General features: G+C 36.0%; 1 protein-coding gene across 2 annotated transcripts; it reads right to left on the bottom strand.

Annotated features, from left to right (window-relative positions):
* Positions 1 to 17,694: 17,694 nt before the first annotated feature.
* Positions 17,695 to 29,760, bottom strand: Slitrk4 (SLIT and NTRK like family member 4). Of its 2 annotated transcripts, XM_021153881.3 has the most exons (3): positions 29,581 to 29,760; positions 26,775 to 26,846; positions 17,695 to 25,866 (listed from the first exon to the last, which is right to left on the bottom strand). In XM_021153881.3, the coding sequence occupies exon 3, from the start codon at positions 25,814 to 25,816 to the stop codon at positions 23,303 to 23,305; it is 2,514 nt and encodes an 837-aa protein (XP_021009540.1). In that variant the 5' UTR covers positions 25,817 to 25,866; positions 26,775 to 26,846; positions 29,581 to 29,760; the 3' UTR covers positions 17,695 to 23,302. The 2 variants fall into 2 exon arrangements, with proteins under 2 accessions (XP_021009540.1, XP_021009541.1); XM_021153882.3 differs by lacking the exon at positions 26,775 to 26,846 and having other exon boundaries at positions 29,581 to 29,673.
* Positions 29,761 to 72,089: the final 42,329 nt, after the last annotated feature.

Here is a 72,089-nt window from a genome sequence, read left to right as displayed (position 1 = left end):
GGTGTTGTTTTATAAAAATAATGAGAGAAGGAATCTGTTTAGTGCATGTATAATCAAGTATGGGGGAAGGCAGTGCCTTTGCAGGCCCATGCTGAGGCATCCCATCCCCCTGAGGGACCAGCCAAATGTTGTGTTTTATAAAAAGATAAAGAGAGAACGAATATATTTCTTGGATGTGTAGTCAGGTTTTGGGGAAAGGGGTGCCTCTGAGGGTCTATGATGAGGTATCCCTTCCCTCTGAGGAACCAGCCACACACACACAATGGTATAATATAGAATAGAGTTTATTCAGGGCATGGGGAGGAGTGTGGAGAGAGTGGGGGAGAGAGAGAGAGAGAGAGAGAGAGAGAGAGAGAGAGAGAGAGAGAGAGAGAGAGAGAGAGAGAGAGAGAGAGAGAGAGTTCAGAGGAATAGAGGCCTGCTATGAGCATGTAGAGAGAGGGGGTATTAGGGGAATGAGGAGACAGGGGGAAGAAGCAAGAGGACAGAGAGAGAATAAGAATGCAAGAGAGCAAGTGGGAACAGAAGGGGCAAGTAGCCCCTTTTATGGTTGAGTCAGGCATTTCTGGCTGTTGCCAGGTAATTGCAGGGTGGAGCTTAAACAAAAAACTAAAATCATGTCAACTTTGTTTTCAGTGAGATGGTAAGTGTTGTTTTCAGAAACACAGTTTTACCATCAGCTTATGGAGAACAACAAATAGTCTTGGCAACAGTCTGAAATGTTTGAGGATTTTAATGTAGCCTATGTGGCCAATGACTCAACTAGATGTAAGGCTTTACTAACACTGTAGTCTTGACTGGGTAGCAAAGTATGACCAGTTTGTACACTATATACCCTATTACTTGGTGACTCTATTTAGATTTATTTCATGTATGTATATATTTTAGGAAGCTCCTACCATAGTTAACTTTCATGTGTCCAATTAAATGATCATAAGAAACACTAATTCTTGTATTAACATGCACATAGCACAGAAATTTGGCAGAAATTAAAATGTAAAACTTTATAAAAATAAACATTTTTCTAGTTATTTGAACATCAAGTTTTTTAAGACATACCACACCATAGACTGAATAATTTATATCATCTATAGGAAACACTGGTCTAAAGTTGCTAATGAAATATATGAGTTCCTTATTGCATGTTCTAACTGAGATAAGTTAGATGAATCTCTGGGTAAAACCATTCTTCTCATAATCAACAAAGTACACAGTAGAAGAGAACCAATTTTGTAATGTTATGTATCCTCTTATTTTCTTCACATGTGCCCTGGAGTACTATGACATATACATATGTGTGTGTGTGTGTGTGTGTGTGTGGTGTGGTGTGTATACACAAAGAGAGGCAGAAAGAGAGATAGAGAGAAAGAAAGGCAGAGATATAATAATTGTTCTTTTATGGATTCATTAAAATAATATATATGTGTGTGTATATAAAATTCCATTTCTGTTATTTCTGTTTACACATGTGCCACACAATACATTGGTATCAACATCCCTCTTCTAAAGTGTACACTCAGTTATTTCCAGAGATAACTTAGCATAGTTAAATGTATATACAATTTATAATAGGAAGCCTTTGTTTGAACTTTAACTTTAATATGTATTCATTACATAATTGGATATTAATCAGTTATTGACATTGCTTTTAGCCTCATGAAAAAATGAGAATTACTGTGCATTATATGGCGAAGGGTTTTGTTTAATAAATATGGTAATGTGTGTTAAAAGCTTACCACAGTGCTTGAAACAGATTTTAGTGCTAACATAATAGCAGTGTCTATTTCATTCCCAAACAGAAATACAGCATTCTAATTAATAGTTTCAATTTCAATATAGACAAGTCTATTGGTTTAATTATTCCTTAATTTATTACTTCTAGAATATAATATGAGCATACTACTATCTCAAAAACATATGATACGTGAAGAAACACAGAAACAAACATTGTGGGTGAACAAAGAGACATTGAAGACATTGTTGCTAGAAAAATTGTGTTGTATGAAGATATTTCTTCTTGACTAAGGACTATTTCTCAATAAGATACAACAATTAGTTGTCACTGTGTTCAGTAGAAACTGCTGGTATGATAACTTACTCATCAACAATCTATGCATTTATAGGAGAGACAGATATAATTTCTCATTGCTGTAGATGGGCAACTGGTGAAAATAATGCAACCAGTAAAACTTCATTTGCACTTACAATTTAAAAGAGTTGCATATATTATATTGGGGAAACCATTGGGGCAATGTCTTATGCAGTGGTATCCAGGAATCATAAAGAAATAATATATATATATATATATATATATATATATATATAAAGAACTCAAGAAGGTGGACTCCAGAAAATCAAATAACCCCATTAAAAATGGGGCTCAGAGCTAAACAAAGAATTCTCACCTGAGGAATACCAAATGGCTAAGAAGCACCTGAAAAAAATGTGAAGCCTCAAGAAGAGATGTTAAATCTATTGCCACAGTGTATATATGTAATGTGTAGTTCACAATCTTGTATTATACAATCAAATGTCTGCTAAGTGGACAGATCTAAAGGTAATTTATTTTACCTAAAAATATTCATCTATAGTGATAGAAAATTAACTAATGATTTGAACAATCATAGTTTACTAAAATACACACATGACAGGAACCCAGTTGGGACGATTAACACATGTTCTATAGAAATGTAAGATGGAGTCCTGGGGTTTAGGGTAACCCATCAGTGCTAACAAAGCATTTGATTTTTTAGTTTTGTAGAAAGAAAAGTGAAATTGTTTTGCTTCATTTCATTTATAAAATGGTAAATTATAAAATGTGTGAATTTCTTTGAATGCAGGTAAAATATTTGGAAATATTACTAATAATGAGGAGTAGGTAACAAAAATGTGTTTCTTTTTCTAGGAGCTTGTCTAATACAACATATTAGTTGGTACTAAGTTTCATGATTATGAGATGCATATACGCTGGCAAGTCAAGGAGAAATATAACAAAATCTATCAACTTTGATTCTCATAAAAGACAAATGATAAGTTTAGCTATTAATGTCACTAAATCTATAGAATTTTTGGTTCCTTAACTATAAATGTTCCATAAAGTATCTACAGAGGCAACATTTCTCTAAAGTTTTCTTTGTTCGCAAGCTTGGACAAGATGAACTATGAAGACACAATCATTCATTTTATCTTCAGCATGGGAATTTGCCCAGAAATTTTTACACTTCAATGATATGCTGGAATTTCCTTGATTTGTACAGTTCAATGTACTTAATTGCTCTTGTATTTTTTAGCAGCACTCCTATAGTGAGCTGGCAAAGAATAAAAAGATTCATTACCAGATGGAGAATGGTATTAGCTATACTTGATCTTTCAAGTGTTGTATTGCTGTTTTCTAGGCCGCCATAGGAATATCTCTATTGAGTAGACAACAAGAGACTGAATGTAATGTGCCCAATAGTGAAAGCTAGAAGAAAAACCAACCAAACAAGCTATAGTGTCTGATCACAGTAGTCACCACAAGAGAAGTCCATAGTGTCTTTTAATGGAGGTATATGAAAGTTGAAGGCAGAAATATGGTAGAAGAGGAAAAGCTATTTAACCCTTTTAATAAAATAGCACAAAAAGATGTTTTTCTAATGTTCAACTGAATAAGTACATTGACTTTGTCTGATTCAAGTTATTCACACCCAAAATCTTTTGACCAATTATTACCATTTTTGAGTTCAGGTCACACTATGTAACCCTTTCTTGCTTGGAGCTCTCTATACAGGCTAGACTGATCTAGAACTCAGAGACATGTGCCTGTATTTGCTTCCTGAATGTTGTGAGAACAATTCATGTGCCTTCAGTCCTGATGACAAATGAGCTTTTATCCATCTTTTGAAGAATTCTGTTTGTTTGTGGTTTATGAAATGTCTCAATGTTTTTACTGTGTAGAGTAGCTTTAAAATGCTCATAATATTCAAATTTCTTATGGTTTTAAAAACCCAATTCAACTGCCTTATTCAGAGGTGTCACAGAGAACAGAATGACTATAAAATAATTTTTAGTCTTACCACAGTCACAAATATATCTGCATACATAAGGAATAGAAGAAAAGATAACCCTTACTGGCTATGGCATGATATTGGTAGAATAATTTATTAACAATTTTGAAAATTGTGTAGCTTTTTCTGAGTTCACCGAAAAAGTTCATAGAATTATTTTTATCCCCTTCCCCTTGGAGGTGTAAAATTGCATTTTGCTTCAACTAATGATTCATGGTCTTCCTCTCATTTGTCCCTTCATGCTGAAGTCTTGTCCAGTCTGATTAAGTATCACTCTGCATTGGAAACTACATTTCTGCCTTTCTTTTCTGTGTTGTAGTAAGTTGGAGCATTGCTTATGCTTTCCTGTCCTCCTCAAATCTGCTTTCCTTGGGGAATTGCTGTTGCCTTCATGTCTAACAACAGGGTATCTATGGCATGGGGTAAACATAAAGGTTTAATCACGAGAGTAGAGCATCAGTTTTACTATGAACTGAGTACTGTGAGACACACAGCCTATAGTTAAAGTGGTCTCACTATCTCTGTTCTTTGGATATTTGATCCACAATGCTCTATCTTTGGAGACCCATGTACAACTGAAAAGATCACTCAACCTAGTTGCTTTCCTTCTAAGAGGAAACAGAAGCCAACTTCCAAATATTAGCCCTGTGTCAGAAAGGGGTGAGCTCACCAAGACTACCTTTCCTCAAACAGCAGACATTTCACAAAAAAGAAAATGAAAGCAGACACTTCCTTACAGAGAAAGAGTCAGAAGCAATGCTGAAGAGATGAACAAAGAAAAGTGAAAGATTATTCTCCCTGAGCCTTGAAATGAGACTCTAGATAAAACTGGAGAACACAAGGTTTCCATATTGAAATAGCTAGGCGGGTTGAAAGGAATTTCTCTTGGTTAAAAACTGCTTAAAATCTGCACTGCTTAATTCCTTCAACACTGACATGCAGGCAATGAATCAGAACACCAAAAATTCCTGTAGCAAAAGTTTCATCTGGAATAAGCAGCATACATATACTGACAGAAGTAGGAATTACTCTAGCCAGCTTGGGTTTCATGGTTTTAAAAACAGTAACCTCTCTCCTCCTTTGAAGCTCTTGCTGAGCTCAGTGGAGACACAAACTTTGGCAATTGACTGAGGAAACGCCTTGACTTCAGTCTTTCACAATTTAATTCATGATGTAATAGGCAGAAATGCAAGCTAATGCCTGACATGCTTCTCCTGTGGTATTGTGATATGAGTTTTTGTTTGTTTGTTTGCTTGCTTGCTTTTTTTTTTGCCTAAAGAATTTTAAACTTCAGAGTCTTAGAGAAACATCAGTGCAGTGAACTGTGGGAAGTACAGTATCATTGAAGGAGAAGAAGCCTTTACTTTTCTAAGCAACTATAGCAGAACCAGCACACAATATTCATTTCCTCTTATGTGTTAATTCAGCGAATACACACAGCAGTATCTACAATGGCAATCTTAGTGCTGACACAGAATATCCAGAAATGATCCATGTGTGGCCCCTTTCTTAAGAAAAATAAAAATGAATTAACAAATGCTGAAAGAAAAATAAATCTGAACTTATGTAAGGAGATAGACTGATGAATTGGGGAGGGCATGCCCTATTGCAATAAGTAGAAGGGTTAATATGAGTTCTGCTAATAGTTCAATGGTCAGAGAAGAGGAGGAATAAAGAGATTAGAAAATGGGTATCAGAAAGTGAGAGAAATAACATGGATGGTTAGACAGAAGATCTGATAATGTATTGCCTTGAAGCCAGTCTTCTTTGGAAAGCTGCCCACAAGGAAGGCTGAAGGCAGGTCATAGGTAAAGATCTCAGGAAAGAAGAGAAGACTGACAAAAGCTGGTAACAATGTGTTTTGATTTGTCAGTGGGAACAGATATTTCAACCAATTATTTATGGGCATATAAATGATTCCAATTCAGAAGGTCTGAGTCTAGCTGAGTCCTGTGCATCTGAGGGATGTGTTCTCATACATTTTTCCTATGTCAAGCACCATTTCATGGCAGACAAGGATGAAATGTTTGTTAAACTGTCATTCTTGTCCAGGAGCAAAAGACAGACACCACTAAGAGGTCATAACTGACAGATAAACATACATGAACAATTAAGAATGTATCTGAATGTATAAATGTATAGATGAGAGATGGCTGGGCATATAGAGGATAGTCCCATTAACTGGGATTAATGACAGGAATCATAGGGAAAAATCACACCAGTGTAGGGCCTCATATAATCAGTCTTTAAACTGCAGAACTACAATTTCTACTATAGTTTTTATATTTCTCTTATACCAAGACTTTTATCTACATATGTATGTTCTCTCTGTGCCATGCAAATATGAACTGTTATCTTACAGTTTTATTCACTCAGCCAAAATTATTAAGACTTTAGTTTTGCCAAGACTTGATCTAGTTATTAGTGATCTACATTAGGTACATCACATAATCATTCAAAACTTTATGAATTTTATAATTTAGATATAATTACATTGCACATGTAGGTGATAGCTACTGAATGGAGGGAAGTAAGAAGATTCTTGATCTGTATTGTAGATAAAATGAATAACATTTGTACATAGATGGCTTTAATAGGAAAACAAAAGGAGAAAAAAAGAAAGTGGAGCTTTTAAGCTGGAGAGTCCTTGGTAGTGTCCATTCTGTGGCAGTAGTTGTGTTGCAGCTGTGTAGGTTCACTATGGACAATTTTCCATGCTTCTTCAATGACTTTTAGTGAGCTCTTAGAACATTTTCAAGCAGTTTCTTTTTTCTAAGCTAATTCAGATTGGCTTTGTGTCTTTCTCTATCAAATAGACATGAAGAGTACCCACCTAGCACACTTTCTCACTAGCCTTTCATACACTGTATCTCGAGTGCATTTCTGGTTCTCTTAATTATGTGTTTTATCTTTGCTGCTTTAACTATCTCCCTGCCATCTATCTACATTTGCCTCATATCCTAAAAAGTTATGACAGGTCTGTGAGTCTGTGATCATTATGATAACTTTCTGTATGACAATATTTTGGCAGTATTGTTACAGGAAGACATAAACCCTTGGAAGGTGTGTGTATGTGTGTGTGTAATGCTTGTTTCTATATATGCCCATATATATATATATATATATATATATATATATATATATATATATATATGCCTTATATTTACTAGATTGCAAGACCAATGTGGGTAGGGACCACATGTTATCCATGTCTGTGCGGAAAGGATATGCACATCATCTAAAGATATTAAATCTTTAATATCTTTAAATCTGGGTGAGTGAATCCCTTCACCTCTGACTTTATTTTCATCAAACTGTGTTATTGGTTGCCTTGCTTCTATCATATCAGGTTATCACAGAATCTTCTTTCTCCTTACTCTGAATCCAATCACTTGCTTTTCTTTGTGTTATTCCACTCTCACTTCTAATCACATATCAATCTGTCATCTGGAGTAACACTTCTCAAGCTATTATTCCATTCTGCTAGACCTCAGCGATATAATACTACTATTAGTAACAAGAGCTGTGGCAGATTACATTATTAGTAATGTAATCTCCTTTATCTTGTATGACAGGAGTATTTTCTATGTCTTATTGATGCTAGAATTGGTTCTGTGTCTGCTTTGGTTAAATGTCTGAATTATCAGAAGCTTGCTATCTACTATGGCATTTGAGCTTGTCCTCTTTTGTCTCCATTCTAGGCAAATAGCATCTCTTGGGTAGCTAGGTGGATAGAGAAGAATAAGAAACACAAAACGAAGAAAGAAAGGACTACATTTTGGAAAGATATATGTCTACACTATTCACCTACACTCAGAAGCAGAACCACTCTAATTGACTAAGAGACCCACAGCCCAAAGAAGTTGAATTATGATATAGACTTTTCAGTTTGGTGGCACTTTTTCAGGATGTAAATATTTACTGGCACTCTAATTTTCTAATTATCATAGTTATATAAAGCTATCCAATTTTTATTTAATCATCACAGAGTACCATATTTATCTTCCTAAAATCATATCCATTCACAAAAATTACAAATGATCTTGTATTATTTTCAGAACAAAATTCAAACAAACTTAGCATGACATCCACAGTTCCCAGACCCTCTTCCAAACTTTGTCTGCTGCCTTAGCCATTACCATATATATTTATTCAGTAAGTATTTGATTCCTCAGTGCCATATTAGATGCAGTGAGTGCAAGCAGAGTGAGTGCATGGTACAACCGGAAAGGATAAGAACAGTGTCTTCGGGAAATTGTAGGGAAACAGGAACATGAAAATATAACATCATAATATGACAATATAACATAATGTGACAGAAAGGAACAAACTTTGAGGTAATATGGCTTGTGCTGTAAGATCGAGAATTGACAAATGCGACCTCATGAAACTGCAAGGCAAAAGACACTGTCAATAAGACAAAAAGGCCACCAACAGATTGGGAAAGGATCTTTACCTATCTTAAATCAGATAGGGGACTAATATCCAATATATATAAAGAACTCAAGAGGGTGGACTCCAGAAAATGAAATAACCCCATTAAAAAATGGGGCTCAGAGCTAAACAAAGAATTCTCACCTGAGGAATACCGAATGGCTGAGAAGCACCTGAAAAAATGTTCAACATCCTTAATCATCAGGGAAATGCAAATCAAAACAACCCTGAGATTCCATCTCACACCAGTCAGAATAGCTAAGATCAAAAATTCAGGTGACAGCAGATTCTGGCAAGGATGTGGAGAAAGAGGAACACTCCTTCATTGTTGGTGGGATTGCAAGCTCGTACAACCACTCTGGAAATCAGTCTGGCGGTTCCTGGGAAAATGGGACATAGTACTACCGGAGGATCCCGCAATACCTCTCCTGGGCATATATCCAGAAGATGTCCCAACCGGTAAGAAGGATCTGTGCTCCACTATGTTCATAGCAGCCTTATTTATAATAGCCAGAAGCTGGAAAGAACCCAGATGCCCCTCAACAGAGGAATGGATACAGAAAATGTGGTACATTTACACAATGGAGTACTACTCAGCTATTAAAAAGAATGAATTTATGAAATTCCTAGGCAAATGGTTGGACCTGGAAAGCATCATCCTGAGTGAGGTAACACAATCACAGCTGCATAAGTATCAAAAAATGGCCTAGTTGTCCATCACTGGAAAGAGAGGCCCATTGGACACATAAACTTTATATGCCCCAGTACAGGGGAATGCCAGGGCCAAAAAGTGGGAGTGGGTGGGTAGGGGAGTGGGTGGGAGGGTATGGGGGACCGTTGGGATAGCATTGGAAATGTAAATGAGGAACATACCTAATAAAAAGTAAAATAAATAAAATAAAATAAAAAGAAAATGTAATTGAAATAAATACCCAATTAAAAACTATGGGGAAAAAAAAAGAACTCAAATGATATGTACTTACTGATAAGGTGATATTAGCCCAGAAACTTAGTATAGCGAGATATAAGATACAATTTGCAAAACACATGAAACTGAAGAAGAAAGAAGACCAAAGTGTGGACACTTTGTCCTTCTTAGAATTGAGAACAATAACCCATGGAAGGAGTTACATAGACAAAGTTTGGAGCTGAGATAAAAGGATGGACCATCTAGAGACTGCCATATGCAGGGATCCATCCCATAATTAACCTCCAAACGATGAAACCATTGCATACACTAGCAAGTGTTTGCTGGAAAGACCCTGATATAGCTGTCTCTTGTGAGACTAAGCCGGGGCCTAGCAAACACAGAAGTGGATGCTCACAGTCAGCTATTGGATGGATCACAGGGCTCCCAATGGAGGAGCTAGAGAAAGTATCCAAGGAGCTAAAGAGTTCTGCAACCCTGTAGGTGCAACATTATGAACTAAACAGTACCTCAGAACTCTTGACTCTAGCTGCATATGTATCAAAAGATGACCTAGTTGGCCATCACTGGAAAGAGAGGCCCATTGGACATGCAAACTTTATATGCCCCAGTACAGGGGAACGCCAGGGCCAAAATATGGGAATGGGTGGGTAGAGAAGTGGAGGGGTGGGGGGTGTGGAGAACTTGTGGGATAGCATTGGAAATGTAATTGAGGAAAATACGTAATAAAAAAATATATTAAAAAAAAGTTTAACCGAAGAAGAGAATAGCACTTGAATTCAGTTCCAGCCATTTATTTCAGTAGATTCCACAAAATATTAAAAGAGAAAGGGTATCAATTGCAAGAAAGAATCGTGGTATAAAGATTGGAGGCCAAGATATGGATAGCAAAACTAGAATGGCTACCTAGCCTTCCAACTGTTTGTGATAAGTCATAGTTGGGGTAACATGTTCACAACTCTCCTTCCCCATTTTGTTCCTTATGTTTATCCCCTCTTTTGTTATGTGAATGCATGTGTGTAGATGCATGGATTTGTGCAAGTGTATATATGTGTGCACCTTGACCTTTTGATCATCTGGATCCACCCACATTGCTTTTTATTTTTTTCTTTGTCTTTTCTGAGACAAGGTCTCTCACTGGTATCTTGGGATAACTATTAACTGGTCAGGATCGTTTGGCTGGACAGTGATCTCCAGAGACCTGCTGGTCACTGACACCTCAGTTATGAAATGTGACAATGTCTCCTCTGTCCCAGTTAGCCATTTCTGAATATGTAAACTGGAGGTTATTTTGGTATCTACAAAATAAAGTTTATAGAAAAGTTGTTAATAATAAACCATAGATTATGCTCAGATATACAAATGTGTATACATGAAAATACAGGCCTTCTCTCAATAAAAAGTACAATAAAAATTATTACAAAAATCGGGAGAAATATTTGCAAATCACTTCCCTGTAAAGGAATAATATCAAAAGCAATAAAGAACTAATAAAAGCCATAGCCATTAACCTGGTTTAAAACAAGCAAGAGTGTGAAAGGTAATTTCAAAAAGAACATAAGAATGTCAAATAATTACAAGAAAAAAGGTTTAATATAACTCATCATCTGGGAAAAAAATCAAAGCTACAATGAGGTTATTATCAAAGCAAGAACCACATTAGGCAAAGTGACAGAAAAAAGAAAACCCTTATACACTGCTGTATGAATTTAACCTGGCACAATTGCTATGGGAAACAGTTTGTAGCATCCTCAAAAACATGAAAAATAGAACTAATCATATGGTCAAGCAATCCCTCTTTCAGATATAAAGTCAAAGAAAATAAATATAAAACATATAGAGACAAGTTTCTGTTCACTGTTCATTGTAGCATTTTTTTATGTTACATGACATAGACATGCTGCCTTGTAACACTTAAGTATGTACAATTAAAAGAAACTATGCAAACTTCAAAAAATGTAATGAAAGATGACAGAAAATAAAACTTACTAGCTGCTTCAAATGGTAGCAGGCAATATGCACTTGACAAATTAAAATGTTAAATATATATATATATATATATATATATATATATATATATATATATATATATATTAAAGAGTTAAATCCCAGTCTGGCATGTAGTCAATGACATAAAAAGCAGGCCATGGAGGCAGATATCCATATCTTCCTGATGAAGGACAAGAAGGGGATTATGATTATGACCTGAGTTCCAGGTAGACTATCCATACAGCTGATAAACTGGCCTACTAGAGTCCACTGAGTGAAAAGCATTTGTGTTCAGGGAGAATGTTATAGTATCTGTGATCTTGAGTTTCTTCTAAGATATCCAGATGGACATAACAAACAAGTAGAGTGGCTCTGACTCAAGGAGTAGAAGCTCAGGCCACAGTGAGTTACACATTTCTCTGAAAATACTGTGCTCATCAACATTTCTCTGTTTGCTTATTAATTGTTGGATATACGTTGATTTCTCTTCTTGTGGTTGGGGTTAATTTTGTCACCTGACACAAACTAGTTTATCTGGGAGGAGAGAACCTCAATTGAGAAAATGAGTCCATCCTATTAGCTTATATGCAAGCCTTTGAGGGAGTTTCTTGATTGAGATTGGTTGGTCAACCTACTGAAGTCTCTACCACCCCTGAAAAACTGAGGCTCTGCTCTATGAGAAAGCTAACTGAGTAAACCTTGAGGATCCAGAGAGTAAGCAATGTTCCTCCATAACTTCTCTTTCAATTCTTGCCCACAGGTTCCTGCCTTGAGTTTCTGCCCTGACTTCCCTCCTTGATAAGCTGTAATCTGAAATAATGTCTTTCCTCCATAGGTAGTTTTGGGAAGTGGTGTTTTTCACAGAATTAGAAAGAAAGTAATACACCCCTTATTATCTTTCAAATGTTAGATGACAGTGCACTTCTACTATGAAGCGTTCCTCTTTTTTCACAAATAAACATCCATTTTTAGTGGTACATTGCATTGATTATCCAGAATAGAGAATAAATTGTTCTGGATATTCAGTCTTTTTTTTTTAAACATATTTTCATTCTCCTTATATTCTGACTTCTATGTAGTTACACATTTACTCTAATGCTTCTGCCTCCTTCAGTTGCAGCTCAGAGAAAACATACAGTAGGTATACAGTGAATGTATGTTAACTTTCATTTAAATAACATTCTATTAAGGAGATGTTGGAGGAAAAGAATAGGAGCAGTATTTCTTGACTAAATGTATTGAAATTCAATCCTTTCATCAAACAACTGAAGCTCAAAATATTTTGTTTGTCATGTGTCCTTGGTGGTATAGGCTAACACAGTACAGAATGACTTAAAAAGTGCTAGGTTTCGGTGAGCTTTTCCTAAAGCTCACTTCTGTGCTTTGAGGTACAGAATCTCCATGTTCCATTTATTTCACTTATTCATCTTGGCATAACTCTATTGCTGCTGGATTTGCTGATTCCGTGATTCATTGAAGAATTCTAATATCTTATCTGCACTCATCTTTTGCTCTTGCTTTACCTAGTATTTGGGACCTGGTTCTTGTTTATCATTTCTCAGTCTATCCCTTATCTTTGCAAAATTTGTTAGACATTTTGTATTTTTGTAGGGCATATAGTCCTAGAGCTGCTTTTGCATCTGTTTTGTAATGAATTACATTGGGTCTGACACCATAATAATCTGGCTAGATAGCACTGCTGTCTTTCAACGGTACTAAACACAGTAGGATATTTTGCTATATTTAGATATCACATTTTCCTTTGCTTCCTGGACTTTATAGCTTCTTGGTTTTCCCTTTGTCTGTCTGGATACATATACATATACATATACATATATATATATATATATATATATATATATATATATATATATATATATATATACTCATACACATACATATACACACATAAATGCAAGTTTTCCAAACACCGTGGAATCTCAAAATTGAATATAGAAAATAACAAAGAACCCAGAAATATTTGTAATGTGTATTCTTGAGCATTGTACACAAAGCTTCTGGGACTGAGCTCTGGGCACAGCAGGGGATTTGGATACTAAAAAAACACAGAGGAGAAGTTAATAAGTTAGTAAAAAACAAATCTTCCAGCTATAGTCACGGCATTCTGTTCCTATTGTTCCCTTCTATTAAACCTCTCCTTTAGACATCTCAATGGAAGACATCTTTATAAACTTAGGAATGTAAAGTCACTGTCACCATTATCCCTCATTTTAGGTTACTGACTAGTACTGCAGAGTCTATGTAAGTGATACCTGGTCAGGATGGTGTATATTTTGTGTCTCAGAACTCATTCAAAAAACAGAGGCAGGTGGGTTTCTTGAGTTCCAGGGGAGCTTGGTCTACAGAGTGAATTACTGTTTTCTTCATTTAAACTCTGCTCCTCACTCCTTTTACCTGAGCTTCCATATACCAGGCATTAGCTTGTCTGTAACCAGATTTATGATGCCAAATCTTTTGAAAACTTTCATTGATTTCCTAATGTTCAGTAAAGTTACACTCATTCTAGGCTCTTGAGTAGCCTGGCATTCAACCCCTTGACCTAGATATCAAATTTGTTTACCATTTTAATATTGTCAATAAATATTTTATCAGAAACACAGCTACATCAATACGTTTGCTTATTTTCTGCCTCCTATTTTGTCCTACAGGAGCATAGTAAGTTACTTATAATAGAGATGATATAGATGGTGAAATCAATATTTGCTGTTACTTTGCAGAAATGTCTACTAATCCCGATGTAGCTTCTGCTTTTCTCACTGCATGTGTGCCTTAGCTTAGATTGTTTTCTTAGCATCATATAGACTCTCCAACTCCAGTCTTCAACAATTAATATGAACTTCTCAGGATTTTAATTTGAATGTCATTGAACTGGTGGAGCCCACTCCTTTGCTTCAGTTTGATATTGAATAAAATTTAATTAAAGAGACGTCCTTAAAAGAATCTGGCATGAGAATGAGCTTGAGATTTGGCTTAAGTCCATGTCACTCACCACTGATCTGAGCTGTAGCATTTTGATACATGATAGGGTTAAAGAATACTAAGGGAGGCTTAGTTTTTCATGTTGACTAGCTTGAAATGTTATCATCTGCTCCATTAATGTAGTCTTGTTTCCTATTTCTAGGCATTGTCTTCTCTTAAAAATGATCATACAATTAGCAAAACACATGAAACTGAAGAAGAACGAAGACCAAAGTGTGGACACTTTGCTCCTTCTTAGAATTGGAAACAATCACCCATGGAAGGAGTTACAGAGACAATGATTGGAGCTGAGACAAAACGATGGACCATCCATAGACTGCCATATCCAGGGATCCATCCCATAATTAGCCTCCAAACGATGACACCATTGCATACACTAGCAAGCGTTTGCTGCAAGGACCCTGATATAGCTGTCTCTTGTGAGACTAGGCCGGGGCCTAGCAAACACATAAGTGGATGCTCACAGTCAGTTATTGGATGGATCACAGGGCCCCCAATGGAGGAGCTAGAGAAAGTACCCAAGGAGCTAAAGGGATCTGCAACCCTGTAGGTGTAACAACATTATGAACTAACCAGTACCCCGGAGCTCTTGACTCTAGTTGCATATGTATCAAAAGATGGCCTAGTTGGCCATCACTGGAAAGAGAGGCCCATTGGACATGCAAACTTTGTATGCCCCAATACAGGGGAACACCAGGGACAAAAAAAAAAATGGGAATGGGTGGGTAGGGAAGTGGGGGGGAGGGTATGGGGGACTTTTGGGATAGCATTGGAAATATAATTGAGGAAAATACATAATAAAAAATATTTTAAAAAAAGCATTATTCAGCAACACTTACTTGGTCTACCCTAATTATGATCAAGAGTATCCTGGTCAAAAGACCATTTAGTGTAGCTTTATCTGGGTATAGTATGATTCACATGAAAGGATACGGTTTGTTTTTTTTTTTTTTGACATATTTCTATTAAATTGACTGCCTGAAATCATATATGCATTTGGGATTAAATGATCAAGTCTGCAAGCACAGTATGCTTTGTGATGGAGAGTTGACATCTGGAATGAGTAAAGAGAGAGTGGAAATGTTGTCTCTAGACTGAGCTTTTCTTTCTTATAATACCCAAAATGATGCTTAGGAAAAATATTGAAAAGTTCAAAGGGGGGTTAGTGGACACAGATGTAATTTTAATTAAATGTTTCCATTTGATTCTCTTAAAAGCCTGTTTTCCTTAAGGATACACTGGTTGACTTCTTAATCCATATGACTTTATCTAGTTTCCAATACACATTTCTGCATAACTCCTTAGTTATATACTGAAAATAAGGCTTAGTGAATTTTCATGGTTGGAATTGATGAAGCAGAATTACAGCAGCTGTACCAAATCTTTAAAAAATGAATATTTTCTGAACAACTGAATGTAAAGACAAAATAATAGCCATGTTGGAAATAACCCTTGAGCAACCCTATCAATGTCAGCAATAATGCTCTTCTGTAGTTAGAGTAGGGGATCCAGAGTGAGAAATAATTCCTTAGATTCTGGTTTGCAACCTAAACTGCTAAGCTCTAATCACATTGCAAGCAAATCTAATGCACAAGAAACATATTCCAAAAGTAGATTTTTCTGCTGATAACATTGTCTTCTGATAATTATTTTCATGTCAGCAAGACTTACTGCACTAAATTTTCTATATTTCTAGAACTTCCAGAAGGAAACTGATAATACAGTGTGATGATTTTTTTCTATAAATAACTGTGAGTTTCCAGAGTGGAGAGTAGTTTCCACTTTGAAGAATAGTATAGAATAAAAAGACAAGCAGTTCCTGTGGGCTGGAAGATAACTGATGAACCAAAACAAAGGTGCAATTTGGAAAACACACAAAACCAATATGCTCTTGCATATTATAATCATATGATGGTGAATATTGCCCCCTAACTCCTATAGTTTGTGTGTATCCACACTGGAAAAACAAAAATAAAAATAAAAATAATCTTCCTAAGTTAGCTTGTGCCATAGATAGAGCTGGCTGTTCATAACAGCAGAAGAGAATAATTTTCAGCAGGGAGGACTTGGCAAAGATGGCATATCCTGCTATGGAGCAAAGGGATCCATGGCAAATACATGACTTCCTGGGGCTTCTTGCAGGAAATGGTTTCTGAAATGGGCACTTAATATATTCTACTGAAGTAAAATTTCTGAAAACAAACCATAAAACCTAGCAAGATTTTACTACAACATTGAAATCCAAATGCTTATAATGATCTATTTTATTTCCTAAAAACACTTTACTTATGACATGTATGCTCTGCCTAGTACTTGTCTTAAACAAAAATATTGCTTGTCATCATTTTAACAAATACTGACAATTCAGAAGTTTTAAACATCAATCTATAACACTACTCAACAAAAAAATGATCATCTGAGGGATATCAAAATTAATTAGATGTTTTATTTGACCAGTTCATCCAAAAAATAATTATGAAGGTTTTTTGGCACTGCTTGGCTTTCATGTTAATTTAAAAGAAAAATCATAATTACAGAAAATTAGTCTAATACCTGATATATGTTTACCTAGAGATTGTTCAGCAATTAAATTTTGAGGCCTGGTATTTGTTTCTATGAATATTCTATGAATAATCCTTATTGGCCTATCTAATTTCTAGTCATCAGTTTCAACTAAGTGGTCCTTCTTTTAAAAGAGATTTATCTGTTCTAGTAATTTTTAATTAAAAATTTCACCCTTGGATTCCTTATTTTGTATATAGGTGTCTCTATGTGGTTCTCTGAGCATGTTTATACAAGGTTGTAGCAGGCTTTATTTACACCATAGCTGATGTTCTGTGAATAACACATGGCACCAACCATTTAGTATGCACACACAATGAGGAAACTAATGAGAAATTAAAAAAAAAAAAATACAGATAATCAAAAGAAAATCCTGAAATACAAGGGAATCAGGGATAAGATCAGTCTAATTACTACCTTAAACAACACAGTGGTTATGTTTCAATATAAAATGAAAACAACGTAGTTATTATCTGGGAATGAAATAGCAACGGCATTTGTGAACTTTAGATGAGGCAGGAACATGTCAATATTTATTGACTAGATATCTATATTTGTGTATCATCCACTGTTTCTGTGTATTACTCATTTTGTGCATGTAGAAAGTTATAAGTTCCCTGATTATATAAACTAATGGGAAAACTGTACCAAGTAAATAGCATATTATTCTCTTTGCTCTTGAGCTTGCATTATATCAGACTAATAAAAACACTGAATGGCTACACATATGACCTATAAGAAAAGACTTTTATTCATGAAAACAGCATTAAAGTTACTCCATATCAATTCCAGAATTTTAGTACAATGATTCAGTTTACATAAAACAACGATGGAAATATACATTGCAATTTTTAGTAGGGAGAACAGAGCTTAATATGATTCTCAAATGTTGCCATAATTAATATCCATTGCACAGCATGGCTTCCTTAGATGTTTATCAACAGCATCTGACATGAACTACTATTTATGAATTGCCACCTGGAAGAAATATATTGTTCAAAAATTCTAAAAGACTGCCATTTTTATATATAGTCAATTTAAAAGTAAATGATATTGGTTTATTGTATACTTCCATTTGCTCTCTAAAGGCTCCATTTGTGAATATTTTTAAAAATTTTGTCCTTTCTATTGTAATGTTAGAAGGGCTAAAATCTATGTTATATGCAGGGAATGTCTTCAAAAGTCAACTGTAAGGAAAGATTGAATAGTTATTTCTTGGTTCTGGATTCTATTGCCAATCTAATTTATAGTTATCAAACAATGTAGAGTTTCAATATTTTGTACTCCCAGTCTCATATTATATGGGGCAGTATTCAATTGCCTCAGAGCTTTAGTGTATTTCCCCTGTGTAGGTATAAGAAGAACATATTAGAAAGTAAATTTTACAAAATTTTAGAAAACCATAGTATTTCACAGAGGAGATAATAAAACCACATTCTTTAAATTGTCCTTTTCCAATGCTATATATAAATCATTAGAAAGTAAGTAGAATAAAGAAAACATACAATAAAATGAAATTAAAATTTACACTAGAGGCAGTTTTTTTAAATAAAAAATAAGTTATTTAGGTTCACTTGACCTCCCATTTGGTTTTTAATTTAACAAAAGACACATCTCCTAGAAATCTGCAATTGAAAGATAAAAATCATCAATTAACTTATAACTATTCATAGTAATTGACACCACCTACTATGTGGTACTAGTTCAGTTCATCCGGCTAGTAAGTAATTTTGCATGAACACTGAACATAAGCATATATTTTTATTTGATGCCACTTGTTTACATAATGGAGTGACTGAGAAAAAAATGCCTTGTGCTTGCTATCTATAGTGCGCCAACTTTCAGCACTGTTCATGTCTAGTTGTAAGGCCACAGAAATCTTATTTTATATTTCTGTGCACTTTGTTTGCTTCATGTAGCTTACGGATACAGGATTTAAAACCACTTCATGGTAAATGCAGCCTTTTGATTTATTTTCTTCTGCTCTCTAGTTAACTATAATGCAGTTGGTTCACTTTTTTTTTTCAACAACAGTAAATGCATCAAGTGATTGATATTTTTGGTTACTTTAAAAGAAACTATGTTAAAAATAACCATTTACCACAGTAACTTAAAATCAGTCAAGCTTGCTATAGGATGTAAAAGTTTTGAAGTTTCTCTAAAAGTATTTGAGTTGATTTTCTAGATTGAATACCAGTATTTCCTAATTTAAAGTTATGCTACATTCCAAATGGTGAGTGAGAATGTAATAGGATCAAAAGATATTGACTTTTAACACTGTCTGACATCTGTTCGCTAAGTGATTTCTAGAACTAGGGAATACATATTGCAAGTATGTTTGTAAAGAACACATCTTTTAACAGAGGCTTAACACTTAAGTTGTGTGTAAACAGTATTATAAAGCTATATATCTTACCCTCAAATTTGAGTGATATAATCAGTTTGGTTACTGTTTTATTTTTTCTGAAAAAATGAAAAGATAAATATACTTAACAAAATGCTGCTTCAGAAATAACATTGCTCCAAACAATTTTATTAATACTTCCAGAAAAATGGCATTTAATGAATTCTAATATCTTGTAATTCAACAAAAACATAATTCATTAGAACTGTTCTTTGCTGTGATTTACATTATATTTTAATAGCATTACTTGATTTTTAAAGTGAATTTATCTAAAATAGAAATAATCAAATCAGGGTAAAAGTAATATAATACATATTCTCTACTTTATTTCAAAATAGTAACTATAAATACATTCTGAGTATATTTTCTCCCTAACTCTTTGGATGCAACAATAACAAAAAAAATTTAAAAAGAAAAAAAACAGAATAAAACAATCTCACTGTGCTCATTTCATATACTTCCTATGTAATAGTCATGCAAGTGTGTAGATTAACATTATCGCCATACATTTCTAAGACTGACTCTGATATTTCTAAAATACCTATGACATTACTCATGAGGCCATGATCGTTAGTATTTATGCATCCTTATGGCATACAAAACTAAATGTTTATGTAAAGCAACAGATGACAAATGTCTTTAATAACTTCCTAATTAATATATTTGTTGATACTGTTATTTAGCATGGAAAATTAAGTATTGATATAAATTGCCTTATATATTTGAATCACTGTACTTTAATAGCTGCTTTCTCATAAAATTACACAAAGATTTACTTTTAAGGAATTGAATCATTTTTATTGATTTCATAAAAAAATAATTTAAAACTTGATTTATATTACACGGACACAATATATTATCTCACCCCTTCACTGATTTCATAAGATCTAGTTTTCTCTGCAACTGTTCTAACACAGTCTGTACACAAGAATATCATGCCAAGAAGACCATGATGTTTCATACCATATTGGAAATGATCCCTTCTTGGCTTTTAAGATTTGAATCAAAGTCACTAAAAAATGTTTTACCATTTACATATCATATCTCAAGGGGTTAAACTAACATCAAGATTATAGTTGAAGCCAACAAAATGTAGATACAGTGTTTTAACTGCTCTTGTACTCAACTCAAAATTTATACCTAACTACAGTATCATAAAAGATACAAGAACTAATGAGAGACAGGTGCAAATTAGCATACACGGTATAATGTAGGCACAATGACTTTAGTTAAGGAAAGTCTACTAGCCTTAACCAAGGATTTGTTACTTCCATTTACAATTAGAACCTCCAAATAACAACGAACAATTAAATTACATTTTCTTTTCTTTAAAATATTTTGAACATTAATAGTTTTCAGCAGAAGAGTGTGAGATAGCCAATATACTACAGCAAGCTTTGAGATGGTGGCAGGTACTCTTAGGATTGACAATTTTCAGAAACCTTGAAATATCTTTAAAACACCACCACACCGAATAAAAATGCATCATCCCAATGACCTATTAGCCCAAGCTTATGCATGGAGCTTTCTGGTTCCTCCTATAAGTGTGCATTTAAGATTTCTGAATCCAAACATTATTGATTGAATAAACAAAAACACTTTGTTAGAAGACTGCATCTTTATCCTGTCAGTGTGCATTAGGAGCCCTTTAATCCATAAATGCATGCATGCATGGTAATGGCAATATTAAATGTCCTTATGAAACTGCAGATGAAAATTAGCATTTGAATATAATATTTTCTTTCAAGATCAGAAAGCAATTATTTGTTTGGATGTATTTATATTCATATAAAGTTTCCACAGACATTGTCTCATGAAACTGAAAATTACACATTAAAGTTTTAAGAGCACCAGCACATACATAGAGAGATTTTTATTTGCTATCTAAAAAAAAAAATCTCCAAATTATCTATACTTGTGAATATACACTTAAACACACATGCATGTACACACACACACACACACACACACACATATATACACACTCCTGTAATAATGTCCAGTTTTTCTTTTAAAAAAAGTTGGAACAAACACATAAAATCTTGAAATTAGTATTTAATAAAGGGATTGCTGCTACAACTTTAACTATAATATCCTTTTGGAAGCTGCGTCAAAACATCTGCCACTTGAAATTCATGAAGAATGTCTGTATGCCTTCTTGACTATCTTACTGAATAAAACAGTAATTCATCACATCACAACACACACACACACACCACTCACAGAGAGAGAGACAGAGACAGAGAGAAAGAGAGAGAGAGAGAGAGAGAGAGAGAGAGAGAGAGAGAGAGAGAGAGAGAGAGAGAGAAGTGGCCAAGAAGACAATGATGTTCTGAATGTTGATTTGCTAATCATAGCTCCTAAACATCTTCAGATATAAGCCCATTATCAAATGCTTCGATCATTTGACCAATTTTGATCTAGAACTTAACATCACACGCAAACACAGGGGCATATCAGTTGTAGTTGTAGATCATGAATTCATCTGAGACCAGTGCAAGCATTTAGCAGGGTGGCTTTGATAGCCAAGATTACCATGATGTTTACAGTTCTACTAGATTATCTGATAGTCAGAATGATGAAAGAACAGGATACTGATGCATACAAGATACTATTAACCTTAGTCATTAATTTGTTAAATATTGCAATTAAAACTATTTGAATTAAGCTCATAGAATCCTGAAAAGCAAGACAATTGATGGCAAATAACAACTGCCCCAGACACAATACTATAAAACTAATGAGCCTATTTTAAAATGCACAGTTGGTAACAAATCTGAAGATAATATGCTAAAATCACAAGAATTGCACAGAACTGTTTTTTTTTTACTTTTTTATATTTTTTGTTTTTTTTCTGCTTTTAAATTATACCTGATCACAGAGTCCAAAATATTTCTGTACACATTAGCCTCAGTTTCATTTTCATATTTCTTTTTCTTATCTAAATTTATACTTACTGATAAATTTGCTGTGATCAGGAGAGTAAGTCAAGCATATTAAATACATATTAAGGAGTACGTGTTTTCCTATTTAGTATACAAAGTACTTCATAAATATGAATTATGTTACAAAAATAGCTTTGGGTGCGCTCACACGGTAAGCACTTGCTAATTTTGGACAACCTTTAAGGATTGTGGGTATTTGACATAACTGAGAACAAACTCTAGTTTAATTTGAGCCATGTTTAATTCTGATAAACATCATGTTTTTCTCTAGATCACCACAAATGCTATGTAACTCACATTGATTTTTTTCTCCTTTAGGTTTTTATGTATAGACAGGAAATACTTAAAGTGTTCAAATTTATTTTATAATTATGTAATGCATGGTATATTTTAAACAAGTATTTGCACAATTTAACATTATAAATCCAGCAATTTCAAGATGCAGGCCATAAATTTTACTGATTTACAAATACTATCAAATGTTCTCTCTTTGCATGCTTATTTGTGTTTTTTTTTTTTACACTTTTCAGATAATCTTTACACAGAGTTGTTACAACGCCACAAATCAAAAGGGTTATTCCAGTTTCACCAACTTAATCTACGTGCAAGATGAAGGACCCAGCTGAGGTACAGACACTGGTACCAGTTTTCTCGAGTTTGCTTTACAAAGCACAAAGAGACGAAGGTTTTGCATCAGGATACAAAACTGATTTGCCTCTTGAGGTTAAATTCAGTGTATTATGTTTATAAAGCATCCCTTTGGCAATAGAGTTTGCAGTATCCCCACAGGATTCCACAGTATAGGTTTTATGTAGTAAAATCTATTAAGGGAATTCTCTTCTACTTGACACATCTTACAGCTACAGTTAATGAGATAACCTTGGAAACACCTGCCTCTATGCCTAATGGTAATATAGTATTTGGAAGTTAGAAGTCAACAAAAGGCACTTTCATCATTAAATATTGTCCTCTGTATGAAGTCAGATTACATGACCTATATCTTGTTCAAAGCTGTTTGCTCCTCAAGGACCTGTAGGTAGTCGGGGGAACTCTGAAGTTTTGCCTTCAGTTCAAAATACTCACTCTTCCTTTGTTCCACGACAATTTTACTGTGGTTACCACCTATCAGTGACTTCTTGTTTTTTTTATCTTGTTGTTTTTCAGGATAGCGAATCTCAAAGCCACTGACACCAATGCTGTTATACTCCTTTTTGCTTTCAAGAAAATTTTGAATGAACACATTGGAATCTCTGCTAGGGAAGAGTTCGTCCAGCTCATCAATTGTGCTCAGTCTTTTCCTGGTATCCACATGCAATAAATCTTTGTCCTTGTCAGCAGCATTTCTCATCATTACCTTCTGTCCCGGAGGATCAGAAAACATGAACCCAGTTTCTGACTCTTTCAGGCCACAGGTGTGACTTTTGCTCATCTGTTCGATGGTTTGTGGAATGAATGCTTCTGTGCTCAGTCCATCTTTTTTATTGGTTTTGTGGTCATGTTTTCTTAGTTGCAGCTGCATGGAGCCACACTCAGGATTCCCCAGACCTTCATGTTTCACTGTGGGTTTCTTGTTACGTCTCAGCACAAAAACAAGAAGGCAAAATGCAACAAAGACAGTTAAAATGAGAACCACCAGAATACTTAAGATTAAAATAGATAATGGCACTGGGCCCCCAGGAGGACTTCGAATAGGACCCAATGGAGTGGTGAAGGTAATTGCAGGTGCAGGGCTTGTGAATGTTGCTGATGGCTTGTTTAAGAGTTTAGGACATAAGATTTCATTTTTGAGGGACTTCAATTCGATGTTGGCAAACTGAACAGGAGTCTCACATTTCAGTTCTTTCACAACAATCCCGTCATTTAACTTCTCCAGCCACAACTTTAATGCTACCAAGTCACAAGTGCAGTCCCAAGGGTTGCCCTCCAAGTCAATTTGTGTAAGAGACTGCAACTGATCAAGGACTCCACTGACAGGTAGGTACATGAATTTGTTGTTTCTCAGGTTCAGTCTAGCAAGTGGTGCTCCAGAAAAGATGTAAACTGGCAGGCTCTTTAAGAGATTATTGTTCAAGTACAGTAGCTGCAAATTTGGCATGGAGTCAAAGGTGCCTGCTAAAATTTCCTTAATCAAGTTGTACTCCAAATAAAGATACTGCAGGTTATGAAGTCCTGAAAATATTTCAGGGTATAGCCTTTCAATCTGATTGCCATTGAGATAAAGCCTGCGCAGATTAGTAAGATTGTGGAATACTTCTCCTTTGATCAATGTAATCTGATTGCTGCCTAAATGGAGCAAATCCAGCCCTTCAAACTCAGTGAAGTCTGAAATGTCCACATCTTTGATGTTATTACCATTGACATGCAACTTCTTGGCATTCAAAGGTTTTGGTGTCAATTCAGACATGGACTGTATATTTTTCTCTTGGCAATTCACACTCAATCCCAAATCAGAAGGATGTGTTTTGCAAAAGCAAGGTACTGGACAAGGTGTAAGCGGAGGCACTCTTGTTTGGTATGATACAATCTGACTGAGATTTCTGTTGGAGAGGGCTTTGCCTGCCACAATTCCAGAGATTTTGGAAGGATTTGTTGTTTTGGGTGGTTTGGTCACTAATCTGTGCAAGGTTGTCTGAGTAGTGTGACCATTGGGAGTAGTAAAGCCATTCTCCTGCTGAGATGGAGGCAGAATGCGTACGTCAAAGTCACTGCCTGTACCCATGGGGCATAGTTCTTGCTTGTTGGTTTCCTTTAAAAGCCTTCCATATAAGTCACTGGGAGTTTCACAAATAGCTTCGCCTATGTAAATGTTATATGGCATATTCTCCAGCCAAGCCTTTAGAGGCAACAAATCACAGCTACAGTTCCAAGGATTATCTTCCAGCTGCAACTCAACAACCCGGCCAATGTGTTCTAGAACTCCAATATAAGGAAGTTTCTGGATTCTGTTTCCTCGTATATCCAAATGGGTTAAAGATGCAAATCGAAAAATATTATCAGGAAGGAATGAAATCAGATTGTCATTAAGAATGAGAACTTTCAGTTTATGGAGCTTATTGAAGGCTCCTCGTTCAATATACTTGATTAAATTGTAGTCAGCCTGGAGATACTCCAAGTTCTCTATGCCAAGGAAAGTGTCAGCTCGGAGAATCTTTAATTCATTGTTGTTCAAGTGCAACTGCTTTAATGCACTGAGCCCGAGAAAGGCTCCTCCCTCAATGTTCTGCAGCTTATTATTTCCCAGATGCAGAGATACTGCATGAGAAAAATTCACGAATGTATTTGGATAGAGGATATTTAAAAAATTGTTTTGGAAATTGAGATGATAGAAATTAGACCAAGGTGGTTTCAGCTGGTTTGGCCTGTAGACTGAAACCTTCTCACAGTTGACATAGAGCACATTCTCTACTGACACGCAGGAACACACATTGCAAATTTCCACTGATATGTCAGAATCTGCATTTGTAGAAGAAATCAGGGCTGACACAATCAGAAAGAGCCAAAGAAACATCTTCTTGCAATCAGCAAACAACTCTATGCTTCTGAATAAAGACAAATAATCTAAAAAATAAAAAGAAAACAATTTTTCAATGGTCATTCCTTGAAAAATATATTTATGCTTAAATCATCCCATTGTGAACACATGGCTACACTCTGTAGCACTGTGTTTTTTAATATAGCCAGATTTGCTCTCCACAGAACAATAATAACCACAAAATGTCACATATTTTACATTTGTGATTTGTACAAAATGTACATGTGTAGAATATACAACAAACAGTAAGAAAGGAGGTTTTAAATCATACTTTGACCTTAATAAATTCAATTTTTAGCTTGAACCACCAAACTTTGCCCATAAGCACAAGCCTCAAGCTTGCTATTTGCAACTTAAATGAACAAACCTATAGCATCATTTATTTTATGTCCTCTACCCCACAAAGACCCCTTAGTTGGTGGAAATCTATACTTCAGTCTTCTGCCAGATACAGAGGCTGGGGAGACACCATAACTGAACTCAGATTTTAGAAGTGGATAGCAGTGGGAGGACTGGGCTCCTTTAATAAAGATGGTTTAAAAAGCTACATGAAAAGGTGCCCTGGAAAGAAATTTGCCATCGCCTTGGCACTTAAGTAGACACGTTGGCATGAATCAGTTCACTTCTGTAATCTGTCGACTTCAAAAGCACAGGTGACCCTATGGAGTTCTAGAAAACCAACTGTCAGATTAATGAACAGCACCTACTTTGCTGTCAGTTATTTCCCAAATGGGGTTAAAAAGCCTTTTGTCTTTGAGTCCCTGACAGCAGAAAGGGGACCTGCTTATTCCTACACCACTCAACTGATTTCCTGGCAGGCAGGATTTCCACCCACCAGAACTGGCTCTTCTGCCTGCCTGGCCCTCTCTCAGTCTTTATTTGTCAGTTTGAACCCAGTCCCAACTGACCCCTCAGTCAGTAAAATGTGTATCACCTTCACTCAGACCACAGGCTGTCACTGTCGACGAAGAGAAGTTCCCATGCCACGGTCTTTGAGCAGCTTTATCTGCAGAAGCAGATATACATATTCAATTGTACATATTTCACTTCTACATAAAGCTCTCAGTTCCCAAACACCCTTCCAAAATGATCAATCCATGCCTCTGCCTGTAAACAAATGAAAAATTACTTCTTGGAAGAGTCCAGTGGTTCAAAAATTAACCCATTGGAGGGTAACCCCTTATTTGCAAGCATGCGCACAAACACACACACACACACACACACACACACACACAGAGAGAGAGAGAGAAAGAGAGAGAGAGAGAGAGAGAGAGAGAGAGAGAGAGAGAGAGAGAGAGAGAGAGAGAGAGAGAGAGAGTTTCTGCCTCATGGAAAGGAATTTAATGGATCACATTTTACTGATGCAATTTTAGGCTTGTGAATCTTTCCAGTATTGAATGGGGAGAAGCTAGCTGCAATTTTTATATGGTCACCACTAAATGTTAATCAAAAAATTAAATACATAGGGACATAATGAGAAAATGGTGCAAATAAAAATATTTCACATAGATACTCTTTTATTTTCTCACAAGGAATTAGCTAGTGGTAAAACCAAATGTGTCTCAAGGTAGGCAATCCATTAGCCAAGACCCAGGAAGATTTGCATTTTAAATACTTTGGTTCAGAATATAGCCAGCATCACTGAGATGCTTTTTTAGCTGCCACATAGGCAGGCATTTCCCCTATTCACTGTCATAGCATGACTGTCTTTGCAAAAAAGAAGTCATAGTTCCTAAGCATGACATCACCCAAACCAATTCCAATTGTAAAATCAAGATTTTCCCTTGGTCTTTTTTGCCTGGTGTTGATGTAGCTTTCAACAGCTATTTTGGTTCAGTTGAGTCATTTCTTGTTCCTAACCACCCCCACCCAAAAACAAAGAAACCGAAACGCAACCAAACTAAAAACAAACAAAACATAGACAGCAAAACAAACCAAAACAAAATAAAATTCGCAAAAGCGGACTTCAGTACAAAAACAAGAAGCAGAAGAATAACAGATGTGAACGTCCATGAAGAGCTGCTCTTATATTAGTAAATTCTACTTTAAGTAGCAAAGGGGGTGGGGGAGGCGCCAGGATGAGCTAGGAAGTTCCCAAATGCAGCTCTGGTGAAACAGGGGAAGTCAAAAGCAGCTGGAACAAGAAAGCAAGGCAGAATAAGAATCAGTCCACCAAGGAGAGGCAAAAAGGCACGGGGAGGGCAACAGATATGGAGAACTGGAGAACTGTCAAAAGGAGGCTAGGAAAAAGAAGCCAGCAAGAGTAACTGCAAGCAAAGGAAACACCTCTAATATACTCTAAAAATCGTGACAAACAGCAAATATACAAACCGAGAAACAAAACCTTATAAAGTATGGATTAGGTATCCAAAACTACCTCTCAGGCTTCCAAAAGGGGCAAATTTCCCTATTCGTGCTCCCATCTCTGGATGGTGCCAAGCAAGACATTCTGCTCCCAAGGCTACCCAGGACTGCACAAACCTTGCCCTACCATAAATCCAGCATCCACAAGAGTGCCGCTCCTAGCGCTCCATGTCCAAGCAGAGAGAGGGAGCCTGCGGAGTGCAAACCACTGCTAAGGGGTCCGCAGGTCGACGTGGCTTCACAACAGCGGACTAGGGGAACCTTAGCTGTCCCCTTCCCAAGGGCCGAGGTGGGGGTGGGGGTGTAGGAGAACAGTGGAAGATCGGCTGCTGCTGTCCTCCGAGCGCTACCTCGACCTGGAGGCAACGCTGTTGGAGGGGCCGCTGGCGTGTACCGCAATGTTTTGCCGCATCCCAGTGCCCAGAGCCGGCGCGCAGCCCCCTCTTGGGTACCCGGCCCGAACAGCAGCCTCGCAGGCTTGGTGGCGGGGGCGGGGTACTGTGCACGATGTCGCGGGGGCCTTCAGTCCCTCTGCGCACACATTTCTCCGCGCGCTCCCGTCCCACAAGGGGTAGCTGCTGGAGTTTTCTTTGGCCTCCCTAGACCCAAACGTGCAGTGGGTGAGCAAGAAGGAGAGATGACTAGTTCAGGCCGCGAGGGATAGCAACTGGGGCTTCAAAGACCCATTTGCTACAGAGTGACTCCATAGTTCTGTTGCCTGGAGCTGTGGCCCGGGCTTTGCCCCCCACCCCCACCTGCCCACGCCAGCTATAAGATCCTATTCACCCAGCCAGAAATCACTTCAACATTTAGGAATCTTGCAAAGTGTCACTGCTAGCATTACCCCACCTTCGCTGGGCTTTCGGAGTTACCCACCGGTTCTTCCTCCCATACTGCCTGTCTTTGCAGAGTGCCAGCGGTCTCTGAGCAGTCTGCTGGCCACCGCCTGAAACCCCACATTCAAGTCCACGCGCAGTGCCTGAGAGTAGGGCTCAGAGCACAAAGCCCAGCCCAGCGCAGCAGCCCTGACAGCTCACTGTGCCACAGACCAGGACACTTTGCCTGCTGCCCAGCCTGCCCCTGGGGCAGGGATGTTAAGGACACCCGGATTCTTTCCGTCCTGGAGGACAAGAGATCGCGCCATGGGCAGGCAAGTGGGAGGCGTGTGCCTGTGTGTGTGTTCCGGGTTGGGGGTTAACCAACATGTCCACTACTAAACTCAACGGGCCCCAAACCAACAGGACTCCAACAACTAAAAATAATAAGCTACCTGCTTCCCTCCGCGCGCGCGCACATGCACTGTGCCAAGCCCAGCCTGGAAGAAGCAGCGCGCCTTTCCTTGCAGCTCGCGCAGCCCGGGCTTGAAATTCACCCACCTCTGGAGCCCCAAGTCCTGTGGAGGGCCCACTGCTTTCCAACTCGCTCCTCAGTTTCCGCGATGCTCTCTACTTGATCTGGTATCCAGCTTCTTGGCTCCCGCTCGCTGGTCAAGCCCACAGAACAGCCTTTAGCAGGCAAGCAAGCGGGCAGCGGCGCGCGCGCGCACCCGGCCAGACACCGCGCGCGCACCCAGACCCTCGCACACGGGCTGCACCTTTACATACACGCGCCGAATCCCCGCCTCCGCCCCCGCCCCCTGGCGCACAAGCAACCCTCCCTCCGGACACCCGATCACTTCTACCACAGCACATTCCTGAGCCCCTTGACCCTCCAGCAGACGCCCCCACTTGAGTCCATTTCTACCCACACAGTAGAAAGACAACACGGTTTCCTACTGGCATCTCTTTTGCCTAAAACATCGCCTAGGGAGGAGAGACCCTGATCCTTGGGCATTGGAACCCTAGTTTCCTAACGTGGTTGCACTAACCTCCATCACCCTACCACATAAGCATAGGAGTCCTTTCTCTTCCTCCAGCACCCTAACAAGAAAAGGGACGCGCGCTCGCGTGTGCGCGCGAACACACACACACACACACACACACACACACACACACACACACTCGAGGTATTCCACTGAGAGAACAAGCAAGAACCCCAGGGAGATGGATTTTTTTTTTTTTTTGAGAGCCTGAGGCAAGGAGGTGGGGTGGGGGCAGGACCAGGGGACATAGGGTCTTCAAGTCTAGATGGTGGACTTGAATAATTCCAGAGTAGAGGGGTGAGTTAACAACAATGACATTGAATTGCGCCAGTCGCACTTGAGTTTTATATTGTGGGTATGGTTCCTTTGGCTTACTGTCATCCCGTAGAACAGGGGGCTTTGGGAATATTTCAGACTCAGGCGATCCTGATGGGGAGCATTCTTGGGAGTAGTTTCCTGGGATCCAGTGGTATTCGCACTCCCCCTACCTGTCTGCGCGTGGCGTGAGGGGCCTGAAGCTTAAAAGGCAAAAGTGTTAGGCTTTAGCCCAAAGTGAGCGTATTTAGCAGGGTTAGGAGAAAAGGACTTAATTAGGGATATTTTAGAATTCCACAGGCCTTTAGCTCCAAAGGTATTAAGCAGGGTAATTAAGAAGCTGTGGTTGGGAACAGGGTGTTAAGGGTAGAGGAAAGAGAGGTGTGGGACAGGGAGAGAGGCTGCGCTTGAAACTAAAGGGGGCAAGGGAAGGGAGAAACAGAGGGGAAAAAAAAAAAAACAACAACAACAACAACAAAAAAAAAAAAAAACGCTTTCCCTACTGAGCATGCCCAGTTTCAAGCTCAAGCCCTATAAGAGAGGCATTGTGTGCATTCCACTTTTCCAGGGTTTGGAGGTGACCCGGAGGGGATTTTGGTTGGGGGCAGCAGGGGATGATGGGAGGCTTAGGGAAGGGGGTGGAGGCTGCCCAGAAGACACTCTGAAGAATGAAGGGGAAGGGACACACTAGGGAGATAGAAGAGGGAAAATGATTAAGACAAGTCACTTCTTTAGTTCCTACTTGTTTACACTAAGGAAGCTTTAGCAGCTGACTGCCAAAAATCTAAAGGCTGCAGATCTCACCCTTTCTGAATCCCTTGCAACCAAAGATTAATATTTGCACACACAAAAATGTAGGAAGGTCCTGAGAAAAAGCTAATGTTCATATCAGTTTCACACAGATTGATAATTTACTTAGAAAGCAAAGAAACCTAGGGACTGGGTAGATAGTTCTGCTGTCTGCACACCTTTCAAATGTTTGATTTCTGAACAAGAAACTGATTTTGCTGCCTTTCCCTACTTGTACCTTGTAGGTGCTTGGCTAAGGAAAGTATGTCTCTGTTCTGTCTGTGGGGGAAGTGGCTGTAGGGAAAGAGGTCCAACTTATAGAAGCGTTTCTCCTAGAATCTCTAACAACCTATTCTTTGCCACAAGTCAAGAAAGAATTTCAAACCCATTTCTTTGAGATCTTTGCTCTGCTCAATTCACTTACTCAAATCTCAATAGCTCCAGCCACATGTTTATATAGCCAATGCCCAGAAATGTGTTTGCTTATAAATGAAAAGTTCTTAAGCTAAAACTAACAATAGCTTTGAAATCACTTATGCTGTCTACCTGAATTCCTACGGGCAAGCATATGCTGTAATTGATTGAAAATTAAGGCTCCAATTATCCCCAGAACAAACCAAATTAAACAAGTAAACAAAAATCAATGGGCAATGATTGTTTCATATTATTTTTCAATAATATCCTATCTTCTATATTATCTATATACTTGTCTATTTCTGGTTTTCGTTTTTCTTTTTGGTCATTTCACCTAATTATATTCATGCAAATACTTGAACACATCATGTTTAAAAGCGATGCATGGACAGTATTTAAACATGTAAATAGATATGACTTTATTTCTTTATGCAACCTTCATAAAGAACTCATCCTCCATCTATACTCTCCATTGACTTGATTTTTTTTTTATCCTCTTCTTTTTTGAAAACAACCTACAGGCAGAAATTGAGTGGGCAGCAGTGGTAAAATTCATTACATCCATTGTGAAACCCAGTATGAAATAATGATTAGTTAAAGACACACTAAGAGATCAGTCCACAGTATTTGTACTGGCATATCTTCACTGAGATGAAAAGTGATTCCTCCCTAGATAACAGCTACAATATGTTGAAAATTTTCCCCACTGTTGTACATTTTATCAAAACAGATCCTGCTAATTAAGAACTCAAATTTGCATTACATTGCATAGTGCATTTTACAACTAACTAGTAATGGCTAACAAAAAAAGTTGGCATTTATTTTAAATGCAAAGAATTCGGGAAACTACCATGTATTTTTATCACGTTAGGTGAATTGTTTGTTCTATGCTATAAAGGTTAAAAAGATTCAGCAGAATGGACACTTTTTGCCTGAAAATATGATGCAAGTTTCAAGTTCTGGGATAGCTCAAAAGGCCAGAGATGGACAGTAAATACCAGATTATTTAAATGTGCATCTTTATTCAACTTTTGAAACTGTCCTTAGGCTTAGTTATACTTAACTGCAATAAATATGAAAAATTCTGTTTTACACAAGTATGAAGAGAGCAGTCTGAAAGCAAAAACACCCAGAACACTGGAAAATTGCAATTAATATTACTAAGACTGTATGGTGGTTTATATTCAACAACTCACAAAAATGAATATTTTAAAATAACCTATCATTCTGTTTTAAAATATTAAATGGTATTGTAAAATAGAGGTAATAGCTGTATGCTTTATGTTTCTTTTGCTTAGAAGCAATTTAAAATTGAAACCTGGTGTCCTGTAGTCACTTTCCCACTTCTGAGATGTTCTTGTGGCATGAAGGTAGAGCAACAAAAAAAAAAAAAAAGGCAAGGAATTGAAGGAAATATATATATATATATATATATATATATATATATATATATATATATGTTTATGATAAGTGCTAAGGAAGATTTATTACTAGTTATTGTACTTTTAAAAAATAGAGTTGGGCTGGAGACATGGATCACTGGTTCAGAGCACTAGTTGTTCTTCCAGAGGACTAGGGTTCAATTCCCAGCACCAGTAACCACATGGCAGCTCACAACTATCTGTAATTTCAGTTCTAGAGGATTTAATACCCTCACACAGACATAATGCAGGCAAAACACCTATGCACACAAAATGTAAACAAATAAATAAATAAATAAACTAAGAAAAAATAGAGTTGATGCCCTTGAATTCAATATGCAGTATTTTTTGAGCTACTTCCCCTTATTTCTTTAATTGCTGTACTGAATGTAATTTTGTCTTTGCATGAGTATTTCCCATAATATGGTGATACTCAGTTATACTGTGCATCTCTCACTCAGGACAACCAATTTTATCAGGGGTTTAAACAAGTTCTTGAGTACCTTGAATTTCAAACAATGTCTCAGTTATTAAACATCAGTAGGCCTATATGATTACAATGCCAAAGCTTTTGGAAGTGTGACGAAAGGATGGGCCATCTAGTGATTGCCATATCCAGAGATCCATCCCATGATCAGCTTCCAAATGCTGACACCATTGCATACACTAGCAAGATTTTGCTGAAAGGACCCAGATATAGCTGTCTCTTGTGAGACAATGCCGGGGCCTAGCAAACACAGAAGTGGATGCTCACAGTCAGCTATGGAATGGATCACAGGGCCCCCAATGGAGGAGCTAGAGAAAGCACCCAAGGAACTAAAGGGAACTACAACCCTATAGGTGGAACAACAATAGGAACTAACCAGTACCCCGAGCTCTTGTCTCTAGCTGCATATGTATCAAAAGATGGACTAATAGGCCATCACTTGAAAGAGAGGCCCATTGGACTTGCAAACTTTATATGCCCCAGTACAGGGGAACACCAGGGCCAAAAAGGGGGAGTGGGTGGTGTATGGGGGACTTTTGGTATAGCATTGGAAATGTAAATGAGCTAAATACCTAATAAAAAATGGAAAAAAAAAACAATGCCAAAGCTTGTCAGTAGACAATGAACTCTCACATGTATAACAGTCCTCGTTTATTTTGTTGTGATGCTTTTACTGTTTAATCTTTATTTTGGTACCACAAATCAGATCTTAATCAGATACCACAGATAACCTATTTAATTTAATATGGAGTATTCATTATCTATCATCTGATTTGTTATCAATTAAAAATTTGACATTTTTTTTTGTTTCTGTAGGTGAAATAGGAAAAAAAAGCATTATTAAGTAGTTAAAGTGATCTTTTATTTACTAAGAGAAAAGGGATGCAACATTTAGCAAATGTCTTTGACAATGGAATCTATTTATTATTATTACTCTTTCAGAATTTTGTACTAATTGTTTATTTGTGCAATTATTTTTCAATTTATTGGGTGAAAAAATCTTTTGGGTTATAGTTTAATTGTGTAACGGTAACTTCCACTTAGTGATTATCTTTTCCTAACCATTATTTAGCTAAAGGTACAAGAGAGTTATTATTGTGTTTCTTTTAAAAAATACACCAGGGAAGTTAAATAACTTGCTGATGATCACATAGTAAATAAGTAGTAGTCAGGATTTTAATTCTATGTCTTGGAGGCTCCCAAACTCCTTTTCTTTGGAGGAATTCTGACAACTCTAAGTTTGAGAAGAGAGCAGATTTGAATACATGATAGATTTCCAAATGTAAATACTCAAAACATAATTGTTTGCAAGTATTAAAGGATCAATGTTTAGCAGAAGAATAGATCAATAAAGTATGTGAAAAGCAGCTTATATCAATTATATATGACAGAATGTGTTAAATCAAACTTGTCTCTACCCATTGCCAATAGTTTGCTTGTTATATGAATGCTGGTCTTCAGATTCAAATATTAAAGTGATCCTCAGTCTGCAATGATACCTTACTTGTCCTTTGTGACAGTTGCTTTTATTACTGCCAAGAGGAATTATGTAAAGGAACAGTGTTTATCTCTTGGTTTATTCCTGTCTAGTGACAAAAGGACTGATATCCAAAATGGCATAGAGTGAATTAGAGGAGATGATACTGAACACCCCCCATCCTGCTCCATATCCTCCAGATTTCTTCATAAAATGACTAGTAACTCTTCTTATTCAGAAGCTATATGGTGAGTGATGAACATATTAAAGGCTGAAAAACTCTAGTCTTTGTAACAGTCATTGAATTTCACTTGTAAACTAGAAGAGCAATAAATAAGTGTATATTGTATTGAAGGCTATTTGGAATTTTGTCTAAATTCTATTTGGTACTACTTACATTATATAGAATATTATTTGTTTTTTTTCCACAGATGTTAACATGGGAATATCATTGTTTTGTTTATGATTTTTCTTTGAGTGTATTCGTTAACTTGGACAAATCATCTTTCTCACCGTCCGTCAAAGACTAATACCTAGAAATTAGCTGAGCTGTCCTCAACAACTCTGATATAATAAAGATTGTGAAATTAAAAAATATGAAGAGCTAAACAGACTTCTATGAGAATTATTCCCATGGGCTGTACAAGTTCCATAATGCCAACGAATGCTTTTTAAAGAAGAAAAAAAAACCTGATGAGAATCCTTTAGTTTTACCATGCTTGACTCTGTTTAGGAAACAAGAGTGCTATAACCAGCCAGCAAAACATCACCATCAATATTTTTTTATCATTTTATAATAAGGATTAAGGGTCCTTTTGTCCCTAATCATTTTATAGAAGAATTATTTTTCCTTAGAAATGGGACCTTATATATTCCTTTCAAAATAGATCTTGTTACGAAAACATCCTCTTTTATTTTAGAGCCTGATTCAAGGTTTTAAAACTTGGGTCAAAATTAGGAACATTAAAACATAGCAAAATACCTTATTGTGAAGGACATGAGTTATAGTATGACTGTACCCCAATTACTATATCAAAAATTAAATTTATCTCTTTCTGATCTTCTAAGAATGAGTCAGAGGAAAACAGAACATCTGTGTAAGCTAGTGTCACATATATTTGATTGACTACTTTTTTTTTTTCAGTTCAGAATTGGAGCTTCTAATTCTCCACTCTGACTCAAATTTATTAATGTCCACCCACAGAAGGTTGTCATAAGAAAACTGTCCTCAGCCCCATGCCAAAGGATTGTTATAGGAAAAAAAAAGTATCATCACAGAGAATTGATGCTACATTTAATGCATACAACATTCTTGTTAAATGAAATGTTAGAGCTTACAGAAACCACCTTCAAAGAAACTTGAAATACACACCAGGTATACAATGATTGTTTTGATGAAATCCAGTGACAGAGAGCTCACTGAGAAGGAATAGCCAGTGATCTCCTAGAATATTAATTATAGAAATTTTGAAATACTTTTCTTTATAAGTAAATAGAATCAAGTTAAAACTGTTAGAATATAATGAGTGTGAAATTTCTTCTAAAATAAATATGGACTGAAAATGTTATGTCCCTACTAAGTAAGTCAATAATATTTAGGGCAGTCATCTTTGTGTTTGAATTGCCTCATCTGTCAAATAGGAATGGGAAATTAATTCTTTCTGAATTTAATGAAGATGATCTGAAACACCCAATTTCATACTTTTCTAGAAACCTATTTTTCTGGTTTTTTGTTTGTTTGTTTTATAATCAAAGTCAAATTCTGCATGCTCAAAAAGTAAAACTTACAGGTCATACATTAATTTTCTACTTAAGTCTAAACATGGCAAGTAGACAATGCAGATGAGTGATATTCATTATAGAGTTTGTGTTTGTCATACATTAAATCATTTCAAAGTTAGAACTGTCTCTCAAATAAATCTACAAAATGTTATTCTTCCTGCTTTCTTTTATTTACTTTCTATTTTCACTTCATCAATTGTGGGTTTTTAAACAATTAACAATAATATCACTGAAGACTAAGAATTATAAATTCAGCAACTATTTTTGAAGTCTGACTTGATAGAACATAATGGAGATTCTGTATTTCAAGAGCTCAACACAGTAAGCATTGTTAATATTTCAGCAAAAATCCCTTGTCATGACACCAGGGGCATCATTTTTTTTTCAGAATCTTATCTCTGAATATCTTTAAAGGATAGTAGAAACTGAGAATAAAATGGAACTAAGTATTTATATTTTTCATTTTAACATGCAAAGTAGGTTCAAATGATTTGGGAGCACTAATTTATTATTTTATAAACACACACACACACACACACACACACACACACACACACACACACGTATCTTCACCTAACTCGTATTTCTTTGTCTAAGAACACTGTGTACCAAGAGTGACATGTGCTGCTTTTTGAGCAAAGAAAGTCATACCTGGCAAGTTGCAATGCAATCATACTTAAGATAACATTAAATGTCATAAATTATATGCAAATTAATTCAACCTCAGTCATTCAATAAGTATTCAGACAGATATACTGTCTACTATATCTACTCTAAATTAAATCTTCTTAGAATATTCATTGTTGGAAGTGTTGAGCTATAACTTATGTTATCTGGATGCTTTTTTCTAAAACCTTCTTATAGTAAAATTATTTTAAGCTAAAAACGAAATTGTTCAGGGGGTGACCTCTAGCAGAGCTCCCCTGCCCCTACAGAGCTAAAGTTCTGAGCAGCATACTTCCATTTATAACTGAAGCTATTTTATAAATTTTCATTTTTATTATCTTTATGGATGAAGGACTATTCAGCATGCCAAAACTATGAAATCCAAGTACTCAGGGGCAATGAGAAAAAAAATATAAATGAACCATACAGTGATGACTCCTTTCATCTGCCTGTGTCTCATGAGATATGAGTTTCCTGAACCTTGACAGGAGGAGATTCTCACTGATAGTCATTCTAATTTTCTCCTTGAGGATCTGTCCTATGTAACATACGATAGGGCATCCCTGTCCCTGGACCATAATTCTAGGAAACTGTTTGGTCTTCTCTCCATATACCCCTTATTGAGGACCAAACCAGAGTATTGATTTAAATGTAAAAACTATCAGACTTGGGCTCATCATATACATTCATTTATTTTTTAAAGCTGAATGTCTGTTAGTCACTCCTAATATTTAATTTTGATATTATATATGTATAATCAAAAGTTTCCCCATCTTTAGTAAAAACAAGTTTTTAAAAGCTTGCTATATTTTATGAAAGGGAAATTTCTAAATAAAGCAATGTCTTGTGAAAGAAATTGCATCTGGTAAACACAGTGGAAATACTATAAGGGCATCATCTCATGTATAATTTTCATAGTGGCAATAAACCCACAAGACTGATGGTTAAGTAGGATTTAGCTCAAAAAGTAACCATATCTGGGTCTCTTTTTCAGCTTGCTATTGGAAATTATTATATAAGATGCCTCCAATTCATTAGAGATTCTGCTTTTATCATTTATTAAGACTAGTGGCAAGAACAGACTAGCCTAGAGGGGAAAATGGATAAAGGAGAAATGGATGACATTTCAGCACACTCATGCATTCAATTTATAAATTACACATAACTCTCAAGTAGGTGTTTGTCCTCATTCAAATTATTACCCATTTCAAGTAATTAACCTCTTGCAAACCAAGCATTTTCTCTTCTTAATTATTCACTGAAACCTCTGAACTAACTACAGCTGCACCCAGAGCTTTTCTAGGAAAAAAAAATTATTCTTCAGGCTGTTAAGAAGTAACATCATATGCAAATTAACTCTCCAAAATTATCCAAAATAATTCATTGCTGTTTATTTTTCCTATACTCACCCTAAAGTAATATTTGATAGGTACCTATTAAAAGAATCAAGCAAACCCTTAAAACAATCTAGCATTTTTCATGCAAACTATTCTCAAAATAGAAAATTTTCTTTCAATTTAGACGTGAAGAACATACAAAAATTTGCAGAGCATAGAAATTTTTAAGGTAGTCTGCATTCAAATGAAATGTTCCCCAAGAAATTTTAGGTCAATGAATCTTCCTTGAACACCTATCCCACATCAGCCTCTGGATACCAAGGGAAAAAGAATTCTCTCCTCCAAGATCTGGCATTTTAGTGATAATTCGATGGGATTGGATTGTATCAAATAGTATTATATAATGCATACAATGAAAATGACCTCGAACTTCTAAATGTTAATCTTCAAACTTTTATCAAATTTGTTACTTTTATTGAATGCTGTGAAACACTAGAGTGGAAGGCAATAACTGTAGTCCTCCATGGCACATATTCAAAGAAATTAAGAAGATCAGTACATTGCCTTCCATCTAATGGTAAGGTCGGTTACTTGTATGTCCTTCTGGAGATGACACAGTCTAAATCCTTGATATTCCTCCAGAATACAGAGTCACAATTCACTATGTGCCAGGCATATTTGGAAAGGACAGAAGCAGGAAATGTTCTATAAAATAAGAAATCAAATCACTTGGATAGGCCAGAAATAAAAATAACTCACATAAGCAAAAGAAAGAAAATGAAAGAAGGCCCCAAACAAAGGGGATCTTATCAAATTTGTTGTCTAAACTATGGGTTGGTAACATAAGAATGATGATAATATTGTGCAGCTGGTGAGGACTTGGCTTTACAAATGGAACTAAGAACACCATATAAATAAATGTCTTTCCCACTTAGTATGTATAATTTTAAGGACCTCTAGTGATTGAGATACAATGACAAACCAAAAATTGAACATAGTCTCAACAAACATGAGGAGCTGGCAGTAGCAACTAAGTACAAGCAAGTGCAGTTTTATATTATATTTTCAATGATTCCCATTTAGGTAAAATAATAGTTAAATATGTCATTCAGAAAATATTTCAAGATTGAGAGGAATTCTACTCAAAGTATTTCACCAAAATTGAAATTTTCTTTTAGGTCTTTCGTTTCATAGGTCAAAAGCCTGTAGCTTCACTACTTGAATTCTTTGAGCCTTGGAATAAATACATCAGCCTGCTAGTGATTCTAATGGTTGTTTATTGAAATCAAGAATCTTTCCGGGTCCTTTGTTTTGGTCTGATTCTTTTTTTCTAATATGGAATTTAATTTCTGTATTTCTTCAGTCCGCTGTCAATGAACAATTTTTCGTGGAGTGTATTTTAGTTTAATGAATAATTGCATTAGAAAATTGGTAGCCGGGAAAATTACCTTGCTTTGCTGAATTCCCTTGCTTTGCTACCTTAAAAACAAACAAACAAACGAACAAACAAAACCCCTAAACAACAACAAAAACCACTCTGCCCTTTTTTGAACCACAGGCCCCCAAATGAAAAGAGATAAAAGGGAAAGAACAGACAAACATTTTGTGTTTGGCATCTTACATTGAAATCTTCTGTTGCTATTCAATCTGAAGTTTGAATTTTCCTTAAATAAATTATTTGCAAAGAAAAATAATTCTCTGATGTTCCTGCTGTACTATTATTGACTGATTTTCATTTTATTAGTCATTCATCTGGACTGGTGCCTGTATGTTTTCAATAAGGCTTAATATGGAAGATTGTTTTCTTGTTCATTGAATCTTAGTTCAAAATTATGATTTCTCTTCTATATTTAAGAGTCACCACATATATTTTCTTATTGATACAAACCTATTGAAGACTATAAATAAATATTAAGACATATTATAATATATAAATTAGAATAAACTTAACGGATAAGGTAGAAAGTAAGATAAAAGCAAGAACACAAAGCAAGATGTACAAAAAATGTAGAAGATGCTTGAATATAAGACTGAGATAGTTTGCACATTATTCACAAGTTATTGAGAAGGTGAAGGCTTTTTATTTCTCTTCCAAACATGTGGCATCTCTCAAACCCTTCCATTGTCCAAAACAAATAGGGAACTGTCTAGCAAAACGTGATGGGCTAAATAACCAGCATGATCCACCTTTAGTATCTATACAATGAACCCACACTCATTACTTGTCTTTCAAATGAAGATGTCTTCCTTCTTCCTCAACACAAAACAGTGAAAATTATGATATCAATCTTTAGGGAGTATTAAATACATGTTTTATTTTATGAAAACAGTTTATATCCAGTTTATTCAATCATAAACTTAGATGCCAGGATACCCTCACATAAAATAAGAATGAATGCAGAGAAGGAAAACAAAACAACAACAACAAAAAGCTTTGTTCCTATACATATTAGCAACACTCCCCACACACACACACTCATATACACACCAAAAAAAAACCCCTTCTATTCATGTGTATTTAATAAGCTAACTATTATCATACACAAGGCCATCAAAGACAGGAAAGAAACATAGCTATCCTCTTTCCTTTTTGGTGATGCTTTGAAGAGTATTTGTAATTACGTTTACCCTCAAACTATTCAGTGGTTCCTGTGCTCTCAGGAGTTGTTTCCCTGTTACAGTAACACAATCAAGGCCTATCAATATTCTCTCCTCATTTCTTTCTTAACTACTGGAAACTTCACTCCAAGTCGTGCATGGATTAGGCAAGGGCGTACCACTGAGCTCAACACTCAGACCTTATCTTTTTTATGAAACTAGTTTTATATTCATCTTTTATCACAGCCATTGAAGTGCTGAAAGACAACACGAATATACTAAGAAGGTAGCTTGAAATACATCATTTTAAAATTTGTTTTGTGGCATAGAACATTCACAGGACCAAGGGCCCCTTCTCCCATTGATGACCAACTAGGCCACCCTCTGCTACATATATAGCTAGAGCCATGAGTCCCACCATGTGTTTTCTTTGATTGGTGGTTTAGTCCCAGGGAGCTCTGGGTGTACTGGTTAGTTCATATTATTGTTCCTCCTATGGGGCTGCAAACCCTTCCAGCTCCTTGGGTACTTTCTCTACCTCCGTCATTGGGGACCCTGCTCTCTGTCTAATAGATGGCTGTGAGCATCCACTTCTGTGTTTATCAGGCAGGGCCAGGAAGCAGAAGTTGGTGGTTTGGGGAGCAGGGGGAGAAGGGAGGTGATAGGGGATTTTCAGAGGGGAAACTAGGAAATGGTATAACATTTGAAATGTAAATAAAGAAAATATCTAATAAAAATTATAGTAAAAAAATTGTATTGTGAAATATCTGGATAGTAACAACAAAAGCGGTTTTTTGTTAAAAAAATTAATCACATGGCATCACAAAAACTAAAGATGTCAGAAGACCTCTGCTGTTTCACAGTATTATGTATTACATTTATTGATGTCAGCTTTCTAGATCTGTTTGGTTGTAATTGAAAGAGGATATAACATAGAAAGGAGATCAAGCCATAATATACCATGTGTTGTAAAACTGGTAGAAAACATGGGAATAATAAATGCATTGATTATTAGATTTTGCTAAACAAAAATTTAAAGAAAGTATTTTCTCTGCTTCCTTATTAATATTGAAATTTAAAATTATACCTCGTTGTTATAATAGATAAGTATTAAAATTCAATAGTGCACATAGTTAGGGAGATATACTGGACCTCGGCCAGTTTAATCCCTTTAATCCAGACAAGATTTATGGGTCTTTCTCATTTATCCTTTTCACAGGCTTTACATATTATCTACATATTTTCCATTTTTATTATTTTATCATAGACCCCAAATGCTCTATTTACTATATAATGTTGCTTATACAGAACTGAGATGACTTTTCCAACTAACTATAATTATTCTTCCATGTCTTTACTCTCTTGCTTGAACAAAATAGTGATTTTGATTTATAAGTCTGAGAGGGAATATTTGATAGAAGTACAAGTAAAGATATGAACTTGTGATGATATTAGACAGTAGGCTTAACTTACTAGTCGTTGGTCCAAATTATATTCACAGTGTCTCTTAGTTTGGGTTTTATTGCTGTGAAGAGACACCATCACCAAGGCAACTCTTAATAAGGAAAGCATTTAATTGAGGCTGGCTTACAGTTTTAGAGGCCCAGCCAATTATTATCATGGCAGGAAGCATGGGAGCATGCAGGCAAAAATAGTGATGGAGGAGCTGAGAGTTCTACATCTTGATCCACAGGCAGCCAAGAGGAGACTATATTTCACACTGAATGGAGTTTGACATAAGAGACCTCACAGTCTGCCACCACAGTGACAACTCTTCCTGCATAAGGCCCTGTCTAGTCCAACAAATCCATACCTTGTAATAGTGCCACTGACTGTGGGCCAAGCATTCAAAAGCATGACTCTATGGGAGCAAGGGACTTCCTACTTACACTTAATTCTCTATTCTTTCCTAGGAAGATCTCAGACACAGAAATTTTTAGTCTCTTCTTGTTTTGCACCTTTTCCACAGAATAGATTTTTTAATCAACAGTCATATTTAAACATATTGATTAAATTGTTCTCTGGCCAGTTACTTTATACTAATGGTTTTTATTGATGAACCTGAATCCTTACCCTCATTTTTAAAACTATGTTTGAGCTTGCTATTACATGGCACACTGATTTAGGTATTTTATATAAGGGAATAATATAAGGCTTCAAATTAAAGTAAGTACTACTAATGACAGTGTAATGCTTGCAAAACATGGTAACATTTTCCTGCCCTCTGTTTGTTCAACCTAGCTGAGCATGTATTCATTTCTGATGCTATGATTCACTCGCCAGGATGAAACTCTGGTGTTCTAACAACCATGTCAGATGAGATACCACTGGAGGAATGGATGTTGTTCAATTTGTTGAAAGAGAAGCTTTGTGTCCTGAATCATTTAAAGATGTATTCTACAAGGAAAATATTTAGCATTCTTTAAAATAATGCTTATTGCTATTTTATTTTTTAAACAGATTTGCTTCAGGAAACTCTCTATGTACTTCCTTTTCTAGAGTTAGTCCGTCTTTCCTTCTCTATCCAACAGTATACTTCTGATGGGACTGTTGCTTTATTAAACTTTGTACTTTTCTATTACCACAAAATTCTGTATAGATTATATATTCAGGATACCAGGCACACTCTAACTTATTAATATTTTGCTAGTAAAAATGAATGAAAAGAAGTTATTTATAGTAAGACTTATTTTCGAAAAAAAAGGATAGTAGTTTTATTTCTTCTAAAATAATTGTAACTGATTAGAAAAATCTTAAAGTATAAGGTCTAATTTGGTCAAGTAGCCCATAGAAATCTATAGAATTTTACTTAGAAAGATTAACAGAAGGTACATAAATAACCACCCCTTAAAAGAACTAGAAATAAGAAAAAAATAGAAAAAAGAAAACATTTGGTACTGATTTAGGCTTTCATATTTAATCGGCTCACACTTACAATCAATGGGTAATTTCTCTGTGCTTGGATGTGTATGCCAGTATCTGGTGACCTTCCAGCAGTTCTGCTCTTGTTCTCCTGGCCAATCAACCCATAATTACAGCTTCCTACGTCCCATGCTAAATTTTGATACTCTGAAAAACAGGTTAAGGCAATGCTTTCTGGATACCTTCTAATAGATCATCAGTGACTAATGTTAACCCAACCTAATGACAGCAAATTTGAACGATTTATACTTTATCTCCAAGTAAGTCTATTATAATTCTCTTGGAATTACTGTATATTTCTGATAGTTATCATTTTTTCTTTAAATAATTTTAACAATCAAACACTATACAATCTTCTATGCAATTAAAAATGTCATCGTAGTTTAAAGAATGTGTATCCCAGAATATTTTTGGCTTACAGTTAAATTTTAATTCATCTAAATGGACTTGTTATATTATCTGCTTTAAAGTTTAAATATGTATTGATAGTAGGATATTAATTCTGTACCATATATTCACTTGTATTTGCCCTTTTGGTGGAATTATAAAGTCAAAACTTTGTCCTAAAAATCATTTCATGCAAGAAATTATTCTCTCTTAAATCATAAAGTATTCTTTTGTATTTTCAATAGTTACTATCTGACTCTATTCTTTCTGCTTTCTTTTGAACTGTGCACTGATACAGGGAATGTTCTGGTTATTTTAGCACAGCACTTAAGTTCCCACCACTTCTGTTATTTTCTCAGTTTACTAAGTAAGAATGAAGTATTTTTGTATTTTAATTCCATTTGATTATACAGGTGCCTCCTGAATGGTCCACTTTGCCTCATCACACATCTTGCTTTAGGGTTGTTGCATAACACTTTCGTTGTATTCCTTGTGTTCTGCATTTGTCAATTTTTATGCTTTCCTTCCATTTTGTAAATATCTAATTCTTTTCAGCTTTGTCCAATATAATATGGTAGGCTCCAAGAGTAATCTAGGTGATTCATTTTGGATAAGGCCATACCAAAAAAAATAGATTCCCATAATTTAAAATAATGAACACAGCATTTAAGAGTATCACATGCTTCTTTTGATGGCTGGGATGAAGAGATTTGCTTCATCAATGCTATAATTTATATTTGTACTACTTTTAGGACTTGCTATTATGTTCTTTTTTTGTTTCTTTCACATTGTGGACTAGTTTATTTTAGATAAATTTTAGCCTTACATCAGAAGAGAATTAGAAGGAATAGAAATAGCTCATATGTCTTATTACACACACACACACACACACACACACACACACACACACACACACATACACACACACACACACACACACGTTTCTATTGCTAATAATGTTGAATAGAGTTGCACATTTGTTACAAGTGAGAAACACATATGGGCACATCATCATCCTAAAACCCATAGTTAATTTAAGCTTCATTTTCAGTATTGGACATGCTCTTGCTTTTTACCAATTTTGAATGATATTTATCAGGCAGTAAATTGTTATACAGCATTATGATGCCCTAAAATGGTTTGTGTTTTCATATTATGTGTTAGAAAGAGAGAAGAAATTAGTAAAAGATAAACAAAGGATCTTTATAGATTTTTTTCAATTGTTTACTCAATGAGTGTTAATATTATGAATATTATAGTTTTGTTAATATGCATATGCTTGAATTTTATAAATACATTTAAAATCTACCTAATAGTTTCATGTAGGACAAAGCAAACTTAAGTAAAATATGTACATTTGTACATATATACATACATTAATCTATGCATCATATATAACCTATATACCTTCAGCTCAGCATTTAACTAGTGAAAATATATGTTTTATCACCTTTAAAAGTATCATAACTTGTCAAGATTATCTTCATTTGTTACAAGATTTTACATTCAGGATGTACAACAATATGAACATTAAATTTGTAACCATATACATCAATAATGTCTGGCACAATTGTATGTAGGTATTTCCATGAATATTATCAGATAATTGTATGCCTAGGACAGAATATGCTATGTAATTTTTAAAATACATATAGGTGGTTAAAACAGACCAGACATGCCAATTTCACTGTGTTGGGAAAAACCACATCAAGAAGGAAAACAAAACTTATATACAGTTCTCTTTCATGTACTCTTAAAAATTTGCTGGCACCTTCAGTTTTGACTATTTCAATACAGCTTCCTCCATCACAGCTGGTTGTCTGTGAATGAGAAATATTTAAATACACTTCTAAATTTTCTAAATGTAATTTTTAGCAATTCTACATTGTACATCTGCATATGAAATTTCATGTAAATCATAATAAAGCATAGTAGTAACATGTTCCTTACTTTGCTAATTGCTCTATTAGCTAATTACTATTAAACCAGATTGTCAGAATACCTAATATGATTTCCTAACTGCTGCTTAGAACTTAAGACTAAAATTACTAGCACTGGTAATTCACTGAAAGATTTTTAAATGTTCTTCTCATAGCAATGATAATTATAAATGAGTTAAAGTTAGATTGTTGGATGTTCATATATTCATACCCTAGATCCAGGCAAGCTCTCTGACTCTTTCATTTGTCCTTCACACAGGGTTCACATATAGGCTCAAAGAAAATGTTCTTCACTTGTAACAAATGTACAACTTTAGTGAAGATTATTGACAATGAGAAAGTCTATGCAAATGTGCTAAGGACATTTGAGGGCTATGATTAAATGATAAAGATGGAGAAATGTGAAACCTATGAAAAGGAGACATGAGAAAGAGTAAAGCTCAGAGCAGGAGGAAAATAAAGGGCCCACACAATTTATGAGAAAAATGTTTTTAATATTCAAGTTCCTTGATAAGTTACTTAAGGTGACATTTTCTTAAGGTTGGGTCTCACTGTATAGCCCTGGAATTGACTACATATACCAGGCTGGCATTGAACTCCCAGAGATCTAACTGCCTCTGCCTCCTGAGTGCTGAAGTTTCAGATATGGTGAAACCTCTGGTGTATGTGGTGCCTAAGATAATTAAGGAATTTTTTCAGAAAAGTACTGAGTTATATGGTAGAGATAAAAGAGACCATGTTAGTTTTCTTTATCCTATTGGGAAATATGAGAGTTGGATGGATTGTATACATTTCTATAAAAGGCACTGTAGTTAACTAGGGCTCTTTTCTTGTAAATGCTAAATAAAGCTATAATGTCTGTGTATATGTACATATGCGTATATGTGTGTATATACTTGTATATATTATGGTAACTTGTGAAGTCATTTAGGCAACCATCTATACATACATATTATGCTGTCATTAAGTCATACATACAAATATGCTTATAACAATATGTGTTGTAACTTTTCCCACATATTTTCATATCACATTATCTTCAAAACATTCAACATTACTTTGAAATGTGATTTTCACATACTAAAATTGCTGTGGTAATGTTCTTTTTACATGCACCATACCAGTGTCCTATTATTCAAAGTTATCCTTTGAATTTTTGTACAGTGGTATAGGAACAGATTTTGTGGTTATATTGACCAGAATACTAATATTAGACAAATACCTTTACCATTTTGAGTTCAAAGGCTGTGCATAGGAAATTAGATAATAATGGTGTCTCTACCATAAGCTTATTATGATTTTTTGTAAAAGTCATAATTGTCAATTGCCCAATCCATCATATTTTTCAATTCATTATAGTTTTTTGCATCCTGTCACCATAAAAATATTTGTATCTGAAAGAGTTTCATATTCAAGTACATCAATTATTTTACTATTTATTACAATTGTTATTAAAATTATTTTACCATATATTTATATTCTTCTTCTATATTATTTTTATTACAAATGTATAAAAGTATATTTATATTCCTAAAACCTGATGACGTTCTCAGCTATTGTTAGTGAGTATATTATCTACCAGTTAGTGAATTTTATTGTGTGATTTTAGGCATTATAACTTTATTTATATTTTTAAACATATTATCTAGTCAAAATGAAAATCTCTTCATTAAGCTGTTTCAGCAGAACAAAATAAACAAGAAGTATCAAATAAGTACATTTGCAGATGCTATGCTTTCATTGTCATTTCCACTACTCAATAATTGGTCTAAGCTACAAAATAACCAACTTTCTAAATCCCTTAAACACATTTGGAAAATTTTCCCTCATCATACTCTTAGACATTTATTGTTAAATAGAGCAGAAACATGCTTCAAGTTAATCTTTGAATGCTACTGTAAACAGGTATTTCTATACTTCACTAAGCACTGGCAAATGAAGTTTTCTCAATTAATATGACCATATATTTGAAGATACCTCTATGTATGTTGTACAATGACACCCTGTGTCACAATACTTGGGAGGCTTACTTTGTGAAATTGATACTGAGCAAATTCCTGAATTCCTAGTACCAGGGATAGGATGAAAATTTATAATTCCTATGAAGGAAGTATTTACCAGCTAGTAGTTGGTTAGTTAGTGAGCAAAAGGATACTCACTGTGATGGTTTGTATATGCTTAGCCCAAGGAGTGGTACTATTAGAGGGCATGGCCCTGTTGGATAATGTTCTCATGATCTTGTTGGAAAGGTGTGTCCCTGTGGGCACGGGTTTGTTCTAGCTGTCTGGAAACAAGTATTCTGCTAGCAGCCTTCAGACATAGATGCTGAACTCTCTGCTCCTCCTGCACCATGCCTGCTTGGATGCTGCCATGCTCTTGCCTTGATGATAATGAACTGAATGTCTGAACCTGCAAGCCAGGCCCAATTAAACGTTGTCCTTACAAGAGTTGCCTTGGTCTTGGTGTCTGTTCACAGCAGTAAAACCCTAATGATGACACTTACTCATTAGACTCATAACAGGAAATGAATGTGTTTAGTCTAAGTAGGGAAAAAACCCAGCTAGGACGATGATTTCATGGTATTAGGTATAAAAGAATTCCATGACTAAAAATGGCTGATACAGTAGGACATTGAGTAGACTCAAGATGAGGGGTATTATATATCATTGTGAAATGTGAACTGATGGATAAATTGTTTTTATGGATTAAAAAAAGTAGCATTACTATGTAATGTATTTTAGCAAAGTTTCTTTGCTAAAACATAGCAAGATGTTAAGAAGAAAACTAGTGCTACAAATCAAAACTCAGATTTTTATTTCTGGAAAAGTTTTCTCAGCCCATTAAAGAAACAAGCAAAATCCTAAAATTAACATAGAATTTAAGAGAAGCCTCTCTTGGTAAAATAGTCTTAAGAAAAACATTTGCTGTTATATACTTCATAGTTTCCAATTTCAAAACATATTACAAATTTATAGAAACCATAACTATATAGTATATTTAATAACAAAAGAAAAGAATTGACCCTGTACATGCACATGTATATGTTTAAATGTCTTCTATAACCTTGACAGATTATCCAATGGGAAAATAGCATGTTTTAGTTACCTTTGTCAACTTGAGACAGTCTAGAGTTATTTGAGAGAAGAGCTCTGATTAAATAATTTTATTTATCAAGTTGGTCTATGGATTTATATGTGAAGGAGTATCTCCATTGTTAATTAAGTGGAAGGGTGCAGTGCACCATAGGCATACCATCCCTTAGAAGGCTGCATAAGAAATCTAGGAAGCTGCATCACTCCTTGTTTCCTGTCACCAAACTCCTACCTTGAAATTCTGCCCTGACTTCTCCAAATAATGGGTTATAATTTGGAAGTGGATGTGAAATAAACCCTCCCAAGTTACTTTTGGTCAGTGTGCCTCTTGAACAACAAAATGAAACTAGAAAAGGTAATAATCTGAACAGTGGATCTGAGAAAGAGGCTTTTGGATGTTTTATACAACATCAAAATGAACTCAACATGAGTTAAATATGTAAATATTTATAAATGTATAAATATACACAGACTTGAGCAAAATATTTGGAAAATTTTCCCCACATTCCCAATCTTTTCTGTCTTGTCTGAAGGAAAAGAATCACTTTTACTCCACTGTCTAGGTGTCTGTTACAGCTAAAAACAAACTAGGTGTCTGGTACAGCTGCATGAACATCATTTAGCTCCTGCATAGTACCATGGTTCTGGGATAACACTAAGAAGTTTCAAAATACAAGTCAATTCTGTAAAGCGATTTACAATTTCTAACATGGGGTCTTTTTTTTTTATTGACCTTGCTGCCATTGAGTGTCAATTTCTGAATAATTAAAATGCACACTGGAGTGCATTTGTTTTAAAATGCATATCTGTAATTGATTAGATATTAGCTCAGTGAAATGACTGGAAACATTTGATTTCTAGAAAGTATTTTCAAAATCTGTTATGTTGTATATTTCTTTTAACCAGCAGATGGCATCTCTTTTACTTCTAAAATACACAAAGAAAATGGATAGTAAATTGTGTCCTAAGGAAATATAACTCTCATTTTACATATTCAGTAGAATGATAGGGAAAATAAATTTGTCAGTGAGTTCAGTCAATGAAATTCTGCATGCTAATTAATTTTATACCTCTGAATATGTCACTTAAACTTGAAAATTTAGGGTAGAACAGTGCAGATACATAAGTTGAATAACTGATTGAAAACACTTGGGCATGATTATTTCAATTCGCACTTCCATTACTTATGGCAATAATCTCATTAATGAGCTAGTTTCATTCTTTAATTAATTTTCTAATATTTAACTATGGATATCAAGAATTAATCTAACTACTATCATTTAGGTATTAGTCCAATAAAGGTAAAGTCAGATTTTCTTTACATAAAATCCAAATTACAACTATTTAGAAAACATTGGAGGTAATAATTCATTTTATTTCAAAATCTAAACTATAAAAAGATTCACACCAATATTTTCTTAATGTATTTAAGTTTTGTCTGACTTTAGAATTATAATGGGAATAAAAATCTAATCAGGTGAATATTAAATTGTAGTGTTACTATGGGACTTACTTCAGAGGAGTAGCTATTCCAAGTCCCTCCCACTGCGACCACATCTCCTTTCCATCAGATAAACATGATCTAGTAAGAACAATTAAGACTGTGTGCAAACCTTCAGAAAAATGACTGGACTTTGTTCCACTGGATGATTTTAGTTCCCTTGTCAAAGATCAAGTGACCATAGGTGTGTGGGTTCATTTCTGGGTCTTCAATTCTATTCCATTGGTCTACTTGTCTGTCGCTGTACCAGTACCATGCAGTTTTTATCACAATTGCTCTGTAGTATAGCTTTAGGTCAGGCATGGTTATTTTACAAGAGGTTCTTTTATTGTTGAGAAGAGTTTTTGCTATCCTAGGTTTTATGTTATTCCAGATAAATTTACACATTGCCCTTTCTAACTCGTTGAGGAATTGAGTTGGAATTTTGCTGGGAATTGCATATTGAATCTGTAGTTTGCTTTCGGCAAGATAGCCATTTTTACTATCCATGAGCATGGGGATCTTTCTATCTTCTATGACTTTCTTCGATTTTTTTCTTCAGAGAGTTGAAGTTCTTATCATACAGACCTTTCACTTCCTTAGAGTCACACCAAGAAATTTCATATTATTTGTGACTGTTGTGAAGGGTGTTGTTTCCCTAATTTCTTTCTCAGGCTGTTTATCCTTTGTGTAGAGAGAAGGCACTAATTTGTTTGAGTTAATTTTATATCCAGCTACTTCACTGAAGATGTTTAACATGTTTAAGAGTTCTCTGGTGAAAATTTTAGGGTCACTTATATATACTATCATATCATCTGCAAATACTGATATTTTGACTTCTTCCTTTCCAATTTGTGTCCCCTTGATCTCCATTTGTTGTCTAATTGCTCTTGCTAGGATTTCAAGTACTATATTGAATAGGTAGGGAGAAAGTGGGCAGCCTTGTCTAGTCCCTGATTTTAGTGTGATTGCTTAAAGTTTCTCTCCATTTAGTTTGATGTTGGCTACTGGTTTTCTGTATATTGCTTTTATTTTGTTTAGGTATGCGCCTTGAATTCCTGATCTTTTGAAGACTTTTATTATGAATGGGTGTTGGATTTTGTCAAATGCTTTCTCAGCATCTGATGAGATGATCATATCCTTTTTGTCTTTGAGTTTGTTTATATAGTGGATCACTTTGATGGATTTCTATATATTAAATCATCCTTGCATCCTTGGGATGAAGCCTACTTGATCAAGATGGATGATCGTTTTGATGTGTTCTTGGACTCGATTTGCGAGAATTTTACTTAGTATTTTTGCATCAATATTCATAAAGGAAATTGGTCTGAAGTTCTTTCTATTTTTTCCCCTGAGACAGAGTTTCCCTGTATAGCCCTGGCTGTCCTGGAACTCACTTTGTAGACCAGGCTGGCCTCAAACTCAGAAATCCTCCTGCCTCTTGAAGTTCTTTCTTTGTTGGGTCTTTGTGTAGTTTAGGTATCAGAGTAATTGTGGCTTCATAGAATGAATTGGGTAGAGTACCTTCTTTTTCTATTTTGTGGAATGGTTGAGGAGAGTTGGAATTAGGCCTTTTTGGAAGGTCTGATAGAACTCTGCACTAAACCCATCTGGTCCTGGGCTCTTTGTTGTTGTTGTTTTGTTTGTTTGTTTGTTTGTTTGAGAGACTATTAATCACTGCTTCTATTTCTTTAGGGGACATGGGGCTGTTTAGATCATTAATCTTATCTTGATGTAACTTTGGTACATTGCATATGTCTTGAAAATTGTTCATTTCATCCAGATTTTCCAGTTTTGTTGAGTGTAACCTTTTATAGTAGGACCTGATGCTCTTTTGGATTTCCTCAGGTTCTGTTGTTATGTCTCCTTTTTCATCTCTAATTCTTTTAATTAGGATACTGTCCCTGTGCCCTCTAGTTAGTCTGGCTAAGGGTTCATCTATCTTATTGATTTTCTCAAAACAAAACAAAACAAAACAAAACAAAACAAAACAAAACAAAACAAAAACAAAACAAAACACACAAAAAACCCAGCTCCTGGTCTGGTTGATTCTTGGTTTGGTTATTTTTGTTTCTACTTCGTTGATTTCAACCCTGAGTTTGATTATTTCCTGCAGTCTACTCCTCTTGGATAAATTTGCTTTCTTCTGTTCTAGAAAGTTTATGTGTGCTGTCAAGCTGTTAGTGTGTGCCCTCTCTAGTTTCTTTTTGGTGGCAATCAGAGCTATGAGTTTTCTTCTTAGGACTGCATTCATCATGTCCCATAAGTTTGGGTATGCTGTGGCTTCATTTTCATTAAATTCTAAAAAGTCTTTAATTTCTTTATTTCTTCCTTGACCATGTTATCATAAGTAAAGTGTTGTTCAGCTTCCATGTCAATATTGGTTTTCTATTATTTATGTTGTTAATGAAGATCAGCCTTATTCCATGGTGAACTGATAGAATGCATGGGATAGTTTCAATATTTTGGTATCAGTTAAGGCCTGTTTATGGTCAATTTTGGAGAAGGTACCATGAGTTGCTGAGAAGAAGTTACATCCTTTTGTTTTAGGTTAAAATGTTCTGTAGATATAAGTTAAATCCATTTGTTTCATAACTTCTGTTAGTTTTACTGTGTCTTTGTTTAGTTTGTATTTCCAGGATCTGTCCATTGATGAAATTGCTGTGTTGAAGTCTCCCACTATTATTGTTTGAGGTACAATGTGTGCTTTGAGCTTTTCTAAAGTTTCTTTAATGAATGTGGATGCCCTTGTATTTGGAGCATAGATATTCAGAATTGAGAGTTCATCTTGGAAGATTTTAACTTTGATGAGTATGAAGTGCCTCTCCTTGTTGTTTTCTTAACTTTGGTCTAGAAGTCGATTTTATTAGATATTAGAATGGCTACTCCAGCTTGTTTGTTTGGACCATTTGCTTGGAAAATGGTTTTCCAGTCTTTTACTCTGAGGTAGTATCTGTCTTTGTCCCTGAAGTGAGTTTCCTCTCTGTATGCAGCAAACTATTGGGTCCTGTTTATGTAGCCAGTCTGTTAGTCTATGTCTTTTTATTGGGGAATTGATTCCATTAATATTAAGAGATATTAAGGAGAAGTAATTGTTACTTCCTGTTATTTTGTCGTTAGAGTTGGGATTCTGATCTAGAGGATATCTTCTTTTAGGTTTGTTGAAGGATTACTTTCCTGCTTTTTCTAGGGTGTTATCTCCCTCCTTGTGTTGGAGTTTTCACTTTATTATCCTTTGATGGGATGGATTCATGGAAAATACTGTGTGAATTTGATTTTGTCATGGAATACTTTGGTTTCTCCATCGATGGTAATTGAGTTTTGCTGGGTATAGTAGCTTATCCTGGCATTTGTGTTCTTTTAGTGTCTGTATAACATCTGTCCAGGATCTTCTGGCTTTCATGGTTTCTGGTGAGAAGTCAGGCATTATTCTGATAGGTCTGCCTTTATTTTACTTGACCTTTTCCCTTACTGCTTTTAATATTCTGACTTTATTTAATGCATTTGTTGTTCTGATTATTATGTGGCAGGAGGAATTTCTCTTCTGCCCCAGTCTATTTGGAGCTCTGTAGGCTTCTTGTATGTTTATGGGCACCTTCTTCTTTAGGTTAGGGAAGTTTTGTTCTATAATTTTGTTGAAGATATTACAGGACCTTTAAGTGACGAATGTAGTTCTGAGCCAATGAACTGTGCCTATGTGCACTGGGGTGATGGGGAGTGGCCTAGAGGGGATAAAGGGGGATGCCTGAGAGAGGTCGGGGCATTTTTTTTTCATTTTCCTGCACATTGTTAAGTTCCTGAATAAACTGCCTTGAGAAGGACATCGGTTTCATTGCTTCTTTTCTGATGGTCGGAGACAGTAGCAACAAATGGTGGCCCGTATGGGGACCTGGCGAGCCCAGAACTCTCGGCAGTCAGGGTAGCTGGCTGGTAAGCTCCCAGGTAAGTGGGACAATTCAAGTTCTCAGTTAGAGACTATTAAGTTCCCGGATTAGGAACTATTAAGGTTCTCAGAGTGAGACAATTAAGGTTACACCAAGCAATATGACAAACACATCAGGACATTCTGTTCGTCAGGCCTTGAAAGACCTCCTAAAGGTGAAAGGAATTGGGCTGAAAAGGGGAAACCCTAGAAAATTTTCTGAAAGCGGTAGATCAGGTGGCCCCATGGTTCCTAGTCGCTGGTCACCTTACAGGACCGAGCTGGGAGAAGTTAGGAAAAGAATTGAAGTTTGCAGAGGAACTTCGCAAAAGGGGTTCTACTGGTATGGAAGTTAGTTCGCAACTATAGAGGACAAGGAAAGATGTGGACCTGAGCTGCAGAAGGGGAATGAGGCTTTGAACCAAGTAAGAGAGGAGAGATCACAGAAGTCCGATGCAGAAAGCAGTTCTAGTGAAGGGGACATGTCCGAAGATGACTTGGAAAGCATATCAGACAGTTTAGAAAAAGTGAAAGTAAAAGTGCAGCCATCACCAAGGCTGACAACTTATGCTCCTAAAGGCGCCACAGGGCGTAGTTTGCATCCTGAAGCATGGTGAGAGCTAAGTGCTCACTGCTTCCCAGTTTTCCAGGATGCTCAAGGACCTCGATTCCATGAGCCACTAGATTAGAAGGTAATTCAAAGACTGGCAGAAGAGGTAAGAGCCTATGGGGTCAGTGCCGCTTTAGTTATTGCTCAACTTGAATCTGTGCATCGCTATTGTCTAACTCCTAGTGATTGGCAGAATCTGGCACGAGCCAGTCTTTCCCCTGGACAGTATCTTGACTGGAAAGCATTCTTGATAGAATATTCAGGTGAACAGGTCTCTCAGAACGAGAGTGCAGGACAAGCGGCCTGAGATCAGGATATGTTATTAGGTCAAGGAAGATTCACCGCTGCACAGATTAACTACCCTATACAAGTTTATGAACAAATTAATAAAATAGGAACTAAGGCTTGGAAGTCCCTCCCTAACAGGGAGGAGGTTAGTGGTAATTTAACAAAAATCCTTCAAGGACCCATGTTTACAGACTTTGTAGCCAGGGTGGTAGAAGCGGCAGGGAGGGTGTTTGGAGATCCAGATATAGCGATGCCATTAGTGAAACGGCTGATTTTTGAACAATGTACAAAGAATGTAGACAAGCCATTAACCCATATAAACATAAGGGGCTTGAGGTATGGATAGAGATCTGTAGAGAGCTAGGAGGCCCGTTAACTAACACAGGGCTAGCTGCTGCAGTTATGCAGGTCTCCCAAGGAAAGATTGGGTCTAGGAATACAGGCTGTTTCAGATGTGGGCAACCTGGTCATATGAGGCAACAATGCCCGCAACAGACTGGAACAAGAGGCCAGCAGCCTCGGGTACCTGGACTTTGTCTAAAATGTAAAAAGGGTAATCATTGAGCCCATGAGTGTTGCTCAGTGAAGGATATTCATGGGCAGCCAATCGAGCATGGCGGCGCTCTGCCAAAATCGGGAGACGGGGTCCCCGACCTCAGGGCCCTCAAAAATATGGGGCAGTCACAGAGGGATGGCCCAATTTGAGACCGCCAATGCAGTGGAACAACCCAGGAGGGCCACGAGAGAAAGTGCAGGGCTCCATCTCAGTTCTGCCACCAGGCTCATATTAACCCCCCCCGCCCCCCTCGTATGGGGGTCCAGCTGGTGGATTCAGATTTCAAAGGCCCTCTACCAGCAGATACAGTAGTGCTGATCTTAGGAAGGAGCTCTGTAACAATGCAGGGCCTGATAGTCCACCCTGATAGTCCATCAGTGATGACTGAAGATCTACAATGGGGAATCATGTCAGTGTTTCCCAAACCACTGCTGTTGACCCATTCAGCTCAAGTTTTTCCTCACTTTTTTACATCTAATGCATCTTTGCAGTTACCCTTTATGCCTGGAGATGAAGATATAGCAGGGGTTAAGGATCCCTTAAAGTTAGGCCTGAGAGGATTATTGTGTTTTCAAGTAATATATAATATTTCTCAAGATAGTGCTTGTGTGCAAATGTATAATCAATCAGCTGCTTGGTTTGATAAAACTTATAATAGTTCCACTAGAGCCAATGCCACCTAGATTCAAGGGGTTTGGCCTGCTAGTATCCCCAGGGGTAATGATTCTATTCCTCCTCAGTGGTGATGGGCCCCCTTTTGTAGGGGTATTCGAGATTCGCTGCCCCCATGGACTGGCTGCCAGTCCAGGAAAGCTGCATGGGCCGTGAAAAAATATTTTACCTTTTCCTCTTATATTAGTACCAGTCATAATAAAACGTTTTCAGGGTTTAATTGGACGTTCCAAAATCCAGCCCAGAGAGGGGCAAGCAATCCCTTTAATGTTTGGCTGTTGTGTGGGATAAAATGGGAGTTGTACAGATCTTTCTCTTTTGAGTATGTTGATGGGTGGGGCATGGGGAAATGCTAGCTTTTATTGGAATGGTTCTGTATTATTTGAGTCTTCTGTTATTCAATTTGCTTATGTGAAGAATGTATCCTTTAAAGCCATGCCTGTATGGGTTTGGCCTCCTTTTGTATTTTTAGTTTATAATGGTAGTTATTTTGATGATGTTGTAGAAGGTAAGGAGGATAGTTATTTTTATAGTATGTGTTGGAATGCTTCTATGTTTTCTTTAGCTATTGTGACCAGAATGCCTAGATTTGTACCATGGCCTGTGCAGGCCCCTTTGGTTATGACCTTGTTTAGACCCAAAAGAGATTTGGGGATTACTGCTGCCATAATTACTGCCATCTCCATTTCCACCATGGCCGTTACTGCTGCAACCGTGACTTGACCACGACTGTGCAGACTGCAGCTGCTGTTAATAATTTGTCTGCTGGAGTTGCAGAGGCCTTGTAGGTGCAAGGAAATATCAACAGTCAGTTAAAGGTAGGAATTCTATTGTTAAATCAGAGGGTTGATTTGGTACAGGAACAAGTTGATGTCTTGATGGAACTCAGGCAATTGGGATGTGAATGGAAATACTCTGGGTTATGTATTACTTCTGTGTCTTTTATAAATACTAGCCATGCTGCTGCTGTCTCTCACAATATTTCCTGGTATCTTGCAGGAAATTGCTCCATGCATTTTGATGGATTGGTCAGAGAACTGAGACAATCGATAGTCCATATCAATTCCACTCGGGCGGATGTATCCATGGCTGAAGGACTTGCAAATTGGATTGCCACTGCTATGTCACACCTAAAGGAATGGGCTGGTATTGGTGGATTGGCTCTGTGCTGCGTGCTCATCAGTGTACTGGCTTTTTGGTGCATCTGCCACATGCAACATCGCCATCGCAGGGCTCAAGCTCTGTTGATACAAGCCTTTACAGCTGTGGAGATGGGACAATCTCCTCAAGTATGGCTTGGCATGCTAGAGAAGTAGTCAATGACAGGTAAGACTCCCTGGACGTGTTACCAACCTAAGACAGAGATCAGACCACTGCTGTTTGTCTCCTGATGACGGGTAAGGAGCATCGTTGCAGGGGGCAACCTAAGACAGGCATTCTCTCTGCCAATTTAAAGAATGAAGGGGAGATATGAGGAGCGGGTGTGGCTGCGGTCCCAAGATGGCACCCGGGACTGCTGCCAAGTCTTATGACTGGCACCTGACTTCCTCATTTCCCTCAAGATAGCCACATACCTTGAGCTGCATTGCACAGATGCACCACAACATAAGATCTGATGATGTGACGAATGTAGTCCTGAGCCAATGAACTGTGCCTACGTGGACTGGGGTGATGGGGAGTGGCCTAGAGAGGATAAAAGGGGATGGCTGAGAGAGGTCAGGTTATTTTTTTTTCTTTCCTGCATATTGTTAAATTCCTGAATAAACTGCCTTGAGAAGGACATCAGTTTCGTCGCTTCTTTTCTGCTGGTCAGAGACGGTAGTGAGAAATTATGGTTCCTGATTTCTTTTCTAGGATTTCTATCTCCAGAGTTGTCTCCCTTTGTGATTTCTTTATTGTTTCTACTTCCATTTTTTGATCCTGGATAGTTTTGTTAAATTCTTTCACGTGTTTCGTAGTATTTTCCTGTAACTCTTTAAGGGATTTTTGTGTTCCCTCTTTAAGGGCTTCTAGCTGTTTACCTGTGTTTACCTATATTTCTTTAAGGGAGTTATTTATTTCCTTCTTAAAGTCCTCCATCATCATCATGAGATCCATAACTTGCTTTTCTGGTGTGATGGTGTATCTAGGACTTGCTATTGTGGGAGAGTTTGGTTCTGATGATGCCAAGTAATCTTCTTTTCTGTTGCTTCTGTTTTTATGCTTGCCTCCTGCCATCTGATTATCTTAAGTGCTTGCTGCCCTCAATATATCTGATTGGAGCCTATCCTTCCTATAATCTCGGTTGATTCAGGACTTCTGCTGTCACAGACCTGTCACAGTTGGTTTGGAACCAATGTTGTGTTCTATTAACCAGTGATCCTAAGATCACATGGAGAGTCCTCTGTGGACTATGGGACTGTCTGCCGTGTTCGTGCCTAAGGTGACCTGGAGCTGGAACAGACAAGTAGGGTCTTGAGCCCCTGGTTTTCTGCTTCCCTGCTGTTGGCACATGCCTGGGGCAATTAATTTGGAACTGATGTGTGTTCCACTCACTAGTGATCCTAAGGTCACGTGGAGAGTCCTCTGGGGACCGATGGACCATCTGCCAAGTTTGTGCACAAGGTGCCCCAGAGCTGGCACCAACTGGAATGGCCAGAAATAATTTTTAAAAAATACTTTCATTGTTTAATGAAGAAAAGGGGCCAATTTACAGAAAGCCAGAATTCAATTTCCAGCACCCACAAAGCACTTTACTACATATCCAAAGTATATGTCGCCTTCTAGTGACAGTGATAGGGACTGCATGTACTTGGTACACATACATGCAGGCAAAAAACTAATTTCACATAAATAAAAGTGAATAATATGTTTCATAAAATATATACAGAAAATTAGCCATCATAAGATTTGTCTAGGTTACCAAGGACAGGATGACCCTTCTACCCAACAATATCTTTATACTATATTTGTGTTATGCAATTCACATGGAACCCCATGGTAAGAGCAACACCCTGAAATTGATATAATATTAAATAACTAAAAAATGATATTTCCGCATAACTGAACATATAGAATGAGGTAGTACTGCTTTGTGAATCTGATGTCTCTTATTTTATGAACTCACTTCCCAGAACTAAACTACTTGTTGCTCTTATGTATGCTTGCTAAAATTATATATGAAATATTGGCTATTGTCAACATCATAGTAGGGCATACAAGACAAAGGTTGGTTCATTACATGAACAGTAGTTACTGAGATGAATCCCCATACCTGTAAGAGATGCAACCTTGTCATATATGTCATTTGTAAGAGATCTTTAAGGAAAAATGAATCACAGGATATGTGTGGTGGTTTGAATATACTTGGCTCAAAAAGTGGCAGTATTAGGAGGTGTGGCCTTGTTGGAGTGGATGTGACCTTTTTGGAGGAAGTGTATCATTATTGGAGTGTGAAAAGAGAGCCTCCTCCTATTTGTCTGTAATATAGTCTGCTTCCTGCCTTCCTTTCAATGAAGATATAGAACTCTCAGTTCCTCCAGCACCATGACTGTTGACACACTGCCATGTTTCCTGAAATGATGATAATGGAGTAAACCTCAGAAAGTGTAAGACAGCCCCAATTAAATGTTTTCTTTATAAGAGTTGCCTTGGTCATGGTGTCTCTTCACAGCAATGGAAAGTATAGCAAAGACTAATATATATTTTCTCACATGTTGGAACTCTGTATTCTATTTCTCCTCTGGTGTGAATGCTTGGTGTTATACATGACCATTTAATAGGGTTACTTGCGACTATTTTTTCTGTCTTATAAAACATTGACATTTTAAACATAAATGCAAGCAAGGCAATCAATATGTAGAGAATATGCAATGACATTTGAGAAGTATCTGAGCAGATGTTTAGTATTCGTTGTTTGTTAAGGGATTTTCATTTGATCCAAGGTAATTTAGAGACCAAGGATTCAAAGAAAATTCCTGTAGTTAGTTAATGAGTGTAAGTAACCACCTAGACCCTTCCTTCAGCTTGGTGGGTTCACTTTTTTTTTTCCATTTTTCACAATTCACATGATACTTTGAGCATGAAGTTTCTCTATGAAAAGAAAAAGCTCTAAAAATAAAGTCAAAGGGTTTAAGAGGATGCTTAGCAGTTAAAATCACTTCCTCCTCTTCCAGAGGCTGTGGGCTCAGTTCTTACAGTCTACATGGTGCCTGACATCCATCTGCAGGTTGAGTTACAGGGGATCCAATTATCACTTCACCCACCCCCCCCAGGTCCCCAGCACACATGTAGATAGATAGATAGATAGATAGATAGATAGATAGATAGATAGATAGATAGATAAAATAAAGTAAGACGTAATTATGAGAATGTGAAAGGAATTTTTTTGAACAAAATATGTGTTGGTAAGTGGAATACAGTACAAGTTTATTTTTATGGGATGATCCTGGTCACTAAATTATCCACATAGAAACAAGCAAAATCATTCATTTTTCTTTTCTTTTAATTTTGGAGAAAATTATATTAAGTATCATCTCAGTCATTTTAGATATTATTTATTGCTTCTAAAGAAGGACATGTTTTGCTAAAATGAATTAGAAGTTGTAATATGTTAAGTCTGAAACTTTATTTTTCAAAAATGCAGTTACTTTTGATACAATTTCTACCCCACTGTACTTGATAAAATGTTAATTTTAAGTTATTTCCCAAGTTTTTATTTGCTTCTTGTAAGAATTAGTTATAAGAGCTGTGTAATATTTAATATGCTTCTTAATATTTTGTTTTGATTATTTTCTTGAGAAAACTTTCCATTATGAGAAGCTATTTGGACAAATGGCACAGTTATGTCAATTTTGATGGTTATAAAATAAGCTACGTGGGGACTGGAGAAGTGGCTCAGAGGTTAATAGTACTGGCTGCTCTTCCACAAGTCTTGAGTTCAATTCCCAGCAATGACATGATGTGGGTTTTAACCATCTATAATGAGATCTGGTGCCCTCTTCTGGCCTGTAGGCATACATGCAGGCAAGAATGCTGTATGCATAATAAATAAATAAATCTAAACAAAGAACAAAAAAAACAAACAAGCAAAAAACCCTGTGTACTGAAGAGGTGCCTATCTGTTTGTCTAGTCTCTTCAGAACTGTAATTTATTTTTATTGATACATTTACCTCCTAGTTGCATAAAAATTATAGATAATTTTTGTTATAATTTGAGTTATTTTTCAAATGAAATTTATTTTATTTTATTTTTAAATAATAATTCTACTTGTTTACATTTTAAATGATATCCCCCTTCTCAGTTACTCCTCCTCAATACCCCATATTATCAGCCCTCTCTCTTCCCTCCCTTTGCCTCTATAAGGGTGCTTCCCCATCCACCCACCCACTCCTGCCCCACTGCTCCAGCATGCCCCTATGCTGGGACATCAAACCTCCACATGACCAAAGGCCTCCCTTCCCATTGGTGTCAGATAAGGTTATCCTCTGCTACATATGTATCTGGAGCCATGGATCCCTCCACATATACTCTCTGGTTGGTGGTCCTGAACTCCATTTTCTTGTTCATTTACTATTTATTCTCTTGTGAGAAATAACAGTTTAGGTCAAATGATAAAGTTGTGTTTGGGATTTTGTTGTTATTGCCTGCATTCTTCATGTCTGTGGTTTTCAGATTGGTAGTTATTTTGATTAGCCATGAATAATTAGTATTCACAGCCATATTTTTAGTAAGTATTTTCCATGGACTGTTTCTCATTAAATAAGTCATCACTGACATAGAAAAAAATAACTAGAAATATAAGATACAAACAAATATAGACCTTTAAAATTGCCTCATGTACACAATAAACAATAATATACAGTTTCGATAGTTTAAAAAGTATGACTATTATAATGACTGTGATGAATTACTTTGGAATTGAATATTCCTTTCCAATTTTATAAGCATGCTGGTATTCAATTACTATTTAAATCACAGCTAAAAGGAGGATCTTCTTAAACAATGTTAAAGAATGTTTCCTTTACAAATGACCTATATAAATAAAATTGAAACCTCAGATGTTCATGGTAAACAATTACTGGTTAAAATCCCAGCAACCACATGGTGGTTTAAAAAAATAAATAAATAAGGTCAACCTCATATTTAAGCTGGATGTGGTGGCATACTCCTTTAATCCCAGCACTCAGGAGGCAGAGGCAGGCAGATTTCTGAGTTTGAGGCCAGTTTGGTCTACAAAGTGAGTTCCAGGACAGCCAGGGCTACACAGAGAAACTCTGTCTCGAAAAACAAAAACAAAACAAAAAAAATTAAAATTTTAATAATGTTTACATTTACAGACAACCTTGTACAGTATCCCTGTTTATTTTATGACATTTACAAGAATTATAGTATCTTCTTTTATACTTTATAATACTACCAACCATAAGTGTACATTGGAAACATTAAAATTGTTTATTTAAACTAAAATGTTTTAATTCCATAAAAACATTTGTAAATGAGAATTTTCTGTCTAATAGTTGTTGAGAATGTACTCTGTGTGAAAATCTCTTTTAGCCAACGTACATGGATTAATGATTATGAGCCATCACAATACAATACTAGAAGATAGTTTGTGTTTAAATCCCATTTAAGAAGAGCATAAAGTCAGAACATAAAGCTTAAATCTGTCTGTTAAGATGACAATGCTTCATACATAGGATTGTATAATCTAGTTAATTTTTCTTCTTCTTGATACATATGCATTAAGAATAAACATTTCTTTTATACTGATAAAAACAAGGCATGTCTAAATAGCTCTTGACTTTTTTTTTTCCTAAGAGGAACATATATTTGTGTTTTATAACTGCTTAAAATGAAGAAGATTAGTTTCAATTTTAGTCATCCAAATAAGTTTTTGAGTAGTTGCTACCTGTGTATTCAATTTCACCCACAGGACATGAAAACAGAACAGCCAACACGAAAGAAAGCTGTCCTTTCTTTTATGAAATAATAAAGTAGAAAAAAGTTGTAAGACATGATTGAGCTTATAAGAAAGACGTGCAAACAAGAAGCCTCCAAGTGAGACCAACAAGAAAACTGTGCTTAGGTAGTTTTTCTTCAAGAAAATGAAAACAAGAGTTTCTGAAAATCCCAGCTGAAAATATAGGATGTCACAAAGATTGTTTTTAGACCTTCTGATGATGTCAACTGTAGTGAAAATACACGTCCTTCCATTCTCAAAGGGGGAAGGCTTTGGTTTCAGAGTGTTTCTTACAACAGAGTTAAATTCTGCAAAAGAAAAAGTGGTCACCTAAAAAAGGCACGCAAATAACATGATACAAAGCATTTCAGTTTCATTCAGTCTGATAAGCAATTATTGAGTGTATAACATGTGCAAGGAGCAGGGAGAACTAGATGCTAAGAATATAAAGATAAACAAGACATGCTCCTTGGCTCATCAGAGCTTTTTACTTAGTGGGGATACAAGCACAATACTACCTCATTTTGTTCTTCTGGGGTAAATGCACTTTCAACATGATGGTATTTTGTGGTATTTGAGGAAATGCCTTAAACATACACACTCAAGGAATTGGGCTTTCTAACAGGTATAAAGGCTTTCTGGATGTCCCAGTATGTGCCTAGCCTGCCTCTAAGTCTGAAGAAAGATGATATGCTCTCTAGTTTCCTCAGAAATCAGAGCTTAGCCAAATGCATGACCTTAAGAGAAGATTAAAAAGAAAGGTAACAAAAAATAAAAATAAATAAAAATAAAATAAAAAATGAATAAATAAAAAAGAAAGGTAACTTAGCTAAGTTCTCCTGTATCCCATATTGGCTTTTTATGTGTCATATATGACTCTGTATTAATTTTACTCATAACATAATAACTATCTTTGCATTTAGAATTATTATAGACATTCAGAATTAATGCCCTTTAGCTCTTAGGATAGAGCTCAGAGACTGTTATGGAAGAGTTGGGAAAAAGATTGATAGCCTTGATGGGGATAGGAACAACACAGGAAGATAATCAGACTCAACTAACCTGGACCCTTGGTGTTCTCAGAGCCTGAATTACCAACCGAAGAACACACACTGGCTGGACCTAGACCTCCCTGCACATTTGTAGCAGATGTGCAGCTTGGTCTTCATGTGGGTTCTAAACAACTGGAATGGGGGCTATCCCATAAATTGGTGCCTGTTTGTGGGATATGTTCTTCTAGCTGGGCTGCCTTCTCTGGCCTCAGTGGGAGAGGAAGCACCCAGCCTCAAAGGGATATGAAGTGCTTGGATGGCGGTGTGGCTACCCAGCAGGAGAATAAGTAAAGCAAACAAAATAAAACAAAACAAAAACATCTGAAGATAATGAATTAGACAGATGTGGGCTTGAAAGGGTGCATTCTGTAGGATCTCTTAACCACCAGTCTATGCTTCTTAAGCAGGGCCTATAAAAGATTTAACATTCCTTGTCTGGTGACTGATGTGCTCCCATATTCTCCTAGAACATCTTTTTTTATTATAGTGTTCAAATCCACATTAAATTTTGCAAACCTACTTAAATCTCCAGAAAGTTTATCAAACATTGATCACTGGAATTGAATTAAAGACACAGACATGAATCCACACATTGTGGACACATGACTTTTGATAAAGAAGATAGAAATACAAACTGGAAAAAAGATATCATTGCTAAAAAAAAATGGTGCTGGTCAGACCATTTGGGTGCATGTAGAAGAATACAAATAGATCCATACTTATCACTCCAAAAGGATCAAAGACATTAATGTATAACCTGATACCATGAATTTGATAGAAGACAAAGTGGGGAATGGTCTTGAACTCATTGGCACAGGAGAAGACTTTCTGAGATGGACATAGTACAGGCACTAAGATCAATAATTAATGAATGGGTCTCATAAAACTGGAAAGCTTCTATAGCACATAGGATACCATCATTCTGACAAAGTTACAGATCCAGAACTGGACAGTGTGCAGAATGAGAAACCTTGGAACACTTCAGTCTTGCATCGGATATCTCTCCGATCTCTCAGTAGATCTCTCTACTCAGGAATCAGGGAACTTTGCACAGAAAGGATTAGAAAGATTGTAACAACCAGCTGGAACAAAGATGTCAAGAACACAAAGCCTTCTAGATAAAACAGGCCTGACACACATAAGTATTCAAAGAGATTCTGTAAGTATGCACAGGGCCTGCACAGATCTATACCAGTTGGGATTCCAGTGCTGAGAGGGGAAATGAACAAAAGTTCCCATCCCTAACCCAGAAGCTACTTACAATCAATACTTGCTTGCAAACGAAAAATTAATTTTCTCCAATAGAGTCTCCCTGGGACAAACTACACATAATGGCAGTCCTCATGCTCAGCGGTAGATGGAAGCACAAAGTGGATGGACTCATTGGTATTTTTCAATCTTTTTAATTAATATACATTATCTCATAATGGATGATATGTTTTTTAACCTTACAGATATTTTGTTTCTGAATTGTTTTCTGATTTTGTGGTTTTATGGGAGTACTGTGTGTGAGCATGCATATCTCTGAATGTCTATGTGCTTCTTCTTTTTTCCCTTTGCTTCTTTTTTTCTGTTTGTTTTGTGCTCTTCTGATTTCTTATTGTTATTGTTGCCTGTATGGTTTCAAATAAGAAAGAGAAAAGAAGGTTGTGATTTGGGTAGGTGGAAATATGGGGAGATTCTAGGAAGAGTTAGGGGAAAAGAAACATGATGAGAATATATTCTATGAAAAGATCTATATTGAATAAGAAATAAAATTATAAATTAGAGAAGAAAGTTTGCCTATCATCTTAGACTTTACCTAGGAAACATGTATCTTTTAAAATTCAATTAGTAAAATAAACACTTACCAATTACTTTCATACTTCCTCCTGTGAATGTAAATTTCTTAATAGTCTTTGGCTCCACATAAAAAAGTTATACACAGCCGGTCGTGGTGGCGCACGCCTTTAATCCCAGCACTTGGGAGGCAGAGGCAGTCAGATTTCTGAGTTCGAGGCCAGCCTGGTCTACAAAGTGAGCTCCAGGACAACCAGGGCTACACAGAGAAACCCTGTCTCGAACCCCCCCCAAAAAAAAGTTATACACACCAGTATTAAACTGACATGTTCTGAGATATTCCAAGTGTCCAGAAGCCATGCTAAATTCTTGGGAAGAAATGCAAGTTTATTAATTTGTCAATTTAAGTATTTAAACCATATATTGACACTGAGGCCATTGTTCTTCATGCATGGATGTGCTATCAAAAGCAATAGCAGAAGAATGCCTTTCAAAGTTAATCTGCAATTTCATTTTAATTCTGTGAAAATAAAAGTATCTATGAACTCTCAAAGATATTCCTACTACTCATTAACTGCATATAAATGCAAGGGTAGAAGTTTGCCCTAGAAGATTACCTTGAAAGTGACTTGAATGTATAGCTTTTGGTTCAAAGTCAGACCTTTCTTCCAGGCCTCATCAATTCTATGGGTTGCTGCAGTTAAAACTGCTAAGAACTGTGAAATTTATTATTACTTCTCATGGGGTTTAGGCCATAGTCTGGTCACCAGGGTCAGAGTCAAAAAATACAATCACATGATTAAGTGTATGTGACTTCAAAATACATTTAAGAAGTACAGGCTTATTCCTTGAGAAAACATCTTTTCCAGAGTTCAGATTGCATTCTACATGCAAAGTGCACCAAACTACCTGAAGGTCTTCTGAAGTCACAGGTCATTACTTGTTTCTTTGCCTTCATCCATTGAACAGAATGTTTCATTCCATGAAAAAAAATGTTTGTTTGTTTTTTTCAGAGTCTTGAATATCCCTATTATCATGAAAAAATGCTATCTATGACATTTATCATTCTAGTATATTAAAACAATATTAAATTATTTATAATGACATCTTGTATGCTACTTCTATGTCTAATTCATTTGTTGTTTTGGAAAATAAGTAATTATTAAATATTTATATATTTCTGTTTTTATACTCTATCCCTCTATGTTTGCATTTCTATGTGTACTTCAGTTTTAACAATTTTTACTCTTTTTTAAAATGATATAGCTTAGTATATATCTTACTTTACTCACTCTCCATTTGGCTTGTGAAATGATTCATTAATTTTGATGTATGGCTGGAATGTATGCATCACTCAACTGTGTTCTTATAGGAAAAGAAACAAGAGGGGAAAAATGGAAAAATACATTTGAATATGGAGTTTCTCAAAATGTTGCAACTTCCTTACTTCCTTGTGCACCATTTTTGGAGATCTATCTATTCACATCTTTTGTCATTTCTATTTTTATTATTTAAGATATAAATGTATATATTATAAATTATACTATAATTTATTAGGCTTTTTCTCATCCTGTGAGTTGTCTCTGTTATTGATAATGTTCTTTAAAACAGAAAAGCTTTCAGTTATATGCCCCCTTAACATATTTGATATTTTTGTTGCTTATGACTTAGTGGTCATAGTTATAAAACTGTTGTCTAACCAAAATTACCAAATATTTATGATTATAATTTTCTCTTAAGTGTTTTATAGCATTAACTATTACAATTAGGTCTTTGCTACATTTTACATTGATTTTGTGCATCGGGCTGATTTTAAGTAAAAATAACTTCTTTCACATGGTTTAAGCCACTGCAGGGGTGCACACAATTTTGAGGAGGATCACATGACCTCGACTCTCAATTTCACTGGCAATTTCACATTGTGAAAAGAGTATGATGGGCTCAACATTGGAATGCAACCTTCTTGTTAGATATAATTTATATTACCTGCAGTCATTGGATAGTGTTGGAACTGATACATGAAGTCTCAGGAAAACCAATATTTTATATATATTTATGCTTTTAGAACATAAATATACCTGTAACACTGGCCATATTCCAAAACTTTGAAAAAATTAACATTTAAATTTTAAATGAATTGTGTTTCTTTGTTACTTCTTCAAAGGTGGAAAATGATATGCGTCAACCCTAATTTTTAAGAAGAAAAATTGTGAAGTAGATTTTCAAAACTTAGCTTATTAGATGAATGCTGCTAAATAAAAAAGACCTGAGAGAATTCTTTTTCTCTTGCTTCATATTATACCATTGAGTAAGTCATGAAAACAGCACATTATAGTTACATTTTGTAGCACAAATGTGTCCAATTTACATATTACACTTAATCTCTGAGCTGTATATCATGCAACAAATTTGTATTTGATATAACAACTAAAGAGTACAGTGCTATATATTCACTATGCAGTGATGTTTCCAGTAAGATAATAATTGAATTTTAACTGTTTTTCTATTTTTGACATATATAAGAATTTATTATATAGTTATTTGGATGGTTTGTACTTACTTTCTTTCATCTTCCTTAGCTAATAAAATGGGAAAAAGTAAAAAAAAAAAAAGCATATAAATGCATGGTCTCATAAACTTAATATAGTTGTGATAAAAGAAAAATGGAAGTATCTCAAAAGCTATACATTTTTAATTCTCTAAGACTTCAGGCCACTAAATGTGTGAAACAATAAAGGTACATTGATGTCTCTCTTTAATGTTGAGTCTAACTCGTGGGACATAAACACAAAATGCTTTTTATTCCTTATCTAGCAACTGCCTTCAGCCACACATATTGAATCTCCTTTTCTTGTACTTTAATGAAGTCTTGGATATATTTCACAGGCCTCTCATCACTTTCCTCTATTAAAATATGGTCAATTTTATGGTATCTATCTCAATTTTGAATTAACTAGCATATCTCTCCATTAGTGATAGTGTTAGGGATGTAGATCATTGTTGCACAAAGCTAAGTTTTCTAATCTCCTCCTCCATGTCCTAATTTTTACTGTATTTTGAGGTAAACAGGAGATAGTAAGAAATAGACACATGACTGAACTTCTCTCTATTCTTGTCAGTAGTGGTAGCTCTGTTCTCTACTCTCAGCAGTAAGTGCAGTCTAGTACTTGGTACTGTTGATAGGAATTATTCCCATATTTCTGTTTATTTTTCCTCCTTATTGAGATTGCCTGTAGAAGAGACATCAAACTGTTGGGTGCCTTGTAGATCAATGATTTTGTTTTATAGGAGCCCAGGGGATGTGTTTATTTACATAGTTAACTACTGTTTGGGTTGAGAAAATTCTTGATGTGAATGGTTCTTCCTTACCAACCAGGGAGAATTTTAAAGGCTGTGTAAGCATTATTGATTGCTAGTGTGACTGAGACAACATTCTGATTCTTAGAATCGGGACAGTAAAAAGTCATTCAATGTGTCTTTGAACAATGGTGATATTACAATATCAATGCCCTCACTTCAATGAAAAACCCTGTTAGAATATTTAAAGAATTAATTTTCAATTTAACATCCTTCACCCTCTCATTACCTGCATGCTACCTTTTCTCTAGCACCTAAGTTAGCCTATTGATGTTAAGTTGTCCAGAATCCATACATATAGGGAGCATATCAGACCAAATAAAAGATTCTCATAACATGAGTCAGAATCAAGGTCATAGTACATTTTTATTGAAGGAAACCTGCAAGAGCCGACTATACTGCAGGAATTGTCTTCTTTGTTCTCACTGTACTTGTCTTCTAAAGCAAACCGGGAAGTCAGGGTCTGGAAGAGCCACAAAAAGGCTGACTTACAAATCAGTGATGTCAGTGAAACCGTCCAGAGGTGTCTGGCCATACTTTCTGGCAGATATCTCAATAAAAGAATTCTCAGTGCTTTTTTTCTTCAGCACTTTCATTTATGTTTGAATTAGAGTCTCACTATACAGCCCTTGCTGGCCTGGAACTCACTGTGTAATCCAAGCTGACCTTCAGTTTATAGGAATCCACCTGTCTGACACTTGAAAGTGAGAGGTAATTAAGATCTCAACATTTTTAAATTAGCTCTCTGGGAGTACAGCCCAGTTTTAACAATTCTCCTTTGGTACATGTTCCCTTTCCATTCCCTATGGGAATGAATTATGAGCAAATACTGGTGACTAAATATAGAGAAGATAGGCCTTGTTAGTTTAATTCTGTTATATCTTTGCTTACTAGAGTCTTAGAGACTTATTACTGTGGACTCAAGAGGAAATACTAAACTAGATGTTACTCTGTTGGTTTAAGTTATGCTTATGTTTCTAATAAATCTGTTGAGATGGAGATATCAAAGAGGAGCCTGAAGTTTGTGCCATGATTAAATTGATAAGTGATAGTGCTATTTAACTAGATGAGATTTCTAAAGACACAGGTATGAGGACTAGGAGAAAGGACAAGTTGAGGGGAAAAGGTGAGGGGAGTGTATTGGAGCAAGCTGAATTTGCAAAAGTATTTCAGCACCTACAATGTGATATTGGGAAGACAGATGGAAACTTGCTCTGAATTTAGAAAAAAATCTTCATTTTGGAACTCATTATGTGGAAATTAATTGCATATGTATGATAATTGATTCCATTGGCATGAATGGAAGGTTGTAGGAAGACTGCAAAGTAGAAGATAGAAATATGTAGACTGAATCATGTGGAATTGTAGAATTTTTATTTTGTTCACAAGGAATAAAATGATCCACTGTAATATCAGTAAAAGTTATGAGAAGAAAAAAATGAGACAAGTTTATATATTACCTAATATCCTTATCTTACTTATTGCTAGACTTAATAACTACAAGATTGTTTCTGCTTCAGATATCAGTGAACACATTATTGCCCAGATGTTCCTGAAGCACATGATTTGACTGGCTTGCTCACAGAAAAATGGATCCCTACAAACTATTGAAATCCCATCTCCCATCCAATAAGACAGAAGGCATCGGCACTGCTCTGTTGTTCTTATTCTTTAATTGTTGGAGTTGTGAAGTTGTACACTTTGTCAGCAACCTTGAGCATACTTGCATTTACTTTATGG

This window comes from Mus caroli, unplaced genomic scaffold (genome assembly GCF_978045245.1).
Source record: "Mus caroli unplaced genomic scaffold, Mus_caroli_1 scaffold_5, whole genome shotgun sequence".
Lineage (NCBI taxonomy): Eukaryota > Metazoa > Chordata > Mammalia > Rodentia > Muridae > Mus > Mus caroli.
Note: the sequence above shows the minus strand (reverse complement) of the source record. Positions and strands in the feature narration are given on the sequence as shown.

What these genes read in the sequence shown, in the direction of transcription:
- Slitrk4 (XM_021153881.3), bottom strand. Translation starts at nt 25,816, where the DNA reads ATGTTTCTTTGGCTCTTTCTGATTGTGTCAGCCCTGATTTCTTCTACA.